We start from the raw sequence: 72,089 nt of genomic DNA on the forward strand, positions 1-72,089 counted from the left end.
GGGGTATAACCAAATCAAGATGAATATGGAAGACCGCGAGAAAACTTCTTTCATCACACCCTGGGGCACCTTCTGCTACAGGGTGATGCCTTTTGGACTTAAAAATGCGGGCGCCACCTACCAACGAGCGATGGTGACACTATTCCACGACATGATCCATAAAGAAATTGAAGTGTACGTGGACGACATGATCGCAAAGTCGAAAGACGAGATGAACCACATTCAATATTTGAGAAAATTATTCAATCGGCTTCGCAAGTATCAACTTAAGCTGAATCCGGCTAAGTGTACTTTCGGAGTCCGGTCGGGTAAGCTCCTCGGGTTCATCGTCAGTGAAAAAGGCATAGAGGTGGACCCCGATAAAGTAAAGGCAATAACGGAAATGCCTACTCCTAAAACTGAGAAAGAAATTAGAGGATTCCTCGGCAGGGTGAATTACGTCGCAAGGTTCATCGCACAGTTGACTGACACGTGCAAGCCAATATTCAAGCTGTTGCGCAAGAATCATTCCGAAGTTTGGGATGAAAGTTGTCAACAAGCTTTTGATAAGATCAAACAGTGCTTGGCCAATCCACCGGTATTGGTGCCACCTGTCGAGGGAAGACCATTAATCCTCTACTTAACGGTGCTTGATGAGTCTATGGGGGCTGTGCTGGGACAACAAGATGAAACAGGAAAGAAAGAACAAGCCATCTACTACCTGAGCAAGAAATTTCTTGATTATGAAACCCGCTATACGCCGCTAGAAAAAACGTGCTGCGCGTTAGCATGGGCAACACAAAGGCTCAGGCAGTATATGATAAGGCATACTACTTGGTTGGTTTCCAAAATGGATCCAATCAAGTACGTGTTCAACAAACCAATAATCACTGGGAAGATTGCCCGATGGCAAGTACAGTTATCAGAATTTGACATAATACATGTCACACAAAAGGCCATCAAGGGCAGCACCCTAGCTGATTACCTAGCACATGGGCCGACCAATGACTACCAATCCCTTCAGGATGATTTCCCCGATGAGCATATAATGCATTTACAACATGAAGAGCTTAAAGATGATGCATGGACCATGTATTTTGATGGAGCCTCCAACATGCTTGGACGAGGGATTGGCACAGTGCTAATCTCTCCACAAGGAAGACACATTCCCATAACGGCAAGACTTAACTTCGATTGTACAAACAATATGGCAGAATACGAGGCTTGCGCGTTGGGAATCCAAGCAGCCATCAACAATGGTATCCTAAAGCTCAAAGTGTTTGGTGATTCGGCCCTAGTCATCTACCAATTACGAGGTGAATGGGAAGTCCGAAATCCCAAATTGATACCATATGTTGAGCACATCAAAGATTTGACACAACTCTTCCAAAGTGTCGTCTTTGAATACATTCCAAGGGAGGAAAATCAGTTTGCCGACGCTCTTGCTACACTATCATCAATGTTCGCCTTGGATAATGAGCATGAAATGCCCATCATCAATATCCGGAGGCATGATAAGCAAGCGTTTTGCCTTCTGATAGATGAAGTAGTTGATGATCATCCATGGTTCCATGACATCAAGCAATATTTGACAAAAGGGGAATATCCTGATATGGCCAGTGATAATGACAAGAAGCATATCCGAAGAAGGGCCATGGGATTTTTGCTAGTCGGCGAAACCCTCTACAAGAAAAATTATGACTCGGTCTTGTTGAGATGTGTAGACCAAGTCGAAGCTCAAAGCATGATCAAAGAAGTTCATGAGGGGGTTTTCGGTACCCACATTTCCGGGCCCGCAATGGCTAAAAAGATCCTCAGGGCGGGATATTATTGGTCGACCATGGAAAAGGATTGTTACCAATATGTGCGAAAATGCCATAAATGTCAAGCATACGCCGACAACATTCATATCCCACCAACCCCACTCAACGTATTGGCTTCGCCTTGGCCATTCTCAATATGGGGCATGGATGTTATTGGACCCATTGAGCCGAAAGCATCCAACGGGCACAGATTCATTCTTGTGGCCATTGACTATTTCACCAAATGGGTAGAAGCGGCATCATATGCTCATGTGACCCGAAAGGTGGTAACATCCTTCATCAGGAAAAACATCATATGCAGATACGGTATTCCCGATAAAATCATCACTGATAATGGATCCAATCTAAATAACAAGATGATGGAAGAACTATGCCAAGAGTTCAAAATCCAACACCACAACTCTTCCCCCTATCGACCAAAGATGAACGGGGCAGTCGAGGCAGCCAATAAAAATATCAAGAAGATAGTGCAAAAGATGGTTGTCTCATTCAGAGACTGGCATGAGATGCTACCCTTCGCTCTCCATGGATACAGGACTTCAGTGCGCACATCCACAGGAGCTACTCCATTCTCCCTCGTTTATGGGATGGAGGCGGTCTTGCCTGTTGAAGTTGAGATACCTTCTCTAAGGGTAATCATGGAAGCGAAACTTTCCGAGGCAGAATGGGTTCAAAGCCGATACGACCAATTGAACCTCATTGAAGAGAAACGGCTGAACGCCATATGCCATGGTCAAGCCTATCAAAGAAAGATCAAAAAGGCTTTTGACAAGAAAGTCCACCCTCGAGTCTACCATGAGGGAGAGCTGGTAATGAAGAAATTACTACTAGCCCAAAAGGACAAAATCGGAAAGTGGGCCCCGAATTACGAAGGACCATACGTGGTGAAGCGAGCCTTCTCCGGAGGAGCATTGATCCTCACAGACATAGATGGAGAAGAACTTCGATACCCAGTCAACGCCGACGTGGTAAAGAAGTATTATGCTTGAAAACGTTGCTTGCATAAGCCCGCTAGGATGAAAACCCGAAAAAGGGCATCCTAGGCAAAAGTTAGGGCAAAACAAAAAGCTCGCCAGTACAAGGGTACTAGGCAAAACAAAGGCAAAATTATCCCCGCTAGGATACGTCCTAGGCAAAAGTTAGGGGCAAGAGAATAAGATGTAAAAGCAAAGCAAGCAACGGTCACTTGAATCGAAAACCGAAAGGCGGTTCAAGTGATTATCTTCTAGAAGCAAGCGTCTTGCAGCATCTACACTCCTGGCTCAAGCATCTCACCCGAAGCGATTAGGAGAACGTACGGAGCAACAATTACAGATATAATTGTTAAGCCCAATGTAAATAGCCTACCTAGGCCAGCCATTCTTCAGAAATTTCCTTCTGTATATCTTTCTGTAAAAACACTTGTAAATATTAATAAAATATCTATTCATTTCTTTTCTCTCTTGACCATGTGATTATGCCGCTAAATTGGTATTTCTAAAAAATTGTATGAAATTCCTTAATAATCGGTCAATAAAAGAAAATGGGAGGGATTCCTATAAAATCCGTAATCTCCTGCGTAAAAAGGCTCAAAAAAATATTCCCTCACGTCAATGACAGAAGTTCCTCCAAGAAGAGGAGGATAGGGAGAGCCATTCATTTTTTCTGAAAACATCAACAAAATTAACTTGCATTTTTGTGCATCACACACACATTAGTTGCACATTCAAAGACCTTATCATGAGGCAATTGCATAAAATAGAAAAAAATAGAAAATTGCTTGTGTATGACAGCAGTCAACAAAAGCCGAAAACGAAAAAAGGAAAGGATACAAACAATACTCCTCAGTTTGTACAGAATAACTAAGCCTGGAGAGGCTCGCAGAAATAATACTCCCCAGAGAAACCCCAGCTTAAGCTCATGGAACAAATCCCCAGCGAGAGCTATCAAAGCAAAATCGTCAAAATCCCCAATGGAAGCGCGATCATCCAAGCTAAATATTCAGTCAAAGGACTTGAAACTTCCTCAGTGGAAGATAGCTCTCTGACTCAAGCGCTGAGTGAAGCTAAGCCTGCAGAGGCTTCCTAAATAATACTCTGGGATACATAAGATCCCCAAATCCCCAGTCGCCTACTCAAGAGGCATCCCTACAAAAGGAGAAAAATAAAAAATATCAATAAATATTCCCCAGGCGGAATTCGGCATCCAGCCAAACACCGAACATCAAGATAATTCGCCTACTCAGAGGCACCCCTTCAAAAAGAGAAAATCCAAAAAAGATCAAATAATCATTCCCCAAGCGGAATTCGGCATTCAGCCGATCATTGAACGTCAAGATGATCCGCCTAACAGAAGAGGCCAATCAAAATCATCACAGCAGAATCCCCCAGCGGATAACAGCCTACACAGAGGCAACAAAACCAGAAAATCAAAAAAGAGATACCCGAATAAGAATAACCGGGATACTCCACCAACGTCAAAGGACGTCAGCCAAACATAAGGCATCGCTCAATTCAAGAAGAGCATCTGTGTCTACACCCCAGGGAGTCAGAAATTCCCCATGGGTACCAACTATGCAAATGCAAGTTGGGACACAAGAACCTATGAATGACTGCACATCCCCTAGACGGATCCCTGCGTTATCCAGCCCTCAGTGGCACAAAAATCAAAAACAAATCGTCGAAGCAGCATCGTGGACTGTGGAGACAAAACCATCACAGATCCCTGGAGAGGGTAAAACTCGCATTGCCGAAGTGATCAGAAGACACGGACGCAGACCCTGGAGAGGGCAAACTCAGTTGCCTAAGTCGTCAGAGACAACCGAAGCAAAGTCTGGAGAGACGGTACTCAAAGTCTGGAGAGACGGTACTCAGAGTCTGGAGAGACGGTACTCAAAGTCTGGAGAGACGGTACTCAAAGTCTGGAGAGACGGTACTCAAAGTCTGGAGAGACGGTACTCAGAGTCTGGAGAGACGGTACTCAAAGTCTGGAGAGACGGTACTCAAAGTCTGGAGAGACGGTACTCAAAGTCTGGAGAGACGGTACTCAAAGTCTGGAGAGACGGTACTCAAAGTCTGGAGAGACGATACTCAAAGCCTGGAGAGACGGTACTCGAAGTCTGGAGAGACGGTACTCAAAGTCTGGAGAGACGGTACTCAGAGTCTGGAGAGACGGTACTCAAAGTCTGGAGAGACAGTACTCAAGGTCTGGAGAGACAGTACTCAACCATCAGCATCGTCAGAGGCACGTTGGTGTTCAACTTCCGGCTCGGGCGTCGAGTGAAGTTGACCCTGGAGAGGGTAAACTTAGCTACCGAGGTTGTCAGGAGCGCCGAGGTATGCAGCAACCTGGAGAGGCTACTCAACAATTTTCCACCGGAAGACGCTACAAGTCAGAAGGTTGGCACATCACCCGGACAATTGGGTCAACTCCTTTACTTGTCAGCCGGTACACTAAAAGGCCGTCCGACTAAGTAAAGGGGGGGCAGCTGTAGACCCCTAAAATTGTCCGGGTCAGAAATAAGACTCGAAGACTCTCAAAGATCAAAGGAAAGTCAGCCAGAAGGACTCCCAGAAGACCATAGGATGACTATCTGTAGGTTTAGAGGTCTTAGAGTAGCAAAAAATAAGAAAGTGGGAGGTTTAGAGCTCAATACGGCCTCCTTGGAGTTCAGTACGGCCGTACTGCACATTTTGTACTACAATACGGCCGTACTGAAACCAATACGGCCGTATTGAAGCTCAATACGGCCTCCCTTGAGTTCAATACGGCCGTATTGCATGTTTTGCACTACAATACGGGCCGTATTGAATCAATACGGCCGTATTGAAGTGTCGGTGCTTCAATACAGCCGTACTGAATTCATACGGCCGTATTGAAGTGCAAAAATGCAATACGGGCCGTATTGAACCCAGGGGCCGTATTGAGCCCCATTCCTATAAATAGGAGGTCATTTGGACGTCCTTCCACACTTCTACACACGGTTTTGGCTCCCTCCTTGAGTATTCTGGGGTTTTTGAGCAGTGTTCTGCCCTAGAAATCTCTCTGGGAGTCGATCCGACGAAGTTCTGGAATTCTGAGCATTTAGCTTGGAGATTCGAACTTAGTAGAAGGGAAATCCTCCGGATTTCCATAGTTAAAATTTTCTAGGAGGGAGCGAGCAGGCTTGTAGAGCGAGGGAACGCCAAAAAGCTTCCCAGTTTTACTTGAATATAAAAGCACGCTTCAAAGGTTTCTTCTTAAGTCCTTCCTTTTACTGCTTTCTGTGTGTATATTTAACTGTCATCATGTAGATAGTTAGGTTATAATTGTTTAGAATAAATAGGGGTAATTTAGTAATTTCGCACTATTATTTTTAGAAATAATCTGTCATAGGGAACCCGAAAGGGGCGCTGTGGGGTGCTAACACCTTCCCCACGCGTAACTGACTCCCTTACCCGACTCAGGTTGTCATGGCCGAAGTCGATTTTTGAATCGATTGCCTTAAATATTTTTCCAATGTTTTGAGTAAAATATTGGTGGCGACTCCAAGAACCCTAATTTTTGCGAAAACCACTAATCCATAGAGGATCCCGCTCGGGATTAATATGGATTGGTGAGCCTTTTAATAAAATTGCTCGTTTGGCAAGGTCTCAGTTTGAGAATAAGTCATTCTAGCAATCCATATCTTTAAACAAATAAAAGAGTCCAACCATCCCTCGCGAATGCCGAAAGCCCGTTTCGGGCCGGTGGCGACAGATGGCGACTTCACTGGGGAAGCCTCGAGAGTCAGTCCCATTTAGTGACAGATTATTTTTAACAAATAATAGTTAAAATTACTTCATTACCCCTCGCTTGTATGATAATATGTTTTATCTATTTGGCTTTAAATAACTGTTGTATGTTTAAATTTTCGCAATTGTTTGGAATACAAATTGCACACAAACCTTTGCACACAACAGTTCCCTCTATACCCGGGGGCATGAGTGGAAAGCCATAGGGAGTGGATGTTAGTACGGCCGGTTGTCGAATGGGTCTATAGGTGCCCGCAGACCGTTGTCGGAAAACATCACTCAAGGTGATAACCATGAACTTAAGTCCGACAGTGCGTTGGAATTTTCCATCGACTTACGACGAGAGGAATTGGGTCCCTATAATGGGGGCACCTTGGGGGCCTCAGACCGGTGAGAACAGTTAGAACCACCTTGAATATGCACTTTTCTGCAGGATACCCCTACCTCATGATTCGCTCGTGACTGTTCGTGGATGAGTGAATTGTTTGTGTAAATGCTTATGTGCAATTGTTTGTGCATTAATAAATAACCTCGTGATAAGGTCTAAGAATAATCCCCATGCATGAAAATACCACGACATGAGAGGAAAGACCATGTGCGGAAATATAATAAAAGTGAGGAGCATGTGCATCATTACCAATAAGACATCATGCATCCTCATAAACCATGCATTTTAGGTTCACCAATACCTCTTGACGTGAGTAAAAGAGACCCATAATTATCGAGATTCTCCGTTGAGGAGGGATCATAAGTCAAGGAGGGTGATAACACTCCGTTTTAAAAAGGCAGCGCCTTAAAAATGGAAGGTTATCAAGCTCATGTCAAGAGCGTATTCATTCCATACATTAATTAGATTAAATATTCATTTTTAGAAAGTGGCTGGTCATCTCTCTGTCCTCACACGCGCGCAGAAAATCAAGAAGATGGAAGCGCTGGAGGACCAAAATAAGAAGCTTACAGCCGAGCTCTCGCAGCTCAAAGAACAAATGGCGCAAATGATGGAGCTCATGCGTCATCATAATGTACATGGGTCTCACCACAATGACCATGAGTCCCATCATCATGAGGAGGAGGAACATGAGGAAGAGCCTCCACGAACTGTACCCCTTGGGGCGGGGATCATGATTAAAGAGCCCGAGGTTTCAAAGGAACAATTACATGCTCTTGAGGATCGGCTAAGGGCTATGGAGGGGCATGATTTTGACATCAAAGATGCCGCCGACATGTGCTTGGTGAGGGACATCCAAAGCACATATTATTTTTATTTGGTTTTATTTAGATTTTAACTTTATTTTCTTCTATATTAACTTGTATTTATTATTAAGGTTCCATGAGAGGCTCATGGCCAAACTCTCATAGAAGGATTCTTCTTATCACAATTAATTATTTTCTTTTGCTTAATAGGTTCTAGTGATATGTTTGATTAGTTCCTTCATTTTAGAGTTGTGATGAAATTGTTCGTTGTAAACCCTAATGATAAATTCATCAATTATTTTGATTAATTGTCAAATTATTTTAATATATTATTTCTCATCTCAATTAGTTATAAGCGCATAATCAAACACTTTTAATTAACAAAAACTCAAAATAATTGAATCTTGAAAATTGGCATGAATCAAACTATTTTTTTAATTTCTAATTGAATTAATCTATTAATTCGTTTCTACGCACATATGTTTTATTTTTAGAATAAAACTCTTATAATCAATTTGTGTTTTTCTTAAGATAAAGACTAATAACTTCTTGGAATTATAGGCCTGTTGACAATTTTAGGAGTAAAATTAGTAACATTGTTTTATAATTTATGAACTTTATTATATTGGGAGAATCGGAAACAATAAGTCACAACTCTAGAATTTTTATCTTTGATTTTCAATAATATTTTTCTTAGTATTAAATTTTTAAATTTTAAATTAATATTTCTCTCAATCAAATTTTGTTCTCTTCAAATTGCTAAAAGTCATGATTAAGTTGATAATTGCTTGAATCTAATCCTTTGGGTTCAATGTATAGATTTATTCCATTGTTACTACTATGATAAGATATGTTTTTCTTAAGCACATTTTAGACGCAATAAGTTTCTACCGTCGTTGCCAAGAAAAGTTCCAAGCAATATTGACTGAAAAGGGTTTTAGTTGATTTAACTTTTTGTTTTTATCTTTAATTTTTATTTTTATTTTATTTATGATCTTTGTTATCATCTAATTCTTCTTTCTTGTGTTGTATGCTAAGCTGCTCAAAGAGGCCTATTTTGTAGTACAATTTTGAGATCATAGAAACAACTCATGGGTTAAGGAAGAAGACATAAAACATAACCATACTGATTGAAGAGGAAGAGTTTGAGCCCATACCAGTTGAAGAAGGAGAAGAAATATATGTGGAAGAAGTAGTCATTGTAGACAAATGTCCCTTAAAGGAATGGTTCCTCCCAAAAGTCAAGGTAACTAATAACATTTGTCGGGCTACAATGGCTACTAACACTTTTGAGCTAAAGTCGACCCTTATATCCATGGTCTAGAGTAATCACCAATTTGGAGGTGATGAGTCATTATTTTCCCTTATTTTCTTACCTTTCTGTACTTATTTTAATATCTGATTTGTGTTTAATTGTTGATATTCTGCACTGTTTTCTATTTGGGCTTTAATTGGACCGGTAATTCATATTTTAACTAATTTGAATTTTTCGAATCTAATTATTCCAATTTTTATTTTCAGGGCAATTTAATAATTATCTAGGCTTGGAATTAATTTCTGGACTTCAAGTGGAGCTGTTACGTCATCTGCTACGTCAACACCACATCAGCGCCACATCAACATTTTGTTTTATTTTATTTTTCATTTATTTTATGTATTTTTGGGTCAAACCTGACTTGGGGGGCCATGTTGACTCTTCTAGGTTTTTTTAGGGTCCTAGGGCAGCCACCAACTTCCAGACTTGATGTGACCACGTTGGATGGCTGCCTTCTCTTTGTTTTTCACGTTTTTCTCTCTTGTAGCTAGAGTTTTACGTTTTGTATCTGAAACCCTTGCATTGAAGAATACAGATTATCCATTTTCGTTTTGCTCTCCTCTCCTTGCATTTTCGTTTTGCTCTCCTCTCCTTGCATTTTCGTTTCTGTATTTTAATGGAAGACTAAAACCCCAGGGTTGGGCCCTTGGCAGATTGCAACCCTCTGATGGAGGTTCTCTGTGCGTTGCATTTCTATTTCGCTTTATTCTGTCTTGTGAGGTCTCTGTTCTGAGGCATTCAACATCTAAGTCATGCTTAATGACTCTGGGTTGTTTGCGTTCAATATCTCAGGTTGCTTAATCCTGAGGAAGGAGATGACAAGGTTCACGTTTTCTTAATTCGTGTAGTGAGGTCTCAAGTTAATCTTCGCTTAGTTGGTTAATCTGGACTGAACAAGATTAAGTTCGGGCAGATTATCTTTTGTGAACCGAGGATATCAGAGGTGCATTATGTTCAAGGGTCTGACCTATTTTAATTACTGCAATTAATTCATATCTACTCTGTGTTTTATTTTAATTGTTTTTATTTGACCGGATACGGCTTCGATCAGGAGGGCAACCTATCGAAGATCCTTTGGGTCACATCAAGAGATTCTTGAGGATTATTGATATAGTCAAGTACAACAACATTCCTACAAACGTTATTAGACTTGGCTTGTCTCCCTTTTCCTTGAAGGATAGGACATTGGAGTGGTTGTCATCCTTGTTGTGACACCCTCTACCCCGCATACCATAACACTTAGATAACAAAATTTGAAGAACATAATCTTTCCTTTTTAAAATATCAAACGTGTTTAGATAGAGAGCATCACATCCATGACTTAAACAAATAACATAATCAGCGAAAATTACAAAGAAATAATGTTAAGGTTTCCAAAATAATTTAATAAGAACAACATTCTAATCTAATCCTATCTACGCCCCAATGTTACATGTCCTATCAGAGCAAAGCCCAACATTGAAGGAAAACAACACAAAAAAAGGGAGTGAGAAACATCTCACTCTGGCTCACGGTGTAGGAATACATACCGGATAGCCAAACACAAACAAGACATGTACATAGCATAGATAGATTACAACAATATCACATTCCACTCATCAATGACATAAAAATCACTTTAGTATATATAACATTAAAATGCACATGTAATGGACACAGACTACATATTATCATGCATGTGGCGCCAATAACACATCACATGATGTATTGCTGCTAGTAATACACGAGAGTAGTCTAGGAGTACATGCCAGGTCACACCCTCTATGCACTCTCATTAGAAGGACATACTACCAGGGTTTCGTCGGGATAGCTAAGCTACGCAAGATACATCCCATGCACACAATGGGCTAGACTGGGACTTCCAAATCGAGTTATCCCCAAGGACTAATTCCCAAGCTTTTACACAAGGAGGCCTTCCTTGGCGGTGTATTACATATTGTACCCTTAAAAAACATTTATGCAAATGATGCATGTCAATTAAGACTCTATGCATTCTCATATCACATTATCATGTCTCATTATCACATATCCTCATATCTCATGTCACATATTCACATTTCACATTATCTCATCATATTCACATAGTCTCCACAGAGCACTTTAATTCATATCAAAACTTGTCTATTTGCAAAATTAAACACATATTCGTACATCTCATCCAACACGAAATACAACAGAACAATCAGAAATTAAAACAGAAAACATTCATATTTTTCTTGTTTCTCATAGGGTTCTCTCAAGAACCCACAGAGCACTCTAATTCCTACAATAAACATTTAACACAATACAATTTACTCATATAATTGCCTCTTCAAACAATCTCATCTTACAATCATCAATGCATTCCCTTAGGGTTTCCCATAGGAATCCATAGGAACACCAAAGTCTGCAATTATAATCCAAACACCAACACTACTCATACATACATTCTAATTACATCAATTAGAACATTCAGGGAGAAACAGGGATGAAACGGATACAATTAGGAAAAACCCCTCATACATGAGCACACAACAAACATAGGATTGGGGGCCAATCCCACTACCCAACATACATTCCCATATCCAGAGTGAGGTTTCTCACTCCCCCCTTACTTGGATAAGTAGAAGATGAAGCTAGAGTGGAATCTGGTTGATCTCCTTCTCTTGGTTCTCCTTGATCTTCAGAGAGTGTGTTCAGAAGTAGTGCTAGAGTCTGCTATTTATAAATGTCAGGGGTGGCCAGAACGGCCCGTTTTGGATTTGGAACGTCCCGTTCTGGACTCATTTGTCATGTGTAAAATTCACATCTAGAACGACTCGTTTTGGGATTGCATTTTAACACATAACGGCCATGTTTGGAACGACCCATTCTTAAACCAGAACGGCCCATTCCCAACTAGGGTTATAGGCCTTTTTAGTAGTTTGGAACGACCCATTCTAGTTTGGGAACAGCCCGTTCTGGGCTACCAAAAATAGGTCTTTTTAGTAGTTTGGAACGGCCCGTTCCAGTTTGGGAATGACCCGTTCTGGGCTACTAAATCAACCTTATTAGGCTTTGAGCCTTCGTATAATCTGTGAAAATCGGGGTGTTATAATTCTCCCTCCTTTTTGAAATTTTGTCCCCAAAATTTACTTGCTAATAACAACATCGGTACTCTCGCATCTGACTCTCAAATTCCTAGGTCGCACTCTCCTCAGTTGCCTATTAGAAACTATACTAGTAGGAAAATCCATGTAACCTCACTACCTCACTGATGTACATCTCTATCAATCTCTCAAAGGAATGTATAATGTTAATAAGTACAAGGTGAGCAAACTTGGTGGGTCTATCCACTATAACCCAAATAGAATCAAATTTCTTAATCATCTTTAGGCAAACCTACCACCAAGGTCTATCTACACACCATCTCACTTCCAAAATGGGGCATCTAAAGGCTGTAAAAATCCTAAAGATTTCTAGTGTCCTACCTTAGACTTTTGGCATACTACACACGAGTACACAAATTCCTCTACTCCTCTCTTCACCTTAGACCACCACGCTTTCGCTATGCCACTCTGATACATCTTAGTAGCTCCTAAATGAATGCTAAGAGTACTCTTATGTCCTTCTTCTAAGATCATTCTCTTAATTCAGGATTACTAGGCACCCAAATTTTGTTCTTGCACCTCAAAACAACGTCGATTCCTACTCAAAAAAGGTTATATATACTCCTACCAATCTTCTCCACTTGGTTCACTAAGAAAGGATTTAACTCCTGGGCTTCTCTAATCTCATCCATTAATCTATTAGTCCTTTCCAATATACTCAATCCAATGCTCTTAAGGGTGAGCTCACACATCACACTTAAGTTTCTAACCTCCTCAATCAAATCCAACCCTTACATCATCAAAAATGATAGATGAATGATCATCCTACTCAAGGCATCTGTCACAATATTAGCTTTACTTCTATGACCCTCTCCAAATATCAAACACCTAAGCATAAGTTCACCAGGTACACATACTCGGTCTGAAAGTCTTATTACTCCATCTATACCTAAGGCATACTTTTATCCATTACCTTGTCCTATAGCCTCATATCTTGTCACCAAAATGAATCAACTAATTATGTTTCTCCAATTTCTTTCAACGATCCACTTGTTACTCAAGTCATACCTAGTTTCACACTACTAGGAATAATCTCACCAATCAAACTAAAATCCCTAATTTGAGCCAAAAGATCCATTTCTCTAATCATAAGGGAAGATAAATATAAAGGTTTCCTACTCAAAATATCGGTCACCACATTGACTTTACCCAAGAGACGTGAGCCAGACCTTGACACTCTCAGCAAGGAGTACTTCATCCATTCAACACTTTTCAATTTGGATCTCTACAAGGATGAATGGAAGGCTGTCACAGACGCATGGTACAAATCTCCTAACTATGACTGGTGCAAGGACATTCCCCCATGGAAACCAGGCATGCCTATGCCTTGGTATGTTCCTTTTGAAATCCCACAGTTTGAATCGTATGAGCCTGTCTCTGCTGAGCCAATTTTAGCGTCTGCCCCTCTTGAGGAACTTCCAGATGCATCTGAACCTGCACAACAATATGTCTCTATTGAGACATTCAACAAGTTCAAAGCAGATCTAGACAACAAGTTGGACCGCTTGTTCGACTTGATGGCTTCTCAACTCTCCAAGGATCCACCTCCATCTTGATAATCACCTTGGGGAAGATAGAATAATATGTAGGGATAACCGAGTTAGAGGGAGAATTATTTAATGTATTCCTTATTTATTTGATTGTATAGATATTTCTCGTTGTATTTCTTATTCTATTCAATACAATATACATGTTTCATTCAAAGTCATTATTTTGATATATGGAATGCTCTGATCATTGTGTTGACATCTATGCTCTGATCAATGTTATGATTTTGCTATGTATGGTCCTGCTTGGTATCTCGCTTGTCATAATATTTATCTTGGTATCAGATTTCTCTTTGAAATTCATCTATTTCTGTTTGATGATTACAAAGAGGGAGAAATAGAAAAGAATTAATCAAATATGTTATCTGAATCAAAACGACTAAGAGACAATCTAGTAAGGGGGAGAACATATACTAAGGGGAAGAGTTGTAGTATGTTAATAATATGCGAACTTGAACTTGCTATGAACTATAAATTGCTCTAATTTAGTTTTATCTGAAACAATTTGATCAATTATATTTGTCATCATCAAAAAGGGAGAGATTGTTAAGTCAAACGAAATAATTCCCAGCAAGGATTTGAATGAGACAAATATAATACATGTTGTTATCTCTAACAAGTGTGTTAGTGTTTCAGAAAAATATAAGTACAAGCAAGACAAAAAATAGAGCATGTGCATGTGCCACTTCCTACTTTAGAACCAAGATAAAGGGTAAAAACTTCAAGCATCATATGGAAAGGTCAAACAAATCCAAGCCCAACACAAAAAGAAAAATGATCAAGCTTCAAACGATATAGACCACAGACAAAAGCTTCAAGCATCAGATGAAGATAAGTCAAGACAAATCTTAGCATAAGGATTACACGAAGAGTAAATAAAGCTGAATGATAAATGGAATATGAAATGTGCGCCTGACGATGATAAATCAAACGTCAAACGAAGGCTGGTCAAAGATCAAAAGAAAGTCAACAACACATCAAATGAAGGATAACACAGACTAAAAAACATTCCAGATGGAAATCAAGTCTGTCCATCTACAATGTTGACCAGACTATAGAAAGTCAAAGCATTAAGGACTAATGCTTATACGAAGATCAAACCTTGAGATGCACATGGACTATCAAACATAGACAAAGATTTCCATACAAGTATTTGAAGAATCAAGTCTTAAGGGACAACTCAGGCATCATCTACGATCATACGAAAGCTCTCAACATGATCGCGTGATTAAAGGAAGAGAAGAAGAAGAAGAAAAGCAAGCCAAAAGTGAAAGTATGCATGTGTCAGAAAAAGTACATTACTTTTTCAGATAAGGACAACGCTCTACACCTATGATGACCGGAAAAGGACAAAAAGTTCCTAGGTCTCAGTTAAAGTCAGACACAATAGCTAACAAACGTAGAAGACTGCACGCAATGTCTATAAACAGGAAGTAACATTTAATGCAAGATCTTGTGCATTAAATGAGAAGATCAAACTAGTCATGAACGACTACATCTTGCTTCAACGGACATTTGCAACGGGCAAATTTTACAAGACTATATATATGTCATAACTTCAAACCTGGAAAGGTTGGCTTTGGCATTGAAAAATAATGATATCAAGCCCATGAAGTAATCAGAGACAGAGCATATACAATCAAATGTACAATTTTTGTATTTATCTTTGTAGACTAAGGAGTTCTAAGTGTAACTTAGGGACATGTACCTTAGTGAGTGTAGAAATATTTGTATCCTCTCTATGAGAGTAAACCAAACACTCAAACCAAATCATATATCTATCATTTGTAAAGCTTGAAGAGGCTAGGGAAAGAATACTCGTAAAAGCCTGGAGAGGCTTGCCAAAGAATACTCACTACGAGCTAGAAGTGGTTGAATAAAGAATACTAGTGCTAATGAGTGAAGTTAATGGGCCAGGAGTGGTTGACAATCCTCATTGAGAGCCTGAAAAGGCTGAACAAAGAATACTAGTACTAATAGCCAACCAGGAGTGGTTGATAATACTTGGGACCAGGAGTGGTCGAGAATACTCACTGAGAGCCTGAAAAGGCTAAACAAAGAATACTAGAGCTAGTGAGTGAAGTTATCCAACCAGGAGTGGTTGAGAATACTCGCGACTAGGAGTGGTCGAGAATACTCACTTAGAGCCTGAAGAGGCTGAACAAAGAATACTAGTGTTATTAGCCAACTAGGAGTGGTTGAGAATACTCAGGACAAGGAGTGGTCGAGAATACTCACTACGAGCCTGAAGAGGCTGAACAAATAATACTTGTACTTCATTGAATATCTAGTGGAACCCTTCAATTGAAGGAGACTAGACGTAGCTCAGTTTGAGCGAACCAGTATAAAATTACTTGAACTATTTCTCTATGTTTCAGACGCAATTCCGTTTAGTTGATTTATCATACTAAAAACTTCGTCCAATGCTTATCGTTCATTACAACTATCTTCAGACGAAAATCACACTTGTCTAATTTATTATCTTAAAGAACGATTTTCGTTTAAGAAGCATTTTCACTGTGCAGATGATAAACTTTTAGACGCAAAAATATTTTGTTAAACCAATCCTGCACAGTTTCTGTTAAGCATTCAAAATAATATTTTTACTAGACGAAAAAGAGCTTCCTCGTGAAAATGTTTTTAAAATTCCTTTGTTCAGACTCACACATATTCAACCCTTCCCCCCCCCCCCCCTTCTATGTGTTTTCATCTAACTTCACTAAGCACACCCAACTCACTGAAGAAGCACACCCATGAACCTAGTGTCTTACACTGAAGTATGTCATGAGCACGATCGTTCTTCCCTAATACACAGTCGTGCTTAAAAGTCAACCTTTGTATTTTTTACTATAAATAGGAATATCTAGAGCACATCTTTTTTATCCAGTTTTATCCAGTTCTTAGCTCTATTTTTCTTTTATATTTTTCTCTCTTATATTTATTATTGAAGTTCTATGAAAGATTCAAGGCCAAACCCTCAGAGAATGATTCTTCCTATCACAATTAATTCTTTTCTTTTCCTTAATGGGTTCTAGCAGTATGTCTACCTAGTTCCTCTATTATAGGGTTGTGATATAATTGTTCTTTGTGAATCCCCAATGATGAATTCATGAGTTACATTTGTTAATTGTTGAATTATTTTAGTATATTATTTCTCATCTCAATTAATTAGAAGTGCATGATCAAACCTTTTTAATTAACAGAAGCCTAAAGTAATTGAATTTTGAGAATTGGCATGATTAAAGTATTTTCTTAATTTTCAATTGAATTCATCTATTAATTCACTTGTACACACATATGCTTTGTTTTTATAATAGAACTCTTATAATCCATTTGGGTTTTTCTTAAGTTAAAGAATGCTAGTTTCTTGAAACCATAGGGTTGTTAAGAATTTTATAAGTCAAATTGGTGACATTGTTTTATAATTTATGAGCTTTATCTTGGAGGAATCGGGAACAATAAATTACAACTCTAGGGATTTTATCTCTAAATTTCAATAACAATTTTCTTAGTATTTAATTTATAAATTTTAAATTAATATTCTCTCTGAAGTAAATGTTAACCAACAATAAGATGGTTGAATTGTTGTGTAGTCTTCATAAAATTCAAATACTTAGAAGCAAGTGCTTATGTAGGTTTTTCATACCTTAGTTTTACCAAAGTTTGCTTCCAAATGATTTCCTATAAAATAGTTTTTCAGAAGTTGATACTTCTAATTCTATAAACTTGGTTCTATCTTTATAAAATCCTTTAATAGATTTTAACACAACGATTGAATATGCAACACATATATAATTAATAATAAACAACTTAAGTAAGTAAATGAGATAGGATAAGCGAGATTGCAAACAGAGATTTAGACTAGTTCAACCAACCTTGGGCTACATCCAGTTCCCACACACATTGTGAGATTTTTCACTATATCAGTAACAACAATTTTGATTACACCATCAACTACTTGCTGGATTTACAACATGCAACACAGTCACCTGGTATTCATATTCCACATTTAGCCAGCTGCTAAGTTTCCTTTCTCAACAACCTATTGAGATCACAACCTTCATAGCCACCTGCTATAAGTTCACCTAACCAACTGGTTGAGACTTTTCTCACCTTTCTACACCTCTGAACACCAGATTTGGGTAGGACAAGTCTTTTACAAATTCATATTTTTGTATCCTAACAACTACTAAGATTACAACAATTTCTCCTTAATTAGGAGCTTCCAGTAAGGAAGTTTCTCACCTTTTTTTTTATTACAAGACTATTTACAAAATGTAGAAGTGGAGATCTTTGCACACAGAGTATGAAGCAAGGATTACAACTATGAAAGCTTGTACTTTGATGGCTCTCTTTTATCTTACTTGCTTCAAATAGTTCCCTTGGTCTTCCTTTTATAGACTCCAAATAGGTTTGTTTGAGTTGACTTAACTTTTAAGTAGTCCTAACATCATTTTATATTTTTATTCTAGTGTTGTCAGCATATCATTCAGAAGAAGTTTGCTTCTCAAGCTTTCTTCTGAGTGTGCTTTCAAGTAACCTTTTGAATAAGGTCTTTAATACCAGTCTTTTGAGAAACTGAGTTTGAACTAAGACTTGTTGCTTGGGAGGTTGTACAAGGGAGACTAATGCATAGGACCTTTCAAGGTATCTTCCCTAAGAAAAGATGTCCAACTTGAATCTCCTTGAAACATCATACTTGTGCACACATAGGATAACTATGAACAAGGTGCTTCATATTAGCTTCAAATTGGTTGGCTATCTTTTGAGTTGAAACACTTGTAGAATTTCTTAAGTACAAAGAAATTTAAATCTGAAACACTTAAGTAGAATTATTAGTAATCTTTATGAGCACTCTTCTGTGATAAAAACGTGGAATTAAGGATTTTTCATTAGTAAAACATCCATTTATGGCAGGATTCAACAATCTTGATCAAATTTTGTCCTCTTTAAATTGCTAAAAGCCACGATTAAGTTGGTAATTGCTTCAACCTAATCCTTTGGGTTCACTATTTGGACTTTGTACATTATTATTACTGCGGTAAGGTACATTTACCTTATGAGAGTGTTTGGATTAAATATTTTAATGGAGTAATTCAAATTTTTGAAGAACTTTAAATGCTTTAGTGTAAAATATTTTGTTTGGATGGAGAATTTATAAAGAATTCAAAATTTAAGCATTTGTGAAATTCTCTAAAATTTTAAATTTTAAATTCTCCCAAAAAATTATGAATTTGGAAATTTTCTTTTCTTTTTTTCCCTTACCTCTCTCTTCTCTCTTTTAAAGTCGGCATAAAAATATCAACAAAAAAAAATTAATTATTGAATAATTAAAATTATTTAATATTATCTAATATTGATTTTATAAAATATTAAATATTTAGAAATTGACAAATATTTAGTTTTATAAAATTAAATCTTAAAATTTCAATATATATATATATATATATATATATATATATATATATATTTAAATTCAATTTTACCCATGGTGAAAATTAAATTGTCCTATCCAAATTAAGAATATGAAATTTTAAAATTTGAATTGACTTATCCAAACAAGACATTTAAAAAATGATGTAAGTTGAAATCAAAGTAATTCAAATTTTAAGGATTTCAAATTCTTTGAATTTATAAAATTCCTCTTCCTAAAAAAACCTTAAGTGTATACCTTAGGTGTATTTTAAACGTAACAGTAGGTGACTTCATACAAGTTTATTTTAGGAGTTTATAATTCATTTTCAATAAATTACATAGAACCTATTTGGATACAAGTCTAGAAGTGTAATTGTGAGTTTTTTTAATTATTGAAAATAACTCTTTATTTCAATAAAGAAACTCTAAACAAAGCACTTCTAACTTGTATCTAAATAAGCTCGTACTCCTTTTTTTATCCTCATTTATTTATTTTAAATTTTTTTAACCCTTTTAATTTAAAAATAATTTTGCATGTTCTATCATTCTACAATCTCATAATAAAACTATTTTACATTATTTTACGGCTAAAAACCTATTTTGGTCCCTTATAATCTTTTTTTGTTTCAATTTAGTCCCTCATTAATTTTTTGTCTCAATTTGGTCCCAAACTAATTAATTGGTTTCAATTTAGTCCCAAATTAATTAATTAGTTTCAATGTGGGACTTCCGTCCAAATTATTTAAACGAAGTTAACTTTTGGCCACGTGGATGCCACGTAGATGCATACGTTGCATCCACGTGGATGAGAATTTTTTTTGAAAACACCTAGATCGAAACGGCCCGTTCTGAAACCGGAACGGGCCGTTCTGGTTGCAAAATTAAAACACCACCAGTGAAGCAGAACGGGTCGTTCTGAAAACAGCACGGCCCGTTCTGCTTGCAGAACGGCCCGTTCTGGATTCAGAACGGCCCGTTCTGGATTCAGAACGGCCCGTTCCAAAATTGTGAATAAAATATTCTTTACTTAATTGTGTTTTTGATATTATAATTATGCAATTTTGATCTCTAAGGTTTTAATTGAATAATTTCAGTCCTTAAAAGATTATAGTGTAATTTTAGTCTCACAATTTTTAATTGAACAATTTTAATCTCTCAAATATCATAATTGTGCAATTTTAGTCTTTCTCATTAAAAATTTAATAATTTTAAAATTTTAATATATATATATATATAATATTTTAAAACTATATAATTGTTTGTTTATTTAAATTAACGTATATTATTATTTTTTTAATGTATCAAATGATATATATTTATTATTACTAAATAAATAAAATTTATATATTATTAGTATTTTAATATTACTGATAAATTAATATCAATAATATTTTTACTATATTTATAAATAAACTAATAATTTGATAAATATAACTTAATATATATTAATATACTTTTACAAAAATATAAATATAAAAATTGAAGGACCAAAATCACGCAATTATAATTTTTTAAGGACTAAAATTATGCAATTAAAATCTTGAGAGATCACAAAACTGCACAATTGTAATACTTGAGAGATAAAAAATGCAATTAAACAAATATTCTTGATTAATTTTATTAAAAAATATAATAATTTTGAAAAATATTTTTTTATAGTAAAAATTTTAAAATTACTTATTTTTATAAAATATAATTGTCTTATAAATAGAGTAATAATTTTTTCCTTTTCTCTTTTTGTTTGAAGAAATATTTAAATATCACTTTATAATTTTTTGCAACTTATTTAAGATTAAAAGAATAAAATGATAAAAATTAATAAGATAAACATAATAAAATAAAATATAAAAAAATATTAATATATTTATTTTATTAGATATAATAACATAATTAAAATATAATTAATAATATATATTTTATAAAATTATTAATATTTTATATATATAAAAAAAAACCGGAACGGGCCGTTCTGGTTACATTTTCAGTGTGTTAATTTTGCACCTGGAACGGGCCGTTCCAGTTGCAAAATTAATACACCAAAAATGCACTCAGAACGGGTCGTTCCGGGTTCAGAACGGGCCGTTCTGGGTCCAGGTGTTTTCAAAAAAATTCTCATCCACGTGGCATCCACGTATGCATCTACGTGGCGTCCACGTGGCCAAAAGTTAACACCGTTAAAGCAATTTGGACGAAAAGTCCCACATTGAAACCAATTAATTAATTTGGGACTAAATTGAAACCAATTAATTAGTTTGAGACCAAATTGAGACCAAAAATTAATGAGAGACTAAATTGAAACAAAAAAAGATTATAAGGGACCAAAATAAGTTTTTAGCCTTATTTTACATTCATCAACTAATTTATCAATGAAGCACCAACTATAAAACTAACACTAGACATGACAACTACTTTTTAAATAACACTATTAAGCGCATAACTCAAAAAGAGGTAATTAATATGGAAAACTCTACGGTACCCCATGGGTACCGGAACAGTCAAATATATTTTATATTTTTTTATTATAATTATTTGTTTTATTTTTATTTTAATTTATTATTTTTAATAATTTATCTTTATAAAATTTTCTATATCTTTAAATTATTTTATATTTTTTAAATTTTATTTTAATGTAGTATCTATTATAATTAAATAATTTAATATTAATATTAATATTTTGTTAATATGTTTTAATTTTTTTTAGTATTAATTTTTTTAATTTATAATATAAATTAATTTTTCAATTATATTATTTATTATTTTTTTTCTTATTTTAACATTTTTATAATATTATTATATTTTTTATTTTTAATTTTTTAATTTTATCACATATAAATAAAATTTATTATGAAAATTAACCTTTTGATTATTCTTTTTGAATTAGTCTTTTTGATTGATTCATCTTCTACAAATTTTTTATCTAAAATTTATGTTATTTTAAATTTATTTTTAAAATTTATTTGTTCACATAATTTGAAGTACCAAAACTTTTCAATTATCATGGGTACCATAGCAGTTCCCAATTAATATTATAATAAAAAAATTAATATGATATTTATTTTGAAACTTATTTTTCTTTTAAGGCAATACTTATTATGGGATAAAGGGGTTAACTAACAACTTGCTAATATATTTAACAAAGCCACAAAAATCATTTAAAAAAGACAAATAAGAAATTTACTTATTATGATTTGATTTTTAAAAGGATTCATAAAAAGAGAGAGGTAATCATATTGAGGCATTTAAGGTGTATTTGAACCGTGTGAAAATCAAAAATAAAAAAACAAAAGACACCACAAAAATGTGTCTGACATATTTTTCAACCTATCAACGGTGTCAATGGTGTGTCGATGTTGGACACCCCAACATCTCCGTTACTAACTATCTTTCAAACACTTTTAATTCAATTACTTAATTTATAAGCTTCTAATTTTTTAGTTCCTAACTTTTAAGTTATAAACTTTTTACTAATTTAAAAACTTTTAGACAACATACAAGATAGTTTTAGTAAGCACCGCAATATGTGTGAAGGAGGCTACTTGATTTGATTTGGATTTCGTCGTTGCCGAGTCGAAATTGTGACAGATAATTGGGACTTAAACCTCTATATTTAATGGGTTTCATTTTCTTTATGCATAGTTGTGTTGAGCTGTTAGCAATGTAATGGACAATGGTTCTTCTCATCAAATCAAGTCACATCTTCGAGTAACTCCAAGCATGTGGTTCAGTGATAGGGGTTGAGTCACGTTTGAGCAAGGTCAGGAGTTTGAATCCAAGGCATGCAGCCGCGTTAAATCTTGGGGTCAACTAGCTATCACACCTTTCGAGGTGCCTCCAACATAGCGAGGAGATTAGTCACGCCTATCGGCGGTGGATACTCCAGGACAAAAAAAAAAAAAAAAAAAAAAAAGTCACATGTTCGAGTTCACCTATTTCTTCCATTTTCTAACGCTGGTTGGTGCGGTTCCGTTGTGAATTGGCCCATTCTTTCTGGGATTGTTTTTCACTCATTAGTGGAGTTCACCTAAATTCAACCTAATAGTTACACAATTTTGTCTCTTTTTAAGATATTGATTCTGCTAATAATGTACAACTTTTGTCTCCATGCCCAATATCTGCGCTGAGAAACAGATTTCTTTTGGTATGAATATGCTTTTGCACGTCACTTATTATACACACTTTGCATGAAAAGGATTTTTTAAGTCATTTAATTAACTTGATTTTATAGCATTGTTCAATCAATACTGAATTAATTAATTGTTTATTTAAAGTAATCTATAACATATAATAAAAGATTATCACATTACTCTTTAATTATTAAATAATATTAAAAATTAATCATTTTTATAAAGATATGACTCACATTCAAGATTTTTAAATTTAAAGATTAAATATAATATTAATTAATTTATCAAATATTAATAATTTTTAAATATTTTATTAAATATAAAAATATAGAGCATCTCAATTCTATTAATAATAATAATAATAATAATTCACTATAAATATAACTATATTTCGATGTTGATTGAGAAAACTATCATAACATCACTAACCCTCCATATGCTTTGCCTATGTTTATTTATTTATTTATTTATTTATTTATTTATTTATTTATTATTATTATTATTATTATTATTATTATTATTATTATTATTATTTTATCTGAAGCCCCTATTATTTCAGACATCCCCTAAAATTCGGAGACAATGTCTCTCCAATGTGCTTACGCAAATACTCCAAATCTCCTACCGTTGATAACTCCCATGCCTTCATAGTTGCAGTGAGATTCTCATAATATACAAAAGTAAGATCCGTCCTTGAATTTTTCTTTTTGGAAATTTTTAATTGAAATTTTAAAAATTTGCGATTAGATACTTAATATTTTACATTTTTTTATAATTAAGTTTCTGTCGTTAATTTGTGATTGTTTCAATCCATCACAAAAGTAACAATTTGCGAAGGTTTTATTAACTCTATAAATCTAAATAAAAAAAATTAAAACATCAACATTTAATTACAATTTTTTCTTCTTTTTTTAATGATAAAAAAGATTACAAAGATGGTCACAATGAGAATTGAACCTAGGTCGTCGTACTTTTAACAAAGATTACAATTTCTTTTAGTTTAAAGATTTAATTAAAAAAAATTAAAAAATTTAAAGAATCTACTAATATTCTATCTCTGTTCCTATTTATAAGATCCAACTTTAAATAATTATTTTTCATTTTATATAAAATTCAAATCATAATATTTGATGTATTAATTATTTTTAGACTAAAATATTCTAGAAGAGTAAACAATATTAATTATGAGAGAAAAATAATATCAACCATACACTCTAATTAGTTAAAAAAGAAGTAGTATTAATTAAAAGAAAAAATAGTACGGGAGTAATTTTGAAAAGAAAATATATAAAAATATAACAAATTTATTATTAATAACTAGACTAACTACTTTTTCTAATCTTGGTAAATTAAGTATTTGAGTCTTATATATAAGAACATAAACAGTATTAAACTTGTACAAAATGTTAATTAGAGTCCATGATTCACTCTCACATCTGCTTGATCAAGTCAATTGCTTATTGTTAGTAAGTTGGCTAATTCTCAACTTACTTTTAAGTGTAAAATGTCATTTAGAATCTTAAAAGTGCATCTTGCTAATACTTTAGATCGAGAAAATATAAAAATTCAAAAAGAATTCTTGAAAGTATAAAATATTACTATACTCAAATTAGTTCAAAATTCAAAAGAGTATATGATTTAAATAATAATATTAACATATATTTAAGGATAAAGTGATAATAAATAGTGACTTTTAGATATTTAAATAAAACAACCAAAATTCTTAAAGACTTATTTATAGTTTTAGTACATTCAATAATTAAAATGTTAGAAACGTGCACTTTTAGATACTGAGATAATGTTTTATCCTACTTTTAAACATTATGATCAACCAACAACCTAAATTTTTTTTACAAAAAGATGAATAAAAATAATGTTACATTAATCAGACAATATTACATCTGATGACTTCTAACCTAAAATGATACCAATTATAGAAAATTTATGTTAAAAAAAATGATAATTTTAAAATAAAAATTAAACTCGATATTAATATGAGAAATCTCGTACATAATAGTATAAATAAAAATAAGCTCATTAGTAAATGATGATATAGAAAGTTTGTCATGAATTCATAAAAAGTTCAGTTAGATATTAAGTGATATCTACATTTATACAAATAAAAGATAAGAATGCATAGCATATTGGGGCAGATGGTGACATCCATTTAAATGAAGCGAAAAGGCATATCGTTCTTCTTTTTCTCTTGCCTTATCCTTTTCATTCCTTTCTAGATGTGTCACGAGAAACATCTGACTTTATTGTTTCCCATTAATTCAATGTGTGAAAGCAATAATTAAATACACTTTTAGGAGATCAAGAAACAAATCAAAATTTCCAATTAAAAAAAAAATGCCTGCAATACACATTGACATCACATCAGAGGTTGGTTCAAATTTGGCCAATAGTTTATAGTTGTATAAAATTCAACTTATTCAAACTAAACGCGTTGAAAAATATGGCACCACCCCAATAACAATTAAATGTCATAATCAAATACCAAAGCACCTCTTCAATATCTTCTACAACACCTGTTCAAATATAGTAGTACCTTTGTTTTCTCTTAAACCATTCACCAAAACCACAGCCATGCAGTTCAATCGTCTCTGCATTGTTTTACCACCAAATTCAGGTGAAATAGTGGTGCCACTTGAAAAGGGTGACCAACTTGAATCCTTTCAAACACCAAAGAAACATGTTGAGGCCAAAAAACCACCACACAGGGCTTGTGGGGGACAAGTTCTTGCTTTGCTTCGTGATTCTTTGGCCAAGTTATATGACTCAGGGTGGTGGAGAATTTGCCAGAAGGGAGAACACAAAGGGAAGAACAACTCTGGTGTGTTGTTTCATGACATGGATGGTGTGCAATTTTCTGTCAAAATTGGCAGGGAGAACCCCAGAATTTTCAGCTACGCAGAGCTTTTCATAGGGTCAAACGGTTTCAGTGAAGACCAAGTTCTAGGGAGTGGAGGGTTTGGCAAAGTGTACAAAGCCGTTTTACCAAGTGATGGAACTTTGGTTGCTGTGAAGTGCTGTTTGGCAGAGAAAGGAAAGCAATTTGAGAAGAGTTTTGCAGCAGAGTTAACAGCTGTAGCTGATCTTCGCCACAAGAACCTTGTGAGGCTGAGGGGTTGGTGTGTGCATGAGGATCAGTTGCATCTTGTTTATGACTACATGCCAAACCGAAGCCTTGACCGTGTACTATTTCGCAGGCATGATAATTTCAAGGGTGGTCCTCTTGAATGGGGACAAAGAGGGAAAATTGTGAAAGGTTTGGCTGCTGCATTGTACTATCTGCATGAACAACTAGAGACTCAAATCATTCATAGGGATGTTAAGACCAGCAATGTGATGCTTGATTCCCATTACAATGCTAGGTTGGGTGACTTTGGCATGGCAAGGTGGCTAGAACATGAGCTTGAGTATGAGTATGAGTATAACAATAGGAAAAAACCAACAACAAAAACTAGAAGTGGCCATTTCAGGCTAGGAGAGACATCAAGAATTGGTGGCACAATTGGGTATCTTCCACCTGAAAGCTTGCAGAAACCAAGCAATGCTACCTCCAAATCTGATGTATTCAGCTTTGGAATTGTTGTGCTAGAGGTGGTGTCTGGGAGGAGAGCAATTGATCTCACATACCCTGATGAACAAATCATTTTGCTTGATTGGATCAGAAGGCTTTCTGATGAAGGGAAGCTTCTGGAAGCAGTTGATTCTAGGTTACCAGATGGATCATACAAGTTCTCAGAAATGCAGCATTTCATTCACATAGGCCTCCTATGCACACTCCATGAGCCACAATTTAGGCCAAGTATGAAATGGGTTGTGGAAGCACTTTCCGATGTTTCTTTCAATTTACCATCACTCCCTTCTTTTCTCTCCCACCCTTTATACATCTCTTTGTCTTCAGCATCTGATACTAGTCACAGTCCTGGCAGCTCAAGTGGCACTAGCTCTACCACAGATAATGCTAGCCTAATCACCAACTACACTTCATCAAACTATGTCACAGCCAATGGTGAAACTGTGTATGTCACTGCTGAGCACAAAAACAGTGAAATCATCTCTTCTAAGAGCATGAATCACCACAAGCAACCATTTCCTGTGGTTGAAACTCCGAGGGAAGTATCATACAAGGAGATTGTTTCTGCTACAGATAACTTCTCAGATTCAAGAAGGGTGGCTGAGCTAGACTTTGGAACAGCTTACCATGGCATACTTGATGACAAATGCCATGTTTTGGTGAAACGCCTTGGGATGAAGACGTGTCCTGCATTGCGTGATAGATTCTCCAATGAACTCCGGAATCTAGGACGGCTGCGCCATAGGAATCTTGTTCAGCTTCGTGGATGGTGCACTGAGCAAGGAGAGATGCTTGTTATTTATGATTACTCCGCAAGAAGAATTCTCAGTCAACAGCTTCTGCATCATAACAGTGGAAGTAGAACTGGGAGTTTTGTACTTAAATGGCACCACAGGTACAACATAGTGAAATCATTAGCCTCTGCAGTTCTCTATCTGCATGAGGAATGGGATGAACAAGTGATCCACAGAAACATTACATCTTCAGCTGTCACTCTTGAACCAGATATGAATCCAAGACTCAGCTCTTTTGCTCTAGCCGAATTCTTATCAAGGAATGAGCATGGTCATCATGTGGTCACTGACACCAGAAAATCAGTCCGCGGGATTTTTGGCTACATGTCACCAGAATATGTGGAATCTGGTGAAGCAACCACTGAGGCTGATGTCTATAGTTTTGGTGTGGTTGTGCTTGAAGTTGTTAGTGGACAGATGGCGGTGGATTTCAGACAGCCAGAGGTGCTTTTGGTGAAGAAGGTTCATGAATTTGAGATGAGGAAAAGGCCATTGAAGGAATTAGCTGACATAAGACTCAATGGAGAGTACAATGATCAAGAATTGATGAGATTGATAAGGTTAGGAATTGCATGTACTAGTTGTAACCCGCAGTTAAGACCAAGCATGAGACAAATTGTAAGCATCCTTGATGGCAATGACAAATTACTTGTCCAAAATAACAAGGAGAGCAGGGAAGAATGGAGACAGATAAATGATTCTTCTTTGTCAATGATTAGGAGAATCCAAGCTCTAGGAATACACTAAGAAGTTTAGAAGGTATTGAAGTGGCCTAATGAGAACTGAAATTTTTGTAAAATAGAGAAAGCTTTATCTGCATTTTATGTTCATGTTTGATCTATTTTGTCCACTTAATATCTATACTAGGTTGTGTATATACGAGAATCTTGATGTATGAGTGTATCTTTCTTCTGAAACATGACAAAAATTATGTATTTCTATTCTTTCTTCAATTTATCTAGTTTTCAGTTCCTCAAGCAAAGTGTATAAGAGAAACTTAATGTATGAGTGTATCTTACTGCTGAAGCATGACAAAAATTATGTATTTCTATTCCTACTTCAAATTTTCTAGTTTTCATTCCACCAACAAAGTATAAATTTCTCCAACACAATCTTAAGAAAATGAGAATACTCAAGCTCACACTCATTCAACACAATCCAACTTCAGTTACTCCTCTCTTCAGTATATCTTCTTTTCATGCATCTATTCATCAGCATCAATTCCAACCCAATTAATAAAACCAAAGAGGAACTCTCTGAATGTGACTTGACCATTCTTGTCCCAGTCCATTTCTTCTGCAAGACAAAATCATAAAGTGAAGTAAAAAAAGGTAACAAATAAAAATGAGGATGGGGAAATGAAAGATGAAACAACAGATCATGCTATGGAAGAATCACTAAAGTGAAGTAAATAATACGAAATCGGTGTTTAGAGATGCGCGCCGGGGATCTTTCCCTTGGATTAGTCTCATTCAGTGTCTTGACCATGTCCTTTTGGTTAATTTTCCCATCACCATTTTGATCAAAAAACACGAAGACCTCAACTATGGTATTGAAAATTTCTCCAACCTGTGCTAACCCTGCTTTCGATGACTGAGAAAAATTTAATCAGTATATATTGATTGCACGATTTAGGAAGATATATCAGTTTCAAAATCAATAAAGTACAAAATCAAGTTTCTGAAGAGTACGTTATCAGAGGATGAAGGTTCTGCTAGGAGATGAATGAGGCATAGAAGAACTATAAACTCATTGAACTGTATACCCTTGCTTCCATCGAGATCACAGTACTGAAAAAGATTATCAATCTCTTGCTCTGTGAAATGAAGTTCCAGATGTTCTAAGAAATTTTTTAGTTCATTGGGTTCTATAGATCCGTTAGAATCTTCATCTGTGAAAAATACAACATTGAAGAGTGTCACTTTTCTATAATAAATTTAAGAGTCATGCATGGGTTATTTTTGAAACTTACCATATTGTTCAAACATTCCTCTTAATGTTTTCAGCCTCTCCTTGAACATAGGGAACAGCATAACTATACTATCAATCGATTTCAATCTACTTTCTCCAAGCTTATTTCTTCTTATTTCAGCTATTTTCTTTCCAAGCTTCTCATCCAAGCACGTTTTCTTGCTTGACTTACCAATACAACACATTGTTGCTCCCATTTTATTGGACAAAAACTTAAGAAGAAAGCAAATGGTAAGATTAAAATTCCTTGGAATGAGGGGACAAGGATACATAAAAAAGGATTTAATCATGTGTTAATTTTCTACCAGCCACGGAAAATAAATTGTTTTACTCTTAAAAAAATAAGGAAATTTCAGTAATGATCAAGGGCCAAAATGAATGATTTCAATTTGAAAACTTGTATAACAATAAGTTCTTTAATATATTGATTAATAATTTAATATCAAAACAACAAGAATAACAAAGCTTAAACCCATAAGATGAGGTGAGCTACATGGATCACACAACATTTGGCTTGACCAGAACAAATCAACATAAGAGAATTATTATTATTTGTTTAAAAACCAACATCAATATGAATATACAAGTTTCAAGAGAGATTCTCAGTTCTTGAATCTTTCGAACCAATTTGGTGATTTTTGTTATGGTAAAGTAAAAATTCCATTTTTTTCTCCATTGCCCAACAAGATATGAAGTAGATTAAACAAGAGAAACGAAAATACATGACAAGCAAAAGAAACTTACTTTCAGAATTCCAAGTTCGTGGCTTATAACAACTTAAGAAGCAAATAAATTTGGGACAACCAAAGGATCAGAAGGAAGTAATAAGTTCTATACATGCAAAATTTTAAAGACAAGAGAAGCGTTTTGAAAATTATAGGGAAAGAAAAAGATGAAAGTGGAAAAGGGAGTTTAGTGGATTCCAAAGGGAAGATGCCATGTTTGCTTTCAGTTTTAGTCCCTTTCTCTTCAAGTATCCAAATTCCAAAGGAGTAATTAACGAATATGTTCCATTGACTTTAAAAACTTCAGATAATGCTTATTCACTATTAGTTAATTCTCGATTCTCTTTGTGCCAGAGATAGCACATTTTACGATTTTGCTGACTAGTGAATAGTATTATTGACACAATGTCCAACATTGTACAATTCTATGTTGACATAATGGAATGTTCTTTGTTGAGAAGCTTCAATCAAAATAAAGGGTAAAATATGGAGTCAATCTGTTCAACATTCCAACTTACAAAATCTGGATCAGTAGCTTCTGAAAAGTGAAAACCATGGCCCCACTGGACAAATCACATATTTTCAAGCCATTGTGCTAGTCTCAGTGCAACGTCCAAAAAAAATGAAAGTATTTTACAAAGGGAATGTTCAGCCCCAATAGAAGCATCCTCAGCCCAAGTCAACAAGGCTTTATGCCTTATCCATGTTGAAGATCTCACATACCTTTGAACCTAACATTCATTAATTAACGCATAATTTAGCCATGCATGTACTAGTAAGCACCCTTTCGGTCATGCAATAGGTCGAAAGGGGCGCCCAAACTAATGAAACGCACCAATTGGCACCCCTTCGGTCGGACAATGGGCCGAGAGGGGGGCCCGAACCAAGGAACCACCAACTGCCCCCTCAGGGCAGGAAATAGACCGAAAGGAATGCCTTAGCCGAATGAAACACAATACCCCTTCGGCCCCACGCTTGGACGAACACCCCTTCGGCCCCAAGCTTGGCCGAACACTCCCTCGGTCTCGTGAGTAGCCAAAAACCCAGAGAAGGGGTATGAAACTATTCAAAACACCCCTTCGGCCCCAAGCTTTGCCGAACACCCCTTTGGCCCTAAGCTTGGCCGAACACCCCTTCGGCCCTAAGCTTGGCCGAATACCCCTTCGGCCCCAAGCTTGGCCGAACACCCCTTCGGCCCCAATTCTGGCCGAGAACCTGAAGAAAGAGCCTATGATAAACACGTGGCAAACCAACTGCCTACTTTGCATTAATTACCATACTAGATTAAGACATGCATGATTAAGGTTAAATCATGTATTACCCATTTCCCAAGGATGAAGGCCCATCAGGCCCACATATGTCACTATAAATATACAGGTGGTGTGACATAAATGAGGTACGTTACTATTCCCACTAGCACATTTATTGCTCTAAACCGAACACTGACTTGATCGTCGGAGTGCCTTTGTAGGTACCCTCCCCACCATTCGGAGTTAGTAATTCGGTCGGCACGGAAGACTCGGAAAGACTCGAAGGTAGCTAAGAAAGAAGTAAGGAGACAAGTGTTCTCACGCAGGAACATTTTGGCGCCCACCGTGGGGCCGAAGCTAGAACGGTTTTCGACCCCGAAGTTAGAACGGTCTTCGACCCCGGAGCAAGATGGTACTTACGAGAAGTCAGCAAGAGAACGTTGCCACAGAATACCCCTACGGGATGCCCCGGGACAATCCTAGGCAACAAGCTAATCAGAACGAGGATGGAATGGAAGAGTCATACGTGGACCGATCTCAACAGCCTAATCCGTCATCGGCCATCGAGCAACTGAAGGCCGAAATGATGGAACTCAGGAGGCTTCGAGAAAAAGATGCTCACGAATTATCGGCCCTGAGAAGAGAAAATGCCGAGCTCAGGAGCGATAATCGGACATGGCACCCGTCGCACGATACACGCAACCAGTCGACCCGGGACCAAGGTGAATCGTCTGGATGGTATAAGGAAGTCAATGTTCCTCGCCCATCAGGTGGACCAGCGACAACGCAAGACCAACAACGAAGACAGGGAAAGACTCCATTCACGCCAGAAATTGCCGGGGCTCGTTTGCCCGACAACTGGAAAAACCTGACCTTGGAAAAATACGACGGAACCACCGACCCTGAAGAGCATTTGGATGTTTTCGTCACCCAGGTCGGCTTATACACAGACAAGGACGCTATTCTTTGCAAAGTCTTCCCCACATCCTTAAAGGGGCCGGCACTCAACTGGTTTACCAGGCTTCCACCCGGGACTGTGGACTCTTTCACGTCCTTGTCTTCCCGCTTTGTGATACAATTCGCTACGAGCCGTCCGCACCAACTCACCTCGATCGCGTTGGTCAACATTCGCCAAGAGAAGAAGGAACCTCTTAGAACTTTCATGGAGAGGTTTGGAAAAATGACACATCTATTCGCGATTTGGACCCAGCCGTTGCCATGCATCACTTAACCACAGCATTACGACCTGGCCCATTCGTCAATAGCTTGTGTAAAAAACCACCCCGAGACCTTGACGACCTGAGACAAAGAGCCACGAAATACATGCAGATGGAGGAATTGGCTGAATTTAGAAGTCAAAACCGACCCGACTTGTTTCTCGCCAAAAAAGAAAGTGACAAGGAGCTCCCCAGACCTCGTCCCCGAGACACCACCAATCGAGAGAAGAATAACAGAGGTCCAAGGTACATGCAATACACGCCGCTTAACACGAGTAGGGCCAAGGTGTTGGAACAGGCGTTAGCCACGGAAGTACTAGCTGTTCCCCGAAGAGCCATGACCCCGCCTCACGCCGACACATCCAAGGCGTGTCAATTCCACAGGAATAGAGGACACACTACTGAAGAGTGCTCCGCCCTTCAGGATCGTATTGAGGATCTCGTTAAAGCCGGACATCTCCAAAATTTTGTTCGAGGAGATAACAGGAGAAACAATTATCGTACAGGCAGGGAGGAGGACCGAAGAGAGAATCGAGAACGAGCACCCCCAAGGCACCGATCCCGTGAACGCAGCAGGTCTCAAGAAAGAAACACTCAATAGCGAGACCGAAACCAACCCAGGCGAGTTATAAACACCATTGCGGGAGGCTTCGCCGGAGGAGGGAGTTCTTCCTCGGCCCGGAAAAGACACCTAAGGGCAATCAAATCGGTTAACACCATAGGACGGGCAGCTGCTATTCGTATGCCCCCTATCACATTCACTGATCAAGATTTTCAAGGCGTCGACCCAGTGCAAGATGACCCCATGGTCATCAGTGTGGAAATTAATAACTGCATTGTAAGAAAAACTCTTGTCGATCAGGGAAGCTCGGCTGACATCTTATACTGGAAAACTTTTGAACAGCTCGGCATCCCCGAACAGGAATTGACGCCTTACGATGAACCTTTGGTGGGATTCTCCGGTGAACGAGTGGACACAAGGGGAACAATAGATCTGTACACCTATTTCGGAGACGACCAGCAGAGACGAAGGATAAAAATACGGTACGTTGTGGTAAGTGCTAACACGTCGTATAATATCCTCTTAGGTCGACCTTCCCTGAACAGGCTTAGAGCCATCGTCTCTACCCCTCACTTAGCAATGAAATTTCCGTCTGAAGAAGGCAAGATCATTACACTGCACGCCGATCAAAAGACAGCCCGCGAATGTTACCTGGCCAGTCTAAAGGTACAACCGACTCCGAAGACGACCCGACGCCGAGACGTCAATGTCATTGGAGATATTGGTCAATGCAAAATGGGGGACTTAGAACTTGATCCCAGAATAGAAGACGAACATAGGGTTGAGCCGACGGAAACGACAGTCCCTTTCCAGCTCGGGAAGGTGGAGGACCAAGTTACATACCTAAGTTCCCAATTAACAGATGACGACGCGGAAAACATTAAACGAGTCTTGTTGATGTATTCAGATTTGTTCGCTTGGACAGCAGCCGATATGCCGGGCATCGACCCTAGCTTCCACTGCCACAGACTCTCGGTTTGCTGAGATGCCAAGCCTATCGCCCAGAAAAAGAGAAAAATGGGGGGAGATAGATCTCGAGCGATAAAAGAAGAGACTGCCAAATTACTTCAAGCCGGATTCATAAGGGAGGTCAAGTACTCCACATGGTTGGCCAACGTGGTGATGGTTAAAAAATCCAATGGGAAGTGGCGAATGTGCACAGACTACACGGATCTGAACAAAGCATGCCCAAAAGATGCTTACCCTCTGCCCCACATCGACGCATTGGTCGATGGAGCGGCCGGCCATCAGAGATTAAGTTTCCTAGATGCATATTCGGGGTATAATCAGATACCGATGTACCCCCCAGACGAAACCAAGACCGCATACATCACAGACTCAGCTAATTTCTGTTACAAGGTAATGCCATTCGGCTTGAAGAATGCAGGGGCCACATACCAGCGCCTCATGGACAAAATTTTTTCTCAACAAATTGGGGCATTTTGGAGGTCTACGTGGATGATATGGTGATCAAATCCAACTCCGCCGCTGATCATTTAAGAGATCTGAAAGTGATTTTCGACGAGGTAAGGCGGCACAACATGCGATTGAACCCAGCTAAATGCACCTTCGGAGTAGCAGGGGGAAAATTTCTCGGCTTCATGTTGTCAAAGAGAGGCATAGAAGCCAACCCGGATAAGTGTCAGGCCGTTATCAATATGAGAAGCCCTCTTAATGTAAAGGAAGTGCAACGCTTAGCCGGACGAATCGCCTCCCTAGCCCGATTCCTGCCCTGCATGGCTGACCGATCCAGACCCATTATGTCCCTACTAAAGAAAGCCACCAAGTTTAAGTGGACCGATGAATGTGAATCCGCTTTCCAAAACTTCAAGACGATACTAACTGCTCCACCGTTGCTTGCCAAACCCGACCCTCAGCTGGACATGATAGTGTACCTTTCGGTCTCAGATAAAGCCATCAGCACTGTATTAGTGCAAGAAAAAACAGAGCAAAGGTCGGTATACTTCATCAGCAGGGTCTTACAAGAGGCCGAAACGAGGTATCAACATCTCGAAAGGACCGTTCTCGCCCTTGTGCATACAGCCAGGCGTCTCCGACACTACTTCCAGAGTCACAGGATACTGGTCCGAACAGATAGCCCCATTGCAAAAGTCCTACGAAAGCCCGAATTGGCCGGAAGGATGGTTGCTTGGTCCATCGAATTGTCGCAATTTGATATTCGTTTTGAGCCAAGGGGACCCATCAAGGCGCAATGTATGGCCGACTTCATCAACGAATTCACTTCGCCGGTAACCCCAGAGCCACACTCATGGACACTACACGTGGACGGATCGTCCAACCAACACGGCAGCGGCGCCGGTATCATTTTGGAAGGACCGGGGACAATAATAATAGAACAATCATTGCAGTTTGGATTCAAAGCCTCTAATAACCAAGCAGAATACGAGGCCCTTCTCGCGGGACTAAGGTTGGCCGCCGAACTCGACATCACTAAGCTCCAGTGCTTTAGCGATTCACAAGTGGTAACCGGGCAAGTTAACGGCACTTTCCAGATCAAAGATCCGACTTTGCTATTATACTTTCATGCTTTCCATAAGCTAAAAAGCAACTTCGAAGAGGTCCGAGTCACGCACACTCCCCGGGAACACAACCTTAGGGCTGACCAACTAGCTAAACTCGCTAGTAGCAAGAAAACCAGCCATTTGCGTAGCGTGATACAACAACAGTTACTTAGCCCGAGCATCAATGAAACTGAATGCCTGAAGATTGATCAGGGAAGCCCGTGTTGGATGGATGCCATAGTAAACCACCTTCGGACCGGGGAAGTGCCCGAAGACCCCCTAGAAGCGAAGAAAATGAGGACCACAGCCGCGCGGTATACGTTGATTGCCGGAGAAATGTATAAGCGAGGCATTTCCTCCCCCTTGTTGAAATGCCTCACTCCCGAGCAGGCAAGCTATGTTCTCCGAGAAATTCATGAAGGAGTGTGCGGAACTCATTCGGGAAGCCGGACTCTCGCAACAAAAGTGATTCGGGCCGGTTACTACTGGCCCACCTTGAAAACCGATTGTGCTAAGTTTGTACAACATTGCAGGCAGTGTCAACAACATGGACCTCTGACGCATCAACCTCCAGAGGAGCTCCATCCTATAACCACTCCATGGCCATTCTCTGTTTGGGGCATGGACATTCTCGGACCATTCCCGCCGGGTAGGGGACAAGTGAAATTCCTGGTAGTGGCAGTAGATCACTTCACTAAGTGGATCGAAGCAGAAGCGTTGGCTACTATTACGGCCAACAATGTCCAAAAGTTCTTCTGGAAGAATGTCGTCACACGTTTCGGAATCCCATACGCCTTGATAACAGATAATGGTCTACAATTCACCGATCGACGCTTCAATGAATTTTTGACCGAGTTAGGTGTCAAACATAAGATGACCTCGGTCGAACATCCCCAATCCAACGGGCAGGCTGAAGTGGCAAACAAAGTCATCTTAAAGGAGTTAAAACGACGACTTGGACAAGCTAAGGGATCCTGGCCGGATCACTTACCGGACATCCTATGGGCATACCGGTGCACCCCACAGAGTTCAACCAGAGAGACCCCTTTCCGGCTGACCTACGGCACAGATGCAATGATCCCGGTTGAGGTGGGGGAACCTTCGCTAAGGCGAACACAGTTCGATGAAGACACCAACCGGGAAGCACTCAACATTGAGATGGATTTGGTGGAAGAGATCCGAGACCGCGCTCTTATCAATATGGAGGCATGTCGCACCAGGTTAGCAAAGAAAATTCGAACCAAAGTAAAACCAAGGGAGTTTCAAGCTGGGGATCTCGTGTGGCGAACTACCGGAGAAGCAAGAAAAGACAAAGCTCAGGGCAAACTTGCACCTAATTGGGACGGCCCGTTTCGCATAATGCATAACTTGAAAAACGGAGCCTACAAGTTGGAAGAGCTCTCGGGAAAGGCTATTCCCCGAACATGGAACGCAACGCATTTGAAACATTATTTCAGTTAAATAGTATGTAATTGTTTCGGTGTACTCTTTTCCTTCCTCAGGTTTTGCCCTCTATAAAAATGTGAAAGAGGTTTTTCTGGGAAAGGTTTTTAACGAGGCACCATATCAATGAAACAAGCTCTTTCGAATCATTCATTTGCCCAATTTAATTACAAGTTAAATCATGCATGCCCTCCCGAGCAACCTCGCTCGGCCAAGGAAGGATAACTAATGCCCTCCCGAGTACCTTAACTCGGTCAAGGACGAAGTAACATTCCCTCCCGAACTACCTCGTTCGGCCAAGGATGAACAATCAATTCCCTCCCGAGTACCTTAACTCGGTCAAGGACGAAGTAACATTCCCTCCCGAACTACCTCGTTCGGCCAAGGATGAACAATCAATTCCCTCCCGAGTACCTTAACTCGGTCAAGGACAAAATTCCCTCCCGAGTACCTTAACTCGGTCAAGGACGAAATAACATTCCCTCCCGAACTACCTCGTTCGGCCAAGGATGAACAATTAATTCCCTCCCGAGTACCTTAACTCGGCCAAGGACGAAGTAACATTCCCTCCCGAACTACCTCGTTCGGCCAAGGATGAACAATCAATTCCCTCCCGAGTACCTTAACTCGGTCAAGGACGAAAACTTATTCCCTCCCGAGTACCTTAACTCGGGCAAGGACGAAGTAACATTCCCTCCCGAACTACCTCGTTCGGCCAAGGATGAACACTTATCCCCTCCCGAGTACCTTAACTCGGTTAAGGACGAACACGTGTTCCCTCACGAACCATGTGGATCGGTTAAGGATGATTCAATAATTCCCTCCCAAGCAAACCTCACCCGGCTGAAAGAAATCTCAACTTTATCGTTCAAATGGAAGCAAGTCTCCATAGAAAAACCGATTCATTTGAAAGCACAACGTCTACTTAAATGCGCAAGTATAAAAAAGTCCAAATAAGAACTAAAACTTCATTCAATTCAAAAGCGGCGCTAATGGCCGGGGGGGTACAATCGAGTATGGCTCATCCGACCCAAGGAATCAAAAAAGAAACAAAAAATATACCCTATCCATATACATCATCAACAAAACAGATGTATGAATCCAAAACAGAGGCCGCCTAATCAGCATTGGTGGTCTGCTCGGTCTCGTCATCATCATTCAGAGTGGTCCCGGGATCCTCTGCCGGGGCCGATCGGGGCGGGGCCGCATCATCTGGCTCAAGGTTATCCGGCGCCTCGGCAAAATCCATGAATTCCCCCTGAAAGAAGTCCTTGCTCAATTCGAAAGAAAAGTCAGGGGGAAAAGCGCCGAAGTGGGTTGCCTGCCGAACGGCATGCCAAAACCCCTCCTCGTGCTCCTTCACGATCTTGCCTTCGCACTCGGCCCGGAAGGCGGCCATAGCAGCTTCTGCCTCGGCCTTGGATTGTTCCTCCCGAGCAGCAGCCTCTTCCGCCTCTCGGACTCTTGCTTCTTCAGCCGCCAAGGCCCGACCCTCCATCTCCGATAAAGCCCCTTTCAACCGGGCAATTTCAGCATCGGATGTAGCCTTCTCACTTGTGAGCGCCTCTTGGGCCGAGAGGGATTCTTGAAGGGCCGCCTTAGAGTCCTCCAAACTCTTCTGGAGACTATGCAGCTCGCCCATCGGCTCCAAAGCCATCTTTCTAAAAATAGCCGTCGCCCGGACATGTAACTCACATGCCATGGCCCATTGTGCCGAGGGAGTGGCCGCATCCAGCATCATGTGACCTTGGGCCGACAGAAGATCTGACGACATCACCCTTGCCGGCCGGATCTCCTCGGACAAAAAGTCCTTAGCCACAATGGCCGAAGGGACCGCCAAATCCGACGAAAGACCTTCGACCCTGCGTTGCTTTGGCCGCGAGCCTTCCGGACCAGCCGCATCAGGTTTCTTCTTCCCCTTGTCTTTTCTCTTCCTGCTCTTTGGGTCGGGAAGAGCAATGACAGGGGGCGTCGGTCGGGGGGCCTCCATGACTTGCGGCTGAGGATCAATCGAGACACTACGATGATCTTCGGCGGAGGACCCAGCCGGAGCCTTGTTCCTCATCAGCTGCCGATAAGACAAGCCTAACCCTTGCTGCGCCATCCAACCTGCAAAAATACAACAAGTCACAAATCAACCTAACAAGCACGAGCAACAGCAAATAAAAACAACACATACCCTCTAGCTCAAAACGAGGCCGAGGCGACTTGGGAAGCAGCACCAGGAACCGAGACGGGATGCACTTCGGCAATCCCTTAAGAACGCTTAAAGCCGACAGCTCGGCGTCGGTCATCATATCCTCAGGAAAGTCATCGTACTTCCGAGGTTGATGAGTCCAATAGAAGGGAAAAAGAGGCTTCCCGTCGGCATCGTAAAAATAATTTCTACCGACTACAGGGTCTATGATCACCTTCACAAACCCTGCTTTAAAGCCCTTAAAGGACGATGTGAAGGGCGTCAACAACGGTCGGTCAGGATTCCGAATCAACGACAACCACTTCACGGTTTTATTAGACGGACGCGTACAGAAAAAATGTAAAAATAAACCTACAGTCGGCTCTACATAATGATATTTACACAACACCCGAAACGCTTGCATATAAGCCCACGCGTTCGGGTGTAACTGGGTCGGAGCCACGTTCAACACACGAAGGACCCCCATCTGGAAATCATCAAACGGAAGCGACATCCCCAGTTCCCGAAAGAAACACTCGTACATATAAAAGAAATCCCCCTGACCCTCCTGCTTCGCAAGGAAAACCAGATCGAGCTCCCCAGGGCCTTCGGCCCGGCATCGACGCAGCATGATAGGATAGGGATCCCAACCTTCCCATCGCCCCATCGTGCACAGACTAAGAAGGCGTATCACGGCGGCCCTCTCATGAAAACGAGAGAAATAGGCCGCCACCTCACCATCGACCCAATCGTACCCGGGAATCTCGCAAGGAGGGTATTTCTGCCTGTAATCCCCAGGGCTCATCTCGGCATCGGGTAATTCCGACCCAGTGGAACTCCCCGATTCCCCGCTACGCTCTGGCCCCGACCCAATGGGACCACCAACTATCTCTACTTCGGCGTTAAATGCTAGCATCTCGGCGTCCACATTTTGGGCCGAACCCCCATCGCTGGCCGAGGACCCTGATGACAAGGTGACACCTTCGGTGGCCATTATCACACAATAGATAAAAAACAAAAACCAACCTTTTGGGAGTATTCGGCTCAGTGAAGAAAATGTACAGAGGCCGTGTAGAGAAAGCTTGAAAAATGAAACCCCACTTCAACACTTTATATAGACTACTCGAGGCCACCCAAAAGGCTCACAATAAATGCACCTGAGCCCCAAAGGACACAACCCTAGGCACGAAACCCAAAGGCGGCGGTAACATGCAACGGTCACTATCTTGACGACACAACTCCCCAAAATGCACAACCCCCTACGTTCTAAACCCTAAATCTCCCCGAGCCTCTAAGTGTAAAACCCCTTCGTCTTGCATCCTTGGGCTTGGGGGGGTAGTGTACTAGTAAGCACCCTTTCGGTCATGCAATAGGTCGAAAGGGGCGCCCAAACTAATGAAACGCACCAATTGGCACCCCTTCGGTCGAACAATGGGCCGAGAGGGGGGCCCGAACCAAGGAACCACCAACTGCCCCCTCAGGGCAGGAAATAGACCGAAAGGAATGCCTTAGCCGAATGAAACACAACACCCCTTCGGCCCCACGCTTGGACGAACACCCCTTCGGCCCCAAGCTTGGCCGAACACTCCCTCGGTCTCGTGAGTAGCCAAAAACCCAGAGAAGGGGTATGAAACTATTCAAAACACCCCTTCGGCCCCAAGCTTTGCCGAACACCCCTTCGGCCCTAAGCTTGGCCGAACACCCCTTCGGCCCTAAGCTTGGCCGAATACCCCTTCGGCCCCAAGCTTGGCCGAACACCCCTTCGGCCCCAATTCTGGCCAAGAACCTGAAGAAAGAGCCTATGATAAACACGTGGCAAACCAACTGCCTACTTTGCATTAATTACCATACTAGATTAAGACAGGATTAAGGTTAAATCATGTATTACCCATTTCCCAAGGATGAAGGCCCATCAGGCCCACATATGTCACTATAAATATACAGGTGGTGTGACATAAATGAGGTACGTTACTATTCCCACTAGCACATTTATTGCTCTAAACCGAACACTGACTTGATCGTCGAAGTGCCTTTGTAGGTACCCTCCCCACCATTCGGAGTTAGTAATTCGGTCGGCACGGAAGACTCGGAAAGACTCGAAGGCAGCTAAGAAAGAAGTAAGGAGACAAGTGTTCTCACGCAGGAAAATAAAGGGTAAAATATGGAGTCAATCTGTTCAACATTCCAACTTACAAAATCTAGATCAGTAGCTTCTGAAAAGTGAAAACCATGGCCCCACTGGACAAATCACATATTTTCAAGCCATTGTGCTAGTCTCAGTGCAACGTCCAAAAAAAATGAAAGTATTTTACAAAGGGAATGTTCAGCCCCAATAGAAGCATCCTCAGCCCAAGTCAACAAGGCTTTATGCCTTATCCATGTTGAAGATCTCACATACCTTTGAACCTAACATTCATTAATTAACGCATAATTTAGCCATGCATATAATACAAAATCAAAACGGTCTTAAAGCCCTTCAAAACTACACAACTATCACATTCCAAGAAGCCTATAAATAGGAGAAGAATCCATGAGAGAACCAAGAAGTTCTAAACTCGCTGTGCCAAAACTTTGTTAATATTTGTTAAGACATGCAATAGGCAACAAAAGCATAAAACATAAAAATCATAAGAAATTATAAAACAGAGAAGAGAAAAGGTCAAGGAACAAAGCAATTTCGTACTTGCTAGACAACCATACTATTCCGCATGTTTTTCATTCATATATAAGGCAAATACATGAAAAATGATCATACATAGAGTCCGTAAATGTTGTCAGTAAAACACATGTCTCTACTATTATCAAGTGTGTAGATTTACCTAAAATCAGATACTTAACAAGATATTATCTACTGGACTAAGTAAACATAATTACAGCAGATTTTTACCCACTAATACAAGCAATCATAATTAATTATAACAGTAAAAAAAACAGAAAAAAAAAAAAAAAAAAAAAAAAAAAGCTTAAGTTAGCCTATCTTTGTTTGTGCAAGTTACCTTATTGAGTGTAATTGAACTTACATATTATGTATGTGAGAGTTATGTTATAAACACTTTATTTTTGTAATCCTAAAATGTCTAAAAAGACTAGAAAAAGATACTGCTAACAATTGTTTGCATCACAATATTTATAAATTTCAAAGAGTTAGTGAATTTGAAGATAAATGGACGTAAATCAAGTTAAATGAATCGGCATAAAAATATTAAGTATTTTTATCTTTGTCTACCTCTCATACTTCATATTTTTGGGCCAAAAAACTTCTATAACTAATATTTGTGCATCTGCGAAAAAGCTTTCACAGACACGTTCAACCTTTCCTCTAAGTTATTTTCACTTTCAAAGAGGGCTAAAATTTTATTTATTCCACTTTTGGTGAATTTCTTAAACTAAATAAAAGTGTATTTAGATTTTCAGGAGAATTGTTCTTGTAGCACATCAAAGCCCTTTTTTTCAACCTCAGCTTTTGTTTGTTTGGGCTGATTGGGTTATCTATGTTAGGCTTTTACTACACCTAGTAGTCTTTTACTACATATTCTAGATATCTTCGGAGTGACATGTGGACATATGTTGAAAGAGAAATACATTATAAATTTAAAGAGTGATGTTAAGTTTGTTAACATATCTTACATACTTTAGAAGTGACATGCTAACATATCTTGAAAAAGAAACATATTATAAATTCAAAGAGTGTAGTCAGGTATTTTTTTTTTTTTTTTTAAAATAGCTAATTGTGTGTCACTTAAGTCCTAAAGGAGCAACGAGAAATGAATTACATCTTAGGGAAGAAAGCTTAAATTTTTATTGAGCTTTTCGTCATTTTTTATAAGTTATTTTTTCTTTGTGAATATTTTGGATTAAGTAGTATAGAAATTTATTTCTCTTATAATTTTTTATTTGGGAGTGTAAATAGTATTTTAGGAGGTGTAACTAGAAAATGAAATATGGATTTTTTGAGTTTGAATAGTCCATTAGAATACCTCTTGTTTGTAAGGCCCTTGAATGAGATGTCCACTTGTAAAGACAAGTGGTTAGACGTCCACATCAAGGGGGATAAGGTGTCTCACAGTCCATTTAAGATTTCAATAAGTTATGTAGTTTTATTTAGTCACACCTTTGACATCTTGTCATGTGACAAGTGCCCATTAATTATTCTAGATCTAGGATAATAATATTTTTATAATAAAATTTTAACTTAAAAATTGTAACTAAAGTTAGTAATTTTGAGTATAAATTAACCTAACCTAGATTTTGAGTATAAACTCTAAACTCCATATATAACCTCCTCCATGTGTATATGGGTCATTTTGAGCATTTTGAGAAATGAAATTAAGATTTTTCTTTCAAAAGTTATAGTTCTCTCTTTGGAAAAAGAAATTCCTCGTAAGCTTTTATCAAGAATTTTTTTATTGTGACAAATTCTTCACCTTCTTGTGTATCTTCATTTGAAATTGTGCATGACATCCCTTACCTTTCCACCATTTGCAAATTTGTTTTGAACTTTTGAGTTCCATAGATAAAGATTGGGAATATCAATAGAGCCGGTTGAAGAGAAGCATCAACTATCTCTTCACTAGTTTCATCACTTAATTTACTCTTTGTGTTTAATTGTTTGTTATTGGTTACTCTATTTTTAATTTGAAATATTTATTGCGTTATTGATATTGAATTTTTTAATAAATCAAATTTTATTGATTTGTGCTCTATTTTTTTTTTCAACAGTTCCACATAAAAGGAATCCCAAACAACGATAGTAGGAAATCGAAATTTACATGAAAACAAGTTTCTTGTTCTCTAAGGTTCTTGAAAGAATTCACCGAAACTTATAAAGTAAGTTATTCCTTTTGTTGTTCTATCCAAGCTTATTAATCTCTAATCGTGACATCTTCCTTTACTTTTCCTTGCCTCTTTCTTGTCTTTTTTTTTTTTTTTAGAGTCTTGGTTTTTTTTTAATTTACTCTAATTCATTTTTACTAAATTTGTTTGGGCGATTTTTTAGCCTAACTTGCATTTTAGATAGAAAATTTTCACCTCAATTTGGAATCGCTCAATTCCGAAGTGTGTATTGCGAGATAGGTTGAATTTTGTTATTTACCACCTAGAAAGGACTTGCAGTGATTTATTACTTAATTAAATTATCCATTAATAATATATAAAAGTGATATAATATTTTTGTTTACATATTTTGAAAAAAAAATATATTATTTTTTATTTATTTTATTAATTGCACGCTTTTTTAGTGTAGAACAGTTTAGTAATTTTATTTTATTAATTTTAAAAAATATATTATGTATCTAAAACAACTTTTTGTTTAATAAGTTGCAATGACACTATAGTTTTGTAACTTTTACACACAATATTTATTAGGTATAGAATGCCTTTATTTTCTAGTAATATTAAAACATATTCACTTTCACATTGGCTTTGATCACATTTTTTTTAATTAATTCTTATATATTAAATATACTCTCAGGTACAAATATGAATCTTTATCTTGCACAAAATTATTTTTAGGAGATTTTTTTCAACGAGAGAATTTTTAAAAAAATTTTAACCTCTTACCTAATTTGATTTTTATTTATTATAATTATTTATTAATTAAATTTTAATATTTTTAAAATAAATTTTCTATAAATAAAATAATATTGTACTAAAATATAAATTATTTATCATAAATTTAAAATATAATTTATATGTTTAAAAATATTTATTCAAATTTTAAATAAAATTTATATATTTAAACATAATATTTTTTTTATATATTATTTATTATAAATCTTAGTTATAAATGATAAATATTTAGTAAATGCATTGCACAAACTAAAATATTGGTATAAGATAAAAATAAAAATCTTTGATCACATTGAGATATATTTCTACTTAGAGGTGACAAATGTATCTTTTCGTCCCACTGTTGTAAGACATATTTAATAATTAATAAGACACACAAATACAAATTTAATAATATTATTAACTACTTATAAGACATATTTAATAATTAGTGTCAGAAGTATACATTGATAAATTCAAAACACATCCATTTATTTCTGACCATTTATGAGACAAAAGAATATATCTCCATCATACATTTTAATAATTTGATACTAGTAAAGATATTTTTTTTTTAAAATAGTAAAAATTACAAAAAATATCGTAATAATATTCAAATTTAGGCTTTATATTTCAACTATCACAACTTCTTTTCCAACATAATTTAATCATACAAAGATAAATTTAATTATGATTGCTAAGTTTCATAAGTATTAATCAATAATTATATTCATTTACTCTTTACCACTCGTAAAAAAAACATATTAACGGGGTAATTAATTGCATATGTCACATGAAGAAATTGAGTGGAAAAATTTTCATCTAAAAATATAATTACTTAACATTTTTTTTCTTTGTGACAAAGGAACGCATTTTGTTTAATTCTTTCCTTAAAAAATAAACAATTCTTTTTAGTAACTTTCTAAGTTGAGTGTTGGTGGCGCGTGCTGGAGCACGTGGCAGTTGAAATTGAACATGGAGGACCGCGAAAGAAGTATGCATTAAGCAACTACGGAAAACACATTATGCCGTGAAATGCCCCACGCATAACATAACATACAAACCACTATTTGGCAACATGAGAAGGGTGACACATAGGCAAACACAATCAACAATTAATTAATTTTAAGGTTAAGATTAATAAAAAAAAATATTAATAATTAAAAAATAAGACTTAAATATAATTTTGTGTATGTAATTCATTATTTTTTCATTTTTAGTTCACGTAAATTTTTGTATTGTTGTTGCATTTCTAACTTTTTATAATGTTTCAAAAATAGTCATCATCGTTAATTCTCATTAAAAGAAATCTATGTAGCAAATATAATATATATATTATATTCTTTATATTTTATTTCACTATTGTCATATAGGTAAATTGATTTTAAATTTCTTTAGACAAAAATATTAAAACACACTTCATTGTTTCATTATACTCTTCACGTGCACATTCTTTAAGTTATAAAATGTTGTGTCCTAGTTGTTGTCAGTGGCAAACTTAGACCACCAATATCCCTTCTCTGATGAAGTGTTTTGTTCATTGTTACTATAACTATCGCGATAGGTGGTAACAATATTGATGGTTTTGAGCCAACCAACACAGTTTTTTTCCTGACTTTGGAGGAAACAACATTGATAGTGACACTAGTAGAATGGTGGACACTTTTGCAATACATGAGCTCCTACATGATGGGAGAGCATACAAGCATGAGGCCAAACTCTTCCATGGTGAGGTGGTGATTGGTGGTGACCTTGTCGAGGTGGTGTGATGGAATCATGTTAAGGAGGCCAAGAGGTGACATCTTGAATGAACCAAGAGGAATGGACTAGACATGAAGATTTGGGTCAGTCAAAGCCCAATGGGCTCGATGGGCTTGGAAGGCCCAAGTTGATCCTCATATGGGCCACGCCTTGAGATACTCATTTTCTTACATTTTGTATATATCATATTAGCATAGGTTTCTTATATTTTGGTCTTGTATTTTGGACCACATAGGGTAGCATTTTTGGGCCATAGGCTTATTGGGTCTAGTTTTGGGCTTCATGGACCTTTGGGCTTTTGGTACCCAATATTGGGCTCATTTTAATTCTTATAATTTTTCCTTTTGATTGTATTTGGTTAACCATTGTATTTAGGCCATTAGAATAGGATTATGGAAGGTACTTAAATAGGCTAATTAGGAAAAACTAGGTTTAATTTGAAAGTCATTTAAGTTGCATTTGAGTTACATGTTTTTCACCATGAGTGGTTAAACATGTGCACACTCAAATCAACCCTAAATGCTTGCCAAATTAAACTTAGATACATGGAAGCACCAAGATTCACGGCCAAGCACATGTGGGCTGAAAATTTGAATTCAAATTCAAATTTGAATTCAAATATAGGGGCCAATTTGTGAAGCTTGAACTTGGCGCCAACTAGCTTCAAATCCGTGCCTATATAAGCTTCCTTCCTTCATTCATGTATTCACTTTTGAGATTAGAGAATTCTGAAATAAAACTTCAGCCAAATTCTCTTCAAGAGTCATCACAAATCCTAGGTTTAGCTTTAGGGATCCGAGTTCTCCTAAAGCCTTTTTGTGAGCCTTCCTTGGCATTCTTTGCTAGAGTGCTTCCGTCTAAGGTTTGGATCTTCAAACCTAGTTTTTTTCCTCCATTCTTCCGTCCATCTTCAAGGTCTCAAGGAGAAGATCAAGTGCGGGTTCAAGCAAGAGAGATTCAATGTTCCATCTCTACTACTTGACTCCATCATGGCGGTCGTTAGAGAGGAACTAAGTCTCATTGTCGAGATTGCGATTTTTGAGATTAGGGATTGGGATTTGGATTGAGAGGTTTAATTGTTTAAGGGTTGTAGTGTTAGATTTGAATCAGATAAAAGGAAGGGTGATCACAAGGGTGAGGATTTGGGTGTATAAAGTTCATTTTAAAATTTTGTCTAAAAAATTTAAAATCAATTTATCAACATGACAATGGTGAGATATAATACAACAAATATAATATGTATTTCGTTTGTCATGTAAGATTTTTTTAGTAAAAGTTGACAATAAAAACCATTTTTTGAAATGCTATAAAAGGTTAAAGATAAAATAACAACAACAACAAATTTTTAAATGACCAAAAATGAAAAGGTGATAAATTACAAAGATGAAAATTATATTTAAACTTTAATTTAATAATAATTAAAATAATAATAAGGTTAACCATTTTTTATTTTAAATTATTTACAAATATTCCCCTTTGATTATTTTTAATAATTTCTAAATTATTTAGATAAGTTGTGATTTTGAAATACTTAACGATAATATGTTTGTTTATGGAGCTTAATGATAATAATTTAGAAATCACAATTCAAAGATTTCTTCAAATTAGTGAATTTATTTGAACTATAATATTTAAAATGCTTTTAAATCGCAACTAAAAGGCACCGTTTTCATATTAGATTGGATCTAGAGTTTATTTCTTTTTGCACCTTTGGTATTTTTTAACAAATAATTAAAGTTAAGTAAAATCATTATAAAAGGCAAATACATTATAAGTTATTTTTTATAATTATTTTATTAATATAAAATATCTATTGATTTTATTGACAATTAATTAGTTGTGGAACCTTGTAGGTCATATTGTCGGAGTCTCCTTTCAACTACATTTTTTTCATCTACAAAATTTGAATTTATAATCTTATTTTAAAATATTGAGTTCAATATTACTTAAATTAATGATTTGTTGGTTTTAAAATCCATTTAAAGCACACTAATTGAATTAAAGAATTTGATGAGAATAGTGAGTTTTATATAGGTTTAAATATATTTTTAGTTATTCAAATTTAAGATAAATTTGGTTTCGATTCCTAAAATTTATAACTAGTCTTTTTAGTCCCTATAATTTGAAATAATATTATTTTAGTCCTTATGTTCAAAATTCATTAGTGGATCTATCAAATATTGTCATACAAAATCTATCTACTAGTATCTTTATTAGTGAAAAATATATATTTATAATATAAAAATAGAGCTACAATGTATTGCATCGACACATCATTCTAAAATTTATCTAAAACGTTGACATATCAGCAAAAATGTTTATGTATTATTCTATAATGTCTTTTTATTCTAATATATCTCCATAGTCACTAACTTTAATAGATTTAATCTTAGTAGTTGAGACAAACTAGTATAAAAATATTTAGTGTTTCATTTGACTACTCTTCTTAATTTATCTAACTAACGTTACTACCGCACTTCAAAAAATGTGCAAGTTTTTGATATACAATATTCAATCTCATTCTAGTGTTTATCTTTTCCCCACATTTTTCTTTTTCTCCTATTGAAAGATGTGTTGATGCTCTTCACTATGACACCCTCTACCCCAACATACATATATAATAATTATAAAAACATCTTCTTGGGTTAAATAAAATCTTTAAAATTAAAACAATGGTTTCACTAACATAAGAGTAGAAAATCACAATCATAAACTTAAATCATGGTCAAATGCAGAATTTATAAGAAAACGAAACATGAGTTTTTTCAAAACAAAATAACAATACTGAAATCCTAAACTAGGCCTAGCTACGCTTCGATGTCGCATATCGTATCAGAGTATGCCCAACTGAAGCCTAAGCCTCATCACCAACATCCTCATGTTGATGATCACCTACAACACAATTTAAACACTTACAAATAATAACAAGGGAGTGAGAAACATCTCACTCAAGTTCAGGTGCAGAAATAAAGGTTAGGTAACACACACACACAACAAACATAACACAAGTCACAAGCAAAAATCACATATGAACAACACACATACACAATCAGTATCACATGCACACTCATTTATCATGCAATGATGCTAAAGACTCGACTTATAAATGCATGCATGTGGCGCCAATCACATATCACTAGTGTGCTGCCTAAACAACACACCTAATAAATAAGGGCACTCTTTTTAATATTTTATTTTCTATAATTTAGATGTACATGTTGGTAGGATGGGTAGATAAAAAATATCTTAAAATTAAAATGGCTAAAAGATTATATTAGATATAATTAAATATTTATTTATTTGTTTTAAAGAAAAATAAGATATTTATATATGGATAAATATTATCTATTGATTGACATCTATTTAGGTTTTATATATAAGTATATTTTTCTTTAGGAGTTATCATCAATGAAAAAGCTAAATATTTTTTTCTATTATAGTTTTTCTCTTTTTTAGCTCTAAAAACAATTTTAGGTTATTTTTCAATTGTGACACCCTTTTACTCCCAAATATATTTATACAACTTAATAATGAAATAAGACAAACGATAACCAATAAGGCTCATTCTCATGGATAAAAGGATTCACATTAAATGTTTTCTTGTATACAACTCCATCATTAAATACTAGAGTATGTTCTAAATTAAAAAAAATGATGTTAAGTATCAAAATAGCCTTTACAAGTTCAAAACAAACTACAAAGATAAACTAGAACTAAATTCAACAATTGATAAAAGGAAATAAACTAAACATAATAAACAACTACTCTAGATCCCAATGTCACACTAACAGCAGTCCCATCAAAACACAAACAAAAGCCTAAGCATCACTCATAGACTCAAACTTCTCTACACAATTAGCACCTGAAAATGTTCAACCTAACCAAAAAATATAGCACAACACAGAGGAGTAAGAATATATCTCACACATATAAAGAAAAGCATGCAATATCTAAACAACACGACACATATCGCATATCAAGTGCAATCTCAATCACAATTTAGAATGTAAGACTCATAGACTTGTATGCTCTCTAAATGCATGTTCTACTTGTGACACTCTTCTACTCCCAAATGTTTAGTGTAATATTATTATGAAAATGCATTTCTCTTTAGAAAAGATTAAATAAAATAAATTTCTTTAGAATACCGTAAAAAAATTCACAAGTCATAATTTTTACTTGACAAAATTTTTGTTATTAAACAAATGAAATAAAACAAGGTATAAGTTCATAACATAGGCACAAACTAGCCTTTTAGAAAACCTAAAAAAGAAAACCAACATAATAAAGATAACTTTAAGTTCCAAAGATAACTTAAGCGTAATATCATGTAGTCTTGATGTCACATTATTGGAGCAAGACAAATGACATGAAACTGAAGCCTTAAGCTTCTTCTCCCCCGTGCTAAACTTGATATACCTTATCGGTCCCTGCACGACATTTAGCCCAAACAAGAAATACAACCACAAAACAATAAGAGGAGTGAGAATATATCTCACACATGTATAACACATATAAGACATGTGGATAACATACTAACACACCACCCAACAACAACTCATATCAGTACAAGACATTCAACCCTTAATATTCATGATACTTTATTCAACACATCAAACTCAAATTCATCCACATCACCATTCAATGACTCATGCAAGTCATGCTCTTAACTTTATATGCATGTGATACCAATCTCCTATATCTCCAAAGGCACTCTAAATACAAGGTAGCCTAGGAGCACATGGATTGGATCACCACACAATAGGTGAGCCTCTCAACTATGAGAGATCTATTAGGATTTAGTTGAAGCATTACAGTAGACCATGCTCACCTCCCATACTCGTTAAAGGTTCCCTACTATAACCTCCCAAGGCTATTATAGAGACCATACTGTATAGATTCACATAAACTATGCATGAAAGCATAAACACACATATAATATCATCAAACACAACAAATAATGCAAATGCTTAATGCCAACATCATTAATTTTCCAAACCTCTTTGTCAGGACTTCTCCACAAGATACAAGCCTTTACTTAGATTTCACCATTGTCAAGCCTCTACCTAGACTTCCTCATTTCATCATCAACATCACCTATTTTCTCTTACTATTTTATCTTTTTCATCATTTACACTTTTCCTCTTTAATTACTTAGTTATGGTTGTATTCTATCTCTTCTCATCTTTTTTCATATTCATCTTATTCTCTCAATTATTCTCCATTATTATCATTCTCACTCCTTTCCTCTTTTAAATTATTTACTCATGGTTATTTGCTTTATTTTCTTAGCTTCTAATTCCTAATTATAAAACTCCCTTACAAGCTCCTCCACTAGTTATTTTCTTTCAAGATTCACTTTTTTTCTTACTCAACGGTGTTGTGCTTGACGAGACAAAACATGTATCTAGCGTGGATAAGTAACGGACCTCTTTGTCCCATTTGTGCTCGATGTTAACATTCCCATGCTTAGCACTGAAGGGACATGGGTCCTTCTAATGATCTCATGCCCAATGTTATCTTGGTCATGCCTAGCATTAGTCGTTCAAAAAAAATTTCAAAGGACGCCTAGTGAAACACTCTTCACCCAACAATGAGAGGTTAGGGAGTTGCCATGCCCAATATGGCCCTTTCCATGTCAGCATAAAGAATCACCCAACCAACATGCTTGACTCATTAAATACACAATCAATGCCACTATAAATTATACACTTTACAGAATCACAAACCTTAAGAATTAGGGTCTTGAAACCCTTTTGAATTCATCTTTAACATCATATAACTCCAGTTAAATAATAATATACATCCAATTTGTGCATCAAACATATAATTATAATCAAACAACTTAAAATCATTAAAATCACACAAAACTCCCCATTTATCATGCAACCATAACCTTTAATTAATTCAAATGCATAATTGTGCATATTTCATCAAATCAACCATGAAAACTATAGCAACATCATCTAAAAATAACATCAAACTCAAATTAATAACAATCTCATCAAACACATACCGTTAAAAAAATTCATGATCACTGAGGCACATGCATGATCTTTCGCCATCTCCATATATAACTACTATTTGTGATACCTTTTATCCCACATGTATAATAGAGAATTCTTAAATCAAAAACTAAGTTCATGCATAAGTAATTAATTGAGGAATATCAAATTTGGCAAAAGATACCACATAACAAATTCCTTATGTCAATACTCCAACAAAACTTCAAAACAAAAAGATAACTAATTAGTCTAATATCATGTCCTAAAGAATGACAAAACAATAAGATAACAAATCTTATCTATGTTTGGATGTCATGTGACACCCTCTACCCCAACATAATATATAATAATTGTAAGATAAAATTAGAATGAATAAAAACTTTCTCAATTAGATAAGTCTCAATTAACAAGGAGGTAAAGGATTCATATTCTCATACATAATCATAATTCACTTGCGAAAATTACAAAAGAAATAAAGTTAAAGGTTTTCCAAAACAAAAGAAAGAAACTAAAGTCCTAAACTAGTCCTAACTATGCCCCGATGTCACATATCCTATCAGAGCATGCCTAACTGAAGCCTAAGCCTCATCACCAACATCTTCATGCTGATGATCACCTACAACACAATTTAAACACATACAAAGAACAACAAGGGAGTAAGAAACATCTCACTCAGGTTCAGGTGCAGAAATAATGATTAGACAACACACACACAACAAACATAATACAAGTCACAAGCACAAATCACATATAAATAATACACATACACAATCCGTATCACATGTACACTCACTTATCATGCAATGATGTTAGGGACTCGACTTATAAATGTATGCATGTGATGTCAGTCACATATCACATATGACTTGTGTGCTGCCTAAATAACACACCTAAGGTAGTATAGGAGTACATGTAGAGAGCTACCCATACACTCTCAACTAGAAGGATGTACTAGTAGGGTTTGGTCAGGATAGCGAAGCTGCACAAGTTACATCTTGTGCTCACAAACGGGCGGAATCGAGTTGGTTCTCTTCTTCAGGTTCCTCTTGGTCTTTAAAAGCGTAGAAAGAAAAATGAAGTTTAGAAGGTAAAAAATGATTTTGGTAGCCTCAGGTAACTTCCTAACTCCTGATAACTTCTTTCTTAATAAATAAATAAATAATAAAATAAATCATTTACCAAAACGTCCTTCCTTCCTTTCTTATCAAATAAATAATAACCTAATATAATTAAAATACAACTCTTCCCCTTTAATGAAATAACATAAGCACCATAAAATACATTTCACAAAATTACCTTCATAATACTAATCCAAATAATAATCACAAATCATGTTTCATAAATACAATAGAGCTCATATAATTAATTAAATAATATCAAAAATCTAAAATAATCACATTAAATATCAAAATAATAATTACAAATCATACTTTATATCAAAATAATTCTCATATGAATACTTAAATAGTACCAAAAATCCCAAAATAAATATATTAACATATTGAAATAATTTCTAAAATATTATTAATATAAGGTATGAAAATCGGGGTGTTACATGTCACATATCCTATCAAACAACTCCCATAGAAGAACTAAGGATCATCATTAGCATCATCAACATCCTAATAAGCCTCACTTGCAACCACATATATCCAAAAAAATAACACAAAAATGGAGTGTGAGAAACATCTTAATTTGATTCACAACGTAAAATAAATGGCGGATAGCCAAACACAATCAAGAATAACACACACACACAAGTATATGTATATATATATATATATATATATATATATATATATATATATATATATATATATACACAATCAAATCAATAACAAGACACAATTGAATCATTCATGATTATTATATCATTCATCACATAACTCATCATACAAATCACATTCACATGTGTAATGCAATGGACACAAATTACAATTTGCATATGCATATGGTGTCAGCCAAATAAATCTACAAAAATATATGTATCAATCTACGGATTTTCCTATTTGCATGACCTTTACAAGATCCACACAATAATTCACTACAAGAAAAAAGTAAATTTTTTATAGACATAATCTGTTGGTAAAAAGGAATATTCGTCAAAATTTCTTTCTTTTCAACGGATACAAATCTGCTGGACAAAGGGGCGTCGAAAAAAAAATCCATCGACAAGAATTTAATCCATAAAAAAATTTTGACAGATGATTCTGCGGTAACAATCCTTCAGTAATTACTGAGGGATATATTTATCAGAAATTATGTAATGCCTAATTATATAATATTAAATAAATATTATATATATATGTGTGTGTATATATCTTCATAATTTATTAACACAAGTATAGAATCAATAATATTTTACATAAAGATAAAGAAGATTTTTGTGAACTTATATACGTATGTTTAGTTCATATTTACATTACATACTATTCTAAAAATATTTACAGCAACATACTATTCTACACACTATTTATTTCTCCCACTTTTACTGCAATATTTACATATTAGGTGGATATAGGTTTACTATTAGGTTAACATGGTTGGTTAGGGGTAGATAGAAGGTAACTATTATAAGGCCATCAATAACAGTAGGAATTTCTTGGGTTTGAGAAAATGTAAAAGTCGATAATGCTACATCGTAAAAGGTAACAGAATTAGCAACTGCGTCCACACTCCAACTCGTTCTAGAAAATACTACTGATATAACTGAAGGAAAAGGGTCTGGTATTGCTGGCAGATCCATCTATTTTATATTATAATTAATTCATTTTTTAAAAAACAAAGAAAAATAAGGAGTGAGAACAATTATCCAATAAATAAAAATAATTAAATATAACACAGAAATATTTTTAACCAATATTAAGTGAATATATTAGTTCTTATTCTTATAATAAAAAATTGAATTATGCTTGTAGTGACTAGTAAGGATAAATGAGCAGTATCATAATATCAAATAACAAAAGGATATTTCATCTTAAGTTCTTTACTCATTTAAATCCCCAAGGTCAAACCTCCAACTACAAATTAATTCCAACTTTCATTCTTATGGCCAAAGAATAACATTTATCTTTATAATTTATGAAAAAATAACAACAAGATATGAGCTTATGATATTTTAACAAAATTATATTGTACCTATCTGATGGACACACTAAGTCTTCTAGTAGTCCAAAGGCCAAATGAGAGCTCCGATCCAATACGCTGATGAAGGGGTTGGTACCTGCAAAAGGCACTTCAACGCTCAAGTTAGGACAAGCACGAATATCTAGGGTAATTAATGAACAGTGACGTTACCTTTTGACCTGAGCTATTTATACTGACATTTATGGGCCTTGGACCCCATGGACCCTGCAACATATTTACCGTATTAGGTAATACACCTTAATCGACTAATTAACCCCTAATCTTTGATTAAGAGTACCAAATGATGATAGGCCGATCCTGGTGGCCGATTGGCGTTTGGCTTCCTGGTTCTGCCATTCGGCGGCCGATAGGGTGGTGGCCGAACCCCCCTACCTGTACATATATTATAGTTAGTATTAATATAAAAATAATTAAGTTAAATAAGTTTTAATATTTTTAATTATTTAAAATTTAATATAATATAATTTACAAAAATGGAATGTATTAAAGAATATTAATATAGTGAATGACAGTGATAAAAATCATAAAATAATTAAACAACATAAACTAGGAACACCTCACTAATTATTAAGAGTAAAAAGTATCTTAAATAAAGCAAGTAAATGAGGTTACGGGCACCTCACTAAGCAAATACACATAAATATAACATAAAAGAAACAAATATAATAGTATAGAAAATTTAAAAGGATAAAAGTCTCATCCTCCTTACCTCAGTGTAAAAAAATTGAGTAAAATATTTTCTTCCTTTCTCTCACAGTTTTTTTTTCCCGTTCATTCCTACGTGAGATTCTTCTCTCCTTTTTTTTCCTTTTTCCTATTACCGTTCAATGCTATTTATAGACTAGGCATTCTGTGTTCATTTTGGCTGCATTCTAACTCTATTTATTAGAGTTGTACGTTGTAGATAATCTTTCTACTACTACAGGATTCTTCCCAGATTCGGATAAAATTTTGGATAAGATTTACTTAATTATTATTAGTTATATATATATAATCTTTCTATATTATATGTATATATTATTATATAAATTATAATATATCTAATTTATTTCACATGTAATTATAATAATTAAATTATTATTAAAAAATATTATAAATATTTATAATATAATTGAATATTATATATTTCTATTTTAGTTTATAGAAAATTTTGTAATAAAATTTTAATGTATTATAAAAATATGGTACTTAATCTTTATTTATTTTAAAATATGGTAACTAGAAATTTAGACTATTATTTTAAGAATAAAATAATTATAATAAAATTGAGAATATTGTATGAGAAATTTAGGATGTTACAATTCTCCTCTACTTACATAAATTTCGTTCTCGAAATTTTTATTGTTTAAAATGAATAAGGATAACTTTCCCTAATTTTTTCTTTCAATTCTCACGTAGCATCTCTAGTGTCATCATTCCACATGACATTTACCAATGAAATTTGTTTGCCTCTCAAGTGCTTGATTCTCCTGTCTGCGATCTGTACAAGCGTTGTTTCATATGTAAGGTTATCATTTAATTGTATTGTATCAGACATTATTACATGAGAATGATCAGGAATATATTTTCTCAATTAAGACACATAAAAAACATTATGGAGATTAGAAAGAAAAGGAGGTAGAGAAATTTGGTAAGCAACAGGACCTATTTTTTTTTTGAATTTGGTAAGGACCAATAAATCGAGGTGTGAGTTTCTTTGATTTCTTTACTCTACCAATACTAGTTGTTGGTGTAACTTTCAAAAATACATGATCACCTTCCTGAAATTCAAGAGGTCGTCTTCTCTTATCAGCATAACTTTTTTGTCTACTTTGAGTCATTCTCAATTTTTCCTGAATCATTTTAATTTTCTCTGTGGTTTGTTGCACCAATTCAGGACCCAAGATTAAATTTTCTCTAGTTTCAAACCAACACAAAGGAGTTTTGCACTTTCTTCCATATAGAGCTTCATAGGATGCCATACCTACGCTAGAATAGAAATTGTTGTTATAAGTGAATTCAATCAGAGGCAGATATTGATCCCAATTACCAGAATCCTCTAGCACACAAGCTCTTAATAAGTTTTCTAACGATTGTATGGTCCTCTCTGATTGCCCATCTGTTTGAGGATGATATGCTGAGCTAAGGCGAAGCTTAGTTCCCAAAGCTTGATGTAAATTTCCCCAAAATATAGAAGTAAATCTAGAGTCTTTATTAGATATTGTACTAGATGGTACTCCATACAACCGTACAATCTCCCTTATGTATAGTTTAGTCAATTTTTCCAGTGAATATCTAATGTTAATGGGCAAGAAGTGAGCAGATTTTGTTAGTCTATCTACAATAACCCATATGGAATCAACTTTATGTATTGTTCGTGGTAAACCAACTACAAAATCCATTGCTATACTATCCTATTTCCATTCAAGTATATCTAAGGGTTGTAGCATTCTTGCTGGCTTTTGGTGTTCTATCTTGGCCTTCTAACAAATAAAAAATGTAGCTACATATTGTTCTACTTCATTTTTCATTTTAGGCCACCAAAACATTCTCTTAAGATCTTGATACATTTTTGTTGCACTGGGGTGTATGCTCAACTTGCTCCTATGTGCTTCACCTAAGATTATTTTCTTAATTTCCAAATTATTAGGCACATATATCCTATCATTAAATCTCAAAACTCCTTTTTGATCTAGGTTAAATTTTTCACCATTCTTTTGTCCCAACAATCTCTTTTTCTTCTGAATGAATTCATCAAATACTTGAGCCTCATAGATTTGTCTATGTAAGTCACTAGTAATCTGAACTGCATGCAATTATATTCTATCCTGACTTACTACGTTGATAAACTCATATCTCTAAATTTTTCTATCAAATTCATCTTATGGTGAAGTTAGCGGGCTAAGAGTTGGTCGATAATACTCACTAAGAGCCAAAAGTGACTGAACAAAGAATACTAGCGCTAATGGTGAAGTTAGCGGGCCAGGAGGTGGTTGATAATGCTCACTAAGAGCCTGAAGAGGCTGAACAAAGAATACTAGAGCCAATGAATGAAGTTGGCCAACCAGGAGTGGTTGAGAATACTCGGGACCAAGAGTGGTCGTGACCTGGGTGGTCTAGAATACTCACTACGAGCCTGAAGAGGCTGATTAAAGAATACTAGCGCTGATGAGTGAAGTTGGAGGGCCAGAAGTGGTCGATAATATTATATGTACTTCATTGAATATCTAGTGGAACCCTTCATTTGAAGGAGACTGGACGTAGCTCAGTTTGAGCGAACCATTATAAAAATTCGTGCACTATCTATTTACATTTCAGATGCAATTTTATGTACTTGCTAAATCATGTTGAAAACTTTGTCCATTACTTACTCTTCAATGAAACTATCTTTAGACGAAAAACATACTTGATTAAATGATTATCTAAAGAAACAGTTTTTCTCTTAAGAAATAGTTTTCATTTAAGAAATATTATTTGTGTGCAGACGATAAAAGTTTAGACGAAAAACTTTCAGTTGAACAAATCTTGCACAGCTCTTAAGAATTTGAAATAACATTTTTACTAGACAAAGAATGAATTCCCTTGCGAAAACATTTTCAAATTCCTTAAATCAGACACACACACATATTCAACCTCCCATTCTATGTGTTTTTCCACTAACCTCACGTTCCAGTTTGGGAACGACCCATTCTAGGCTACTAAAATTCAAAATATTGGGCTTTGAGCCTTCATATAATTTGTGAAAATCGGGGTGTTACATTAGTTATATATAAAAAAAATACATAGAGCCATGACATGACTTACTTAAAACCTAAGGTTCTTATGCACAACTAAACAAGCCACTGAACCATTCTATATTGTATGTATATATTATTATATAAATCATAATATATCTAATTTGTTTCACATGTAATTATAATAATTAAATTATTATTAAAAAATATTATAAATATTTATAATATAATTCAATTATACATTTCTATTTTAGTTTACTGAAAATATTGTAATAAAACTTTAATATATTATAAAAATATTGTTCTTAACCTTTATTTATTTTAAAATATGGTAACTAGAAATTTAGACTATTATATTTAATTAATCTTTATTTGTGTATACACTTACTTTATAATTAAAAATCTAGTTATTTCTATTTAAAATTAATTTATGATACAATTTAAATTATTTATTATAAATTTAAAAGTTTAAATAATAATTTATATATTTTAAAATATTATTTTTATAATTTATAATGATAATATAATTTATAAAATTATAAATATTTCTTTATTATATATTAAAACTTATTTATATATAAATACTTATAATGTGTAATATACAAATTAAACTATTAGTTGAATAATAATGAATAAAATTTCAAATTTATTTGAATATTGAAGTTAAAATAATTTTATGTTATCTTTTATATACAATTAATTTCGTCATTATTTTATTTTTTTGACTTTAATATAAATTAAAAACTTATATATTAAATGTGAACAAGAGTATTTTGAATGATTTTTAAATTTCTTTTAATCTAATTCAATTCTTTTTATTTATCATATTTATTTATAAATTAAATTTTAACATTTTTAATAAATTATTAATTAACTTAATATATTTATTTATCTTAAATTTCATATATAAAATTTAAAAAATGTATTTATCTTTGTTTTATTTTTTAATTATCAATCATTAATAAAATACTAATTTAATATCTTATCTAATTATATCATAATATTTTCATATCAAACTTAAAACCAGATATTAGTTATACAAAAATATTAAAATTATATAGTAAATTGTCAACAATATTCTAGTTAAATAATTTAAATTAATTAATTTTTCAACTATATTTTTATCAAATAATTTATTCTAGAGCTTATCAATTTTTTTCTATATTAATTATTAGTAAAATTTAAGAACTTTTAATTTAACAATTGGATCGATGAAATTTAACATACACCATGAGTTATTAAGCGGAGTAACTTTACCAATAGGACTTTAATTTTTATTGTAAATGAAGTTTTTACATTTTTTTTGAAACTATTTACGAAGTTATTTGCTTTCTAAACTTTATTTTAAATTAATTAGATATTGGAAATGTATTTTATTTTGGATGTGTGAACCATTTTACTTATATTAAATTGATATTTCTTTAATTTACTTTATTATGTATATTGGGGTAGAATAGGTGTCACAATTCATGTTCTAAATTCATTTTGAGGTCAAAATGACAAAATTAAAACATTTTAGAAACCAATTGAGAACAAATAAAATAATATAAAGTACCAAATCTTAATTATATGAGCTAAATTGCTCATAAATAATTTTCACAAAATAGATGTGTAAACATGCATTTTCACACTTGGTTTGAAAATTTTAAACACTAAAAATAGTGTTAAAATAGGATAACCATCCAAAAAAATATACACTATTTTCGTGCTTTAAACAGTCGATCTCACAAAAGTGCTCAAAACTTGTTTTACTCATATCTTTTGCTAGAAAACTGTTTTGAGAGATCATTAAACCAAAGCCAAGGTTTTCATACTCAAGGAATCCATTTTTGGCATCAAAATTTGAAAATAAAAACTATATAAATGCATACCTGAATAGGGGAGTGACGAATTTTCTTAACAACTTTTCAAAATCAAAAGAAACTACAACAAGTAAGAGTTTAAAGGTTAGGATCAACTCCCCTTACCTCAAAGAAGCTTCACACAAGATAGGATGACAAAAGAACACGTCTTTTAGAATGTTCTCCTAAAGAGAACAAGATTAAGGTAAGACAAAAGAGAAATAGAATAGAAGAACTAAAAGAAAATGAAGTAGGAAGCTTTAAAAACTTGAGAACTTGCCTTAGCAGTAGAGAAATTTGAAAGAAAATGGAGAAGTTTTCTTTCTCCATCCACCTTCTCCAAATAACATGAGAAAGAGAGAAATGACATAAATAAGAGATTTGAGATATTTGGTTTTGATTAAAAGGATTAAAAATAAGTTTAAGTCAAATCAATGAATAGTATTATTATTATCCTTTCTCTTCTTCTTTTTTTCTTTTACTTCTTGAATCCATGTGATCATAAAAAATAAAGGAAGAAGAAGAGTAAAATTAATGCTTAGTTTATAAAAATAAACATAAAGTACTTGTACTAAATTAATTGTAAAAAAATGTGGTAGAAACTAAATTTTGAAATTTTATCAAAGATATTCTTTCAAACCAAAATTAATTTTTCACATAATAAAATGTTTAAATTCATGTTCTAAAACAAGAATTCACAACTTAAAATAATGAAATTTATAGATATGAAAAGAAATCACATGTAAATAGAACAAATAATTTCACATACCAAATAAACAAGAATTTTATTTATTGTATATATTTTATAGCTTTTGGTAACATAATATTTATAAATTAAATAAATATCAAGCATTAAAATTTTATAATGTTACACTATCTCGTACACATAGCCCGTTAATAAAAGCTCAACTAATTCATGCCACACTTTTGAATTTTAAAAAGATAAAAATCACTCATATCTTATCGTATCTCTTAGAATATATTATCCTTTAATTAATTAATTAATTAGAATTTTTATTAATTTATTTTTAAAAAAAGTGGGATATTACATTTTTAGAGATTTTTTAAAATTTCTTAACTTTTTTTAGTTTTAAATTTTATTTTTTACCTCTAAATTTTTAAATAAATTAATATATTTTTAAAAAATTATCAATAGTTAAAATATTTTTATATCACGATAGAAATAACTTATTATATAAATCTAAATTACAAAAATTTAATTATACTATAATATATTATTAAAATATTTACTTATTATCAATTGTATCTATATCTATACTACTCATCTATCTATACTAAATATGAGGAACATACCACTTTTTGGTTTTTACTTTTCCTCATTTATCCTTTAGCTTATTTATTTATATTCACTTAAAATACGTTTATTTTTATCTTTGTTTATCATTTTAATAATCATTGTTGAATAATTATTTTTTCATTAAATAAAATAACCATCATTATATTTTTAATAACTTATGTTATTTTTTAATAAATAAATATGTGAAGTCATAAAAGTGTCTCTTTTCCTCTCCTGTAGTATCTATAACCTATCCAATAGATTAAGAGAATATATATATATATATATATATATATATATATATATATATATATATATATATATATATATATATATATATATATATTGTTTCCATTTTTTAAGACTCATTTACCTCTTAATTAATTTATTTATATATTTTTAAAATATTTTAAGTTTTACCCTTATTTATTATTTGTACACTCCTCCTTTAAATAAAACCACCATTAACATGTAAATTTATATTGCATTCACTCATTTTCTATCATAATCACAACTTAATTATGTCAACAATGTTTCACAACTTAATTTTGTTTCTACTTTTCTTAGGACATATTTTACCATGTTCTTTCTTAATTATGTACATTTGTGATATATGTAATTAAAAATTATATTTTATGTTACTTTATTGTTTTTAGCTTTTGTGAAATGAAAGTTAGAGTTAAGATAACTCTAAGCTTAAGTTTTAGAGGACATAACTTAAATGTGTGAGAATTAGCTAAAGGAGAACCGAGATATACAAGGTGGATCCTGAAAAATGAATTTCATGAGTTCATATATCTAGAATTTTAGAGAGAATCTGGAGGAAGGTGCTCTAGATCTAATGGAGTTCGATCTTTGATCTGATTCCACCAGAAAATCTTTTTTCTTCCCCTGATCGATAGTTGGTGCGATAGAAATTGAGCTAAGAATCTTAGAGAGAAGTTGTCATATGGAGGTTTCTCTTTTCTTCCTTCTTTTCCTTGTGTTTAGGAGCAATGGAGATAAGAGAAACTTGTTGTTTGAACTTTTATGTGGTATATGTTGATCTTTTTGTGTTGATTCATGTTTTTGGTAAGCATTTAAATTGTAATTGAAGGTGGAACCCTAGTGTTCTTTATTCTTGGTGAGGAATGAAGAATTGGTGATTCTTGTTATGTATTATTGTTGCATGCCACTTTTCTTTCCATTTATGAGTTGTATGTTGTTACAGTTGGTAGAATTTGAGTTACATGCATGAATTGTTGTATTGGATGAGAGGATTTGGAGTTGTTATATTGTTGTTGAGTTGTTGTGTTCATTCTTGGATTCATGCATGTTTTTCGGTTTGGCTCGCTCAAAGAGTCCATGGTGTTGGTCCCAGTTTACTAGAATCTAAAAGGGGGGTTGAATAAATTCTATCCTAAGATGACTCACTTTTTGACAAATTCTTGATAAAAACCTATCAAGATATCTAAAATATAACCTTTACTCAATTTGAATTAACATAGAATAGAAGATTACAATGTTTATTACCAACGTATCAGAATATCAACGTTAATGCAGCGAAACAATCACTTGTAACCAAGATTGATTTTATATTACCTTCTTTTTAATAAATTTCAATTACAAGAATAAAGATTAGAGTTGGTATTGCAATTGAAATTTCATATCTCAGAAATTTTTATATTCTTTAAACAAGAAATTAGCAAGATTCTTTAAAGATAAGGGTAAGAAGATAAAGAACACATAAATTTACATTGGTTCACCATCCACTTGGCCTACATCCAGTTTTCCCTGATTTAGCACCCCACTAAATCAAAGATCATTCATATAATATTGTTTACAAACACCTTGCACACACAATATTACAAGAATTCAAACAAACATCAATCTTGACACCCCAAGATTGAAAACAAACAAAATTTCTATATCCCACATAAATTACTTGAGAAACCCTACTCAAGATTTCAACATCTCTTGTTGAGATACCGTATCTCAAGAGATACACCAATCAAAATCAAAAATACAAGTTTAAAGATCATAAAGATATCACCTAATTTCATGTAGATATTAATCTTTCACTCTTGAATACACTTCTTGAATTTCTTCTTTCAAGAATTCATGTTCTATTTTTGCATTTCTTGAAATTTCAGAAAAATTCTTTGATAAGCCTTGAATCTTGTTTCTGAAAATAATCTTTTTCTCAAAAATGTTTCTTTCAAAAGATTTTCAAAGTCTTTTAAAAGTTCTCTAAAAGATTCCCTTTTCAATTTCAAAAAGATTGATTTTATAGAGTGCAAGACGTGATTCAGTTATAAAGAGTAATAACAGAGGTAATTTATTACCTGATATGATAATCTATCACCAACTCTTTAAAATGAATCAGAAACAGAAATATCTTTAGGATAATCGATTACGGGGTATGGTAATCGATTATCCCAGGCCTTTTAAGATCCAAGATTGCCTTTTATTCTATGGTAATCGATTATCTCTAGTGGTAATCGATTAACATGATGAAAACTTTGATTCTTCAACCTTTTTTCAAGCAAGAGAGTCTGTTTTAATTTATTACTAACTTTGGTAATCTATTACCTTAGGGAGTACTTGAAAAACATTTTCCAATACCAGATGTGGTAATCTATTAACATAGAAGACATTTGAATATCCTTTTCCAGTAACAGATTTGGTAATCTATTACCCCGAATGGTAATTGATTAATAATATATGTTACCTTGAAAACTCTTGTTTGAATCAAGTCATATTTCTATGTTTAAACACTTGGTAGTAAATTACCCTTTTCAAGATAATCTATTACTTTATGTTTACTCATGAAAATACTAAAAAATCAAATTCTTGGTTTCTTAAAAAACTTGATTAGTTCTTGAATTAAGCATTCATTATCATCATCAATCATAAACAAACACACACACAAGCCTATATCTATTACAATTGTCGTAACCTAAAAATTTTTGATCTTGGGACCTATGGTTTAGACATCCTTTCGAAAATCTCATCAATTAAGGAATGCCCGGATACCAGACTAATCCTTAATTAATGATTTTGAAAAATAGGTTCTTAGGAGTCGCCACCAATATTTTGCTCAAAAACATTGGAAAAAGAAAAGGTTTTCGAAAGTCCAATAATGGCCTTGATAACCAAAATTGGGTTCGGGGTCGATTACGTGTAGGGAAGGTATTAAGCACCCCTACAACGCCCTCAATCGGTACCTTTATGATGAAGTTAGCATAGCAAGAGTTAATGAGTTAAATATTTGATCCCCTTTATTAATGGTTATTTACATGCTTGAAATTTAAATTACACAATTGACCCTAAAATGTCTACATGATTACTTTTATTATTACAATGTCTATTAAAGATGAAAAATAAAAGAAAGAGAAGAAGATTGATTGAAATACCTCATAGCAAGCTTTGTTAGATCTTCAAATATGGAAGTTCTAGGTGCTTTGTGGTAACCTTTCACACTACACAAATACCTCACAAATCTCAAGATATATAAAGAAAAAGAGAGAAAGAGAGAGAAATTTCGAGCTCAAAGGAGTCTTATACGAAATTTTCAGGCCTCGAGAATAGTGTCTGAGTCTGGTATTTATAGACATCAGAAGTGGCCAGAACGACCCATTCTAGAACCGGAATGGCCCGTTCCAGAGTTGAGTTTAACACATAATTGCCTATGCTGGAACCGTCATTTCAAACTAGGATTTTAGGCCTTTTTAGTAACTTGGAACGGCTCGTTCCAATTTAGGCACGACCTGTTTTGATTTTGGAACAACCCGTTCTAGGCTACTACAACTAACTTGTTTGGGCTTCAAGCTTCCTTGTTATCATATGGTGTTGCCTCCATACTTTGAGAGTTCCTCCTCTTCATAGTAGACATCCATTTCATTGCTTTTGTTGGTCCGGACGAAATTGGGTGTCTACAACAATCAATATAATATCCTTTTACATAGGCTCAAACACTATCTATACATTAACATCATCAAAACTAAAACTTCTTGAGGAGTCTTCAAGTCATCTTAATGATCTTCATCATCTCAACGCATGGGGTCGCTTAAGCAAGCAAGTGAGACCATTTTATAGAGTAATCTCTAACATGACTCACTTAGAGCGCTCAATATGGGTGTTTAAAGCAAATTTTGGTGGCTCATAGCAAGGTTTCATTTGCTTAAAGTGAGCTTTAGGGCACTTGAAGCACTCGCTTTACTTTTGAAACTTGTATCCTCTTAACATATCTTGTTGCATTGGTTGTTTTACATGGTAATTGATGATGATTGAATCCAGTCATTATATATTAATATAATATGTTGTATAAAGATATTTTTAAGTTGATTAAGTTGAACGTTGTATATTGTTTGAAGTTGTAAGATTTTAAGTGTGTAACACCCTATTTTTTTATAGAAAATAATATTATTATTAATATTATATTCTTTCTTATATTTATTTTGTTAAATTATTTATATTTATTTTGTTAAATTATTTTGAGAAAAAGGAGAAGTGGGTCAAAAAGGGTAATGAGTTGGGTTGACCTGGTTTGAGGGAATGTAAAGAAGGGATTAGCAGATTAACACTCATTAGTCTCATTTGGCATTTTCTGAAAAAGTAAGAAAAAGAGAAAGGAAAAATAAGAGCTATTAGGAGGAGTGCCTAGGAATAGATCAGGAACAATTTCTACTTCATCAAGAGTATTCTGATTAACACAACCAGGTACGAGGAAAAATGGGATTTTTATATGCGAAGTCACATGAGGGAATGGGTAGAGGGAAAGTTTCCTAGGATTTTTGGTATTTTTATATTCATTTCTGTTTGGATGCCTAATGATTCTGATAATTTCTATGTGGACTTGCGAGTGTATTTCTGGTATTAGATGTTAAAATAGATGTTCTTAGAGAGAGATTAAGTTGTTTGAAATGTGCTTGTGAGTTAGGGTTCATGAGGGATTGGGGTTTTGATAATTGGTAGGTTGTTTTGTGAAATTGATGATTCAATCGGGTTTCATATTGGTTTATAAATGTGATTCTGATATTATTTGGTAAAATTGATGATCTAGATGATGATTAGATTTATTGAGATGTGCTCTATAAGTTAGGGTTCTTGTAGATTGATGAGCATCCTTAATTATATGAATTAATGAGTAATTGAGAGATTTTACTTATAAAGGTACCTTAGTATTTTTGTAATATCTTTTTGTGTTATTAACCAAATCAATTTTCATTTGCTGGGTTAGAAAGTAGACACTTGGGGCTATAATTTAGACTCTAGAATTGTGTAAAAATATTAAGAATTGATTGAGTTATGCTTGTTATAAGTTCAGTCTCTATTCTAATGAGTAAAAGATTAAGTTTTGTGTTGTCAGCCATGCAAGGTGACCTTAATGACATTTTTAGGCTTTGTGGTCTTCACAAAAGTTGTAGCTTAGGGTTTTAGATATCTAATGGCTTATGAATCACTCAAAAAGGATGTCTAGAACTCTAGTTATAGCTATTTTAGTGAATAGGGGTCAAGCTATCAACGTGGATTATATCTATTTCAGATTTTGAAATTTTTAACTAAGTAGGTGATTTTGTTAGAATTTTATGTCTTCATAAGAGTTGTAGATTATTCTTTTATATTTCTTTTGAGATAGGTTTGAGCTTATTTGGATGAGTATAACTCTTTGTGTATTATTTTCTTTGACAGTTGTCGAAGGGAGATGCATATTATTTTGATGTTCTACGGTGTTCTCATGTGGATTAAAATTGGTTTAAAGTTGTATGATATTATGTTGTAGAGTTAGTTCATATATTTATGATGATGTGATGTGAATTCATGGTGAATTGTGAGAAGGGTATGTGAACCGTTGTTTTGTGTGGATTTATCTATATTGTGCATGTGATGTGGAATTGAAATGTGAACTGTGATGTGATGATGGGGCACAGTCGTATGCGTGACACCAGGCAGTAAGGGCATGCACGTGATACGGTGCTATTTATGTATGTCGTAACCTAAAAAATTCCGATCTTACGACCAATAGTTTAGACTACCTTTTGAAAAATCTCATCAATTAGGGAATGACTAGAAACCAGACTAATATTTAATTAATGGTTTTGAAAAATAAGTTTATGGAGTCTCCACCAATGTTTTACTCAAAACATTGGAAAAATAAAATATTTTGAAATTAAAATAAAGGTCTTCATAGTCAAAATTGGGTTCGGAGGTCGATTACGTGTAAGGAAGGTATTAGGCACCCCTACAAAGCCCTAAATTAGTACCTTATGATGAAATTAGTAGAGGTGGGTAGATGGACCTAGGTCCGCGGACCGGTCCGTAAGCCCGAGGATTTCGCGGATAACGAACCCATTTTTTTCAAATCCGTATAATTATGTTTGATTTTTGAGCCCAGCCCGTGAAGTCCGCGGACTTGGCAGATTTAATCCGTGGGCTCGCGGGCTAGTCCGCGGACTTCACTAATTAATATTTTTAAATATTAAGATTTTAATATTAAGTTGTGTATTTAATTTTTTAAATTATTATGACATTAAAAATATATTTAGTTAGTATGTATTTGTCATTTGAATTATTTTTATGACATTTTGATGATTTTATTATTGAAAGTTTGGTACTATTATTTAAGTATTTGTAATTATTTTTATTTTAATATTTTAATATTTAGTATTTTAAACTATTTTAACTATTGATAAATTTTAGTATGATAAAATTTAGCTTATAAATAAAAAAATATTTTTTTCTTCTAATTTTATGTATTTTTATTTTTTAAAAATTTATTTTTTTGAACTATTATTTAAGCCCACGGACCGGTCTGTTATCCGCGAATTTTGGCGGGCCGAATACGGACTTAAAAAAAAGTCCATTTATTTTACGGACCGGACTTATCCGACCCGTATAAAACGTGGGTTTTATGGACCGGGCCTTAAACGGGTTGGATCGGTCCGTATACCCACCCCTAGAAATTAGCATAATAATAAATAATATTTTAAATATCGTATCCCCTTTTATTATTAAATATTATTTTCATGACAAAAGATACCTATTAATATTATCTACATGATTATTTATTGGTATATAAGAATTATAAACAAAATAAATAAAATGATAAATAAAGAAATAAAATAATAAAAAAGAATAATAAATAAAATAATAAATAAAATAATTAAAAGGAATAAATAAAAGAGAAGAATTTAGAACAAATGCGTGCGGGGCACGTTTTGGCAGCCCTTCGCTCTATAAAAATCTCACTATCACCCAAAGGTTTATATAGAGAGAGGGGAAGCTATGCAACCTTTTCTTCTTTTTTATCCCTTGGCCAAAGGGTTTCTTATATAGCCAACTAGGAGACAAAAGCATAAGAGAGCTATCCGATGTGAGACTAAATTTTATAAGAATACCATCTTTTCCTAGGCACCATGCAGGACCTCTAGAGAACTCGTCAACCGTCGGATCGTGCTATTTTTTTTATGGTATTCTCACAACATATTTATCTTCAATTTCAACGGTTGGATCGTTGAAATTAGGTTTGTAGTGAGAGATACTATCATAACAAAAACGTTGTCTGGTATAGAATTCATATTTTCCAGCTGTAATGCGAGGCCTCTAGAGAAATCATTAATTGTTGGATCATGCTAAAAATTTGATTATATCTTCTTAATACATTGATATTTAACTTTAATGGTCGGATCGTGAAAATTAGTTCTGTAGAGGGTGATATTATCAGAACAAAAATGCTGCCCAATGCAAAATTTTCTAGAAAGTGGAATGAGCCATTCTGGCTTCAGAACGGGTCGTTCCAATTTGGGAATGGCCCTTACGCGCCCCAGATCAATTTTCTTGAGTTTTTTTTGGCCTTTTAGAGCCATCTTGGCCCATTTAGGTGCTTTATTGGGCCCTTAGGGGCCATACGTACTACTTTTTTCCAGCTGCAGTGCGAGGCTTCTAGAGAACTCGTTAACCATTGGATCATGCTGGAATTTTGATAATATCTTCTCAATACATTGATCTTTAATTTCAATGGTTGGATCGTCAAAATTAGTTCTGTAACGAGAGATGTTATCATAACAAAACTGTTGCCCAACACATTGGTCCCCTCGAGGGTTGTTTGTCTTGCTCTAGTAGACCTTTATCCTTGGTTTGGATTCCCCGGACGAAATTGGGTGTCTACAATGTGTTGTTGAGGGCATGGTCGTATGCATAATACGATACTAAATGTGTGATGCATTAGGTACAGTCGTATGCGTGATATCGATGCTAGTAGTGGAATGTATTAGCACAGTTAGGTGCGTGACACGATGCTCGACGTGTGATGCGTCAGTAAGGGCGTGTACGTGATCTAGTGCTAGATGTGTGACATGGTGTATATATGTAATTTATTTATATATACATATGTGAATTGTGATGAGATGATGAAATATGTGGATTGTGATGAGATGATGGAATCTATGTGTTTATGGATTATATTGCTTTTAGATTGTTTTGTGGAATTTCATGATGTGCTTTATGTATAAATATTTTCTTTTCTCACTATACGTTTGTGGTACTTTTTAGGTGAGGAAGATGTGGACATGGGCGTCATTCAAGGTGCCAATAATTGAGTCATGAGATTGCTCTGATAGTGTGACATCGGGACAAAGAATTTTAGATTATTCATTTTATTGTATTTGGATTTTATATATCTTTGTTAGTTAAATTTATGAACTTATATTTTATAAATATTTTTTTAAAATTATTTGGATATTGGAAGTATTTTATTTGCGAACCATTATACCCGAGTTAGGGAACTATTTCTTTATATTTTTATATTATATGTGTTGGGGGGTACAATGGGTGTCACAAAGTGCAATAAATTTGTGAGGCATGTTGTGTTGTGTTGTGTAGAATTGTGTTGAAAAAATGCATGATGCATGTTGTTGAGTTGTAATGTGAACTTAGGATTAGAGAAAATGTATTATTTTTGAAATTGCAATATCCATTATGTGGATATGTGTTGTGGTGCTCCGAGAGCCTAATTGTTGAAAACCTTCATTGGGTATTGTTGTCTCTTGGAGTGGAGTGTTGAGTCTTCTCTAGATCCTTAGTTGATGCCGCATAGGGTCAGGTCGAGCTATACATGTTTAAAAGCAACCAAACTAAGTAAGGTATGAAGTCGATAGGTAAAATCCTTTAATTGATTATTGGAAATGTGCATGGTGTTGCGAGGATAGTTGGCGAGTTGTACCCATAGGTGACTTAGTTAATGCATGTAAATGTTATGGTAGGCCTAATAGGCCCA

General features: G+C 34.9%; 2 protein-coding genes across 2 annotated transcripts; one reads left to right on the forward strand and one right to left on the reverse strand.

Moving 5' to 3' along the window:
• Positions 1 to 25,590: 25,590 nt before the first annotated feature.
• Positions 25,591 to 30,544, reverse strand: LOC109806417 (Calcium-binding EF-hand family protein). The gene is made up of 5 exons (XM_020368810.3): positions 30,372 to 30,544; positions 29,629 to 29,839; positions 29,348 to 29,547; positions 29,075 to 29,249; positions 25,591 to 28,952 (listed from the first exon to the last, which is right to left on the reverse strand). Exons 2-5 carry the CDS (start codon positions 29,822 to 29,824, stop codon positions 28,861 to 28,863), a joined length of 663 nt encoding a protein of 220 aa, XP_020224399.1. The 5' UTR covers positions 29,825 to 29,839; positions 30,372 to 30,544; the 3' UTR covers positions 25,591 to 28,860.
• On the forward strand, positions 25,866 to 28,597 carry AP4.3A (protein kinase family protein). The gene has a single exon (XM_020368809.3). It carries the CDS (start codon positions 25,866 to 25,868, stop codon positions 28,401 to 28,403), a length of 2,538 nt encoding a protein of 845 aa, XP_020224398.1. The 3' UTR covers positions 28,404 to 28,597.
• Positions 30,545 to 72,089: the final 41,545 nt, after the last annotated feature.

Source organism: Cajanus cajan, chromosome 4 (genome assembly GCF_000230855.2).
Source record: "Cajanus cajan strain Asha chromosome 4, NIPB_CcT2T_4, whole genome shotgun sequence".
Classification (NCBI taxonomy): domain Eukaryota; kingdom Viridiplantae; phylum Streptophyta; class Magnoliopsida; order Fabales; family Fabaceae; genus Cajanus; species Cajanus cajan.

Coding starts and splice junctions, on each gene's coding strand:
- AP4.3A (XM_020368809.3), top strand. CDS start 25,866: ATGCAGTTCAATCGTCTCTGCATTGTTTTACCACCAAATTCAGGTGAA.
- LOC109806417 (XM_020368810.3), bottom strand. CDS start 29,824: ATGGGAGCAACAATGTGTTGTATTGGTAAGTCAAGCAAGAAAACGTGC. Junction 29,548..29,628: donor AGGAATGTTTGAACAATATG/GTAAGTTTCAAA, acceptor TATTTTTCACAG/ATGAAGATTCTAACGGATCT. Junction 29,250..29,347: donor AACCTTCATCCTCTGATAAC/GTACTCTTCAGA, acceptor AATTTTTCTCAG/TCATCGAAAGCAGGGTTAGC.